The following is a 72,089-nucleotide window of genomic DNA, read 5'->3' as shown; positions in this document are numbered from 1 at the left end:
TATCTCAAAGAGACCAAAATACAAAGAATAGAAATGTACTTATCTTCTCCTTGAAGACGTTCTGGATGTTGCCTGTAGAACCAATTTGCTTAAAGTAGAATGTTCAATGTCCAGTTACATAAACAAGGGTTTAAGGTTCTAGATTGATTTTAAATTAATTCAAACCAAAGGCTACTTGTTTGAATTACTCAATATCTCAAAGAAGAGTAATTAATTTTTTAAAAAAATAAAATTCATGAAAGAGATCAGGGAATTAAAACAAAAAGATATTTAAACAAAATATTAAAATACCATACAATAGCTTGAAGATGGTGAGGACTTCTCTCTCTCTTGGTGAAGGCTTTTCTTAGTTTGAATGAATAATTTTGGAATGAGAGAAGGCTTCTATTTATTGTTAGAAATATTGTTGCTTCAACTCGTCTAAGGTCTCCTTCGACTCGTCTAAGACCTAACAAAATTTTAAATTTTGGGCGCGATCGAATAAAACTATTCTTCGACTGGTTGAAGGCCCTGCTCGACTGGTCGAGAGTGTCAAAATATAATTATTAGACTTCGAATCGAGTAACCCTCAACTGGTCGAGCAGTACGCATTTTGAACTTAAACTAGTTGCAAAATTCACTTTTGCATTTTAAACTTAGACTAGTCAAAATTTTCTAAGACTAGTCGAGCCACAACTTAGACTAGTCGAACCTAAGCCTAAACTAGTCGAAGTTAAGCCTATATAAAGTATAAAAACCCATATATGATTATTTAAGGCCCCGAATTTTAGGGGCTGAGTAGGAACTCAGCTTTCGAATTCTCGGGTGCCACATGTGCCCTAATGGGCTTCATATTTTAATTACATTTGGATGATCTCATAAGCAATGGAGAGTTTAGCAAGGCATGAGGCATAAGTAAGTCATAAAGCAGTATTAAGTGCCACTAAATATAAAAATATATAAACTATAAATTTAAAAATATCCAAACAGGGAACTAGTCTCACCCATACATATGTCCCAAAGTGACTAGGGCCCTGGCCCATATCCCGCGATCGCCAAACTCGGACTAGAAGGATCCGCCAAAAGTTTGAAAATACGCTCGCTCCTCCTCATCGTCCACGCTGGCATCTTCCAGCACATTCAGCTCCGTCATCCCTGCATCCATAACAGGTTCTGGTTGTTGTTTTAAAACACCATCCCAGAGTGAGAGTGGGTGATCATCTCAGTGATACCATTAAATATAAGTTACACAAGTTATCATGCACAAGAGTAAATTTAGTGAAAAACATACATTCACAAAATCGTAAATACTCTAGTTAATGCAATGCATGGTCTAATGATATGATGCATGCCTCTCACTACAACACTCCCTCTTGTGACACCATCTAACGTTCGCGAACCAACACTCCCACAAGTGACCACGACTGTCAAATTGCAAAAGTAACCAAGGAATGTAATGTACATGTTAGCCGAGTTAATTAATTAAGTTTATTCATCCAGTAGGTTGGGGAAACTGAGATACCCCGAAAAATCATTGTCCTAATCCGATCACGTGGCTCTAATGGTCGTGGTCGTGTGACTCTCGCGATCCTTAGCCCTTGCGGGTTTGTTATTCCCATAGCTCTTAAGCTCATACGAAAACTGTTACGACATTAAAGTCCTGTTCGAGGTCACTACGGGGACATCATCACCCCAGCATAGGCTGACAGCTCGGGCATAGTTCTCATACCACCATCCCCAGCTCATGAGTATTTGGTGTTCACTGGTCACTACGAGGAGGATCGTCACCCCAGCATAGGCCGACATCTCAGGCATAGTGTCACATACCACCATCCCCGGCTCATGAGTCTTATGGGCAGCAAATTAAGGTTATCAGTGGGTGCAAAGGTTACAGGGTGCCTCAAGTTCCAGCAGGCGCATACAAACACGGTTAATATACAAGGATGGCCAACCAGTGGACCAATCTGTCCCTACAAGACAAACCACGGATTGTGAGAACAACGTCTCATGTAGTCCAACTACTGCCGATAACTTACAGTTTGTCTAGTCAGGCCAAACTTGCCCATGGATTGACCCAATGGAAAGGTTGCCCAAAAAGATTCTGGTTGGCTGGCCGATCTGCAAAGGGACATGTGCGCAAGTGTACAATATACATTCAACAATTTTCAAGGACAACTCCAGTTAGAGATTTACATGTTTTAGAATTCCAATAATATAGATAGCCCAGTAATATAAACAGCAATACACTCAATTCCCACACATCAACCATATGTGACAGGTTCTAACTTACAAAATCAGCAACAGTGGAGATCATGTTCAACATATTTCAATAATTCAACAAAGTGGACAGCCATACACCCAACTGCACCTTTCAATTGCATGTGCTAACATATAACTTACAAAATCAGCAACATTGGGGGAAATCAGGTTCAACAAAATTCAGTAATTCAACAAGTAGACAACAATGCACCCAATTTACATCTATCAATCACATATAACAAAATTCAATCATACAAAATCAGCAACATTGGGGAATTGCACATTTAGTTCCCTAAATTGACTAATAATTCAGCAATCTACGTATCAGGGAACCTCGGGACCTAAATCCCTTTCCTAAATTTAGGAAAATTCTATGCATGGGTCTTAAATCAAACAATACATAAAATTCAGCAACAAACACACATATTCTTCACACAAAATCACTATGATTTACGCTAGGCACGATAATCGGCCATCTAGAGGTAATGGTCCGCACCTATTGTAGATTGGAGGTCCTTAGAGTCACTCTAGTGGCACCGGGTTCACAAATTCGATGTGTCTAGGCCCTGCGCCAAGGAATTGCATGCCAAGATGCATGCATATGACCCTTTCTTAAGAGAAATGGAGGAGAAGTCGAGATTGTTACCTTGGATCAGCCACACCTTGTTTCTACGGCGGTAAGGCCAAGGTTTTCGACGTGCGATGGTGGTAGGGTGTGAAAATTTCAATTCTCTATCTCCCTTGCAATGCACCCTCCTCCTCTTTCCTTCTCTCTCTCTCTCTCTCTCTCTCAGCTGCTGAAAATTACTGTGGGAGTGAGGGAGAGGGTGAATACCCTGATTTTTATTTTAGTTGGCCCTAGGTGTTGTGTATTTCCTCAAATGCCCATTCAGGGCCCAGTTATGGCTTTCGGGGCTGTCCTGATGGCCTCCTGGCCCATCTAACTCATAAAATATGTGCCTCATGTCCCGATAAAGGGCTATACAAAGTTTAACGGCAAACAGACGTGGGGTTTTATCGCAAGGGTCTGATTTGCGATTAACGGTCACAGTTTCTCGATCGGGGGTCAGATTTGGCGGAAGAGTGCAGGGAAATATCTTCAACTTATGGTGTAAATTTGGGTAGAATCCGATAGCTAAAATGTCCTAATTTATTGTCCTAACTAGCGAGGCCATTTGTTTTAAAATTCAGATTTTTAGCCAATACTTGGGAGTTGCATTTTACAAGTGCCTACTGGACGGCGCAAATCGTCTATTTCTAGGTATCATTTAAATCCATTTCCCGCGATAGACCCCAAGCCCAGTGAGATGGATATTACTTTATAATTTCAGAACTAGCAGCCCACTAACTAGCGGTCTAGAGCTTGTTCGGGTAATCGGGGAACTTCTGAAATAAATTAGGTAGGGAGATTTCTTGGGCATAGTGGTTGAGGTATGGATTAACTAAGTTCACAGTATGGCCTATTCGAAATTAGCAAAGATGGTGACTCGGTCATGATCACTCTAAATCGTTGGTTTTAGGCTAAAAGAGTAACTGGGTTGATTTGGTTTATTACTTGAGGTTCGAGCCATAGCTGACTCGGCTTTAGGTAAATCTTTAATTTAGCTATGGTTGTTTGATTAGTCAGTGGCAAGTCGGTTAGATTTGGGCCCTATGTGAACAAATCATAGGGCTAAACTCGATGTTTAAGTGATCAGTTGGATTCATTGGTTTTATATGATGGATCAATCTTATTTGTACGGTTCTATATCGGTACCAGCCGTGTATAAGCCCATCTCAAGTGTCAAGGGTCAGTAAGTGATGACGTGGCTAGTTATATATATATATATATATATATATATATATATATATATGTATGTATATATATATATATATATATATATATAAATATATATAAATAAATATATATGTAAATATATATAAAGGATTTTTTAGCAATCCAAAATAGTAAAAATTCAGGGTGCTACAAATTATGTTTTAAAAGGACATAAGCCTAAGGTCTTTCTAGGGTCTATTATACCTAAAAAGACTGAACATTGGCGTAGCTTGAACTTCTCATAACTTGTTCTTGAATCTTTAATAGAACTTGAAGTAGGAGTTTGAACTTCTACTAGTCTTTAGTAGAACTTGAACTTTCTTCATCCATCTTAATTCTCTTGAATGTGAACTTTCTATCTTCTTGATTCTCTTAAAGGTGAACTTTCCATCTTAATTCACATTATATGAACCATATCATAAGCTATTTTGTCTCATCGAAATTTGACAAACAAGAGTGTGCTTTATACATTATAGCACTTACAATCTCTCCCTTTGTTAAATTCATGACAAAACACTTAGTATAGCAACATCCATACTGTCAGTTTGATTTCCATGTTTGTAGAAGATGCAACTCCATTGAATCAGCAATATCTACTCCCCCTTAATGTGAGATTATCCTGTGTTATGACAAATAATATATTTCCAATACCAAACTCGCAACAACCATCCATATATCAATATATCAATATTTAACATAATGCATAATTCATTGAATCTACTTATCATCAAATTAGAAATCTCTCCCCCTTTTTGTCACAAAATGACAAAGGGAAGAAAAATAAATCACAACAGAAATAATAGACCGATAAGAGGAAAATGCATAGAGAATGGTAATTAAGAGTTAACAAAAAGTCATCAAACAAGGATATAAGATATGAGTTTGAGAGAGTTATCATCCAACATACATAGTATAAAGTTATGCAACCCAAGCATAACATAAAATGACATCAACCTAATCAGATCCAGAAGAGGATGGAGGAGGTATAGATGGGTCGATCTGGTGAAGTCCTCTAGTAATGCGATGAAAGTATTTATGCATATATTTCATGGAAAATTTATGACTTTCAACCAGATTGTCCTGTGATACCTTCAACTCAACAATCTTTTCTTCTAAAGACTTAAGCCAATCATCAACTTGAGATGGTTAATACTCAGGATCAGCTTTATCATTTGATTCCAGTTCTGCAAAAATATCATCCATAGATGTGTCCTCAGGTAATGGTGCTTCTGTCTCTTCTTCTTCATCCTTATCTCTCTGGTCAGGAAGGTATACCAGGTTCATCTTGTGAATATTCCTATTATCAAAAGGTATGACTGCCTCAGGTGCCTCAATTGATGGAATGACAACGTTACAATGGATAGTAAGAGTCGTCATGAGATATGTAAACGATATGGAATCATGACCCGGATGAATACGAAATTGGATAATCAAGTAGCAAACTAATGAGGAAAGACAAATAGGTATACAAGAAGCAATGGCGTGAAGCACACGAGTTATAAAGGGAGTAAGTTCAAACTTATTCCCAAAACGAGGATACACATTTGATGTACAAATATGATGAAGTACCCTGAATCTTGAAATCATCTGGGTGTCACAGAGAGCATTACCAAAACTCCATTCGATATTAAACCGACATATTTTACGGGTAATATCCCGACGCGTAGGGCAATGGGTATGCCTTCATCATTCACACTCACATCAAGCAATCCTGAGATCAGGTGCCTATTAACCGGAACTGTCCCTTCTCTAAAATTCATAGAGAATGTAAGGTTATCAAGAGATAGCTCTCCTATTGATGCATGCATCCCTTGAGCTATGGAGCGGTATGCTGTTCCGCCCCAACCTAAAATATTTTCTCAACCGATGGCAGATAGAATAGGCATGAGTTTGAATGGAGCAATGTGATCAATATTCATAATTCTTTCTATAATAATATCTCTAGTGCGAAGATCCCTTACATGCTCCGAATCTTCTTCGGGAGCTCTCAGGGTTCTCACCCTAACTGGAGTCGTCCCGGAGGAGGACCCGCTAGGGCCCTTGCGTGTAGCCTTCCTCTTAAACCGATGCTCCATGTACAGTTTGCAAAAGAAGATATTAAAGATGAGTTTGGCTTAAATCAGATTTTTGCACAAAACCCCTCTATGGAAAGGATGTAAATCTCAAATCAATCACAAAATGAAAAATAATTAGCAACAAAGAACCCAAATCTAGAAAGAAATCGAAAAATAAACCATTTACAAATACTCTATGGAGATGAGTTCGGCAAGTCGAGTAAAGGCTAGTCAAGGAAGAAGAGTAAAATGAGGAAGAAAAATGGATTTTTCCCTCTTTTAAGAGGCCCACCCGTGCACTTCGACCGGTCAACTATGGTCCTCGACCCGCCAAAGGTCGACTGGTCGAGGATGTGCTCGATCGATCATGCAGTAAGAAATTTTCAAATATTTTTTAAATTTTTAAAATTTATATGTTATGCATTTTTTAAATTTAATTTTTTATAAAACATATAAAAAATAAAAATGCATAAACAACATGATTTAATTAATTAAAAGTACATAGACTAATATCATGTTTTAATTTAGAAAATCTATTCTTGTCAATCGGTTTGGTCATAATGCCCGCAAGCTGCTTTTTTGTCTGAATGTATTCTAATGAAATACTCTTGTCCTCAACTAATTCTTGAATGTAATGATATCAGATGTCGATATGTTTCGTACGAGAATGTCGAATGGGATTTTTTGATATATTAATAGCGCTTGAGTTATCATAATATAGTATTATTGTATCTTGCGCAATCCCATAATCAGCTAACATCCTTTTCATCCAAATCAACCGGGTGCTAGTACTGCTAACTGTAATATATTCAGCTTCAGCAGTTGAGAAGGATACAGAATTTTGTTTCTTACTAAGCTAGGAAACTAGACAATTCCCTACATAGAAACATCCACCACTAGTAGATTTTCTATCGTCGATGTTTCCTGCCCAGTCAGCATCGGTATATCCAACAAGTTATACATTTGTATCATGAGGATACCATAGATTAAAATTAGTTGTACTTGCTACATATCAAATTATCTGTTTAACAGCAATTAGATGAAATTCCTTAGGATTAGACTGATATCTAGCACATATTCCAATGCTAAAAGCAAATTAGGTCTACTAGCAGTTAAGTATAGAAGACTACCAATCATGCTTCGATATAAACGACATTCTATACTTTTACCTATTTCATCCTTAGAAAGTTTGAGAGTTGTACTCATAAGATTATCAAATTTTTTTCCATTCTCGAATCCAAATTTCTTTACCAAATTTAAAGAATATTTAATTTAAGAAATGAAAATACCATCTTTCTATTGTTTTACTTGTAAACTAAGAAAGTAATTCAATTCTCCAACCATACACATTTCAAACTTGGATTTCATCATATCTGCAAACTCAATGAACCACCAGCCCGAGTGGATAGTGAATGAATGAGTAAAATGCTGAGTATGCAACTCCTGCTCAATAAGTCCATATATCAGTATTGTACATCTCTGGGATCATCATCGAGGTCTATTACACTCTACGCCAGCTTACCGTCCCTATCCGAGAGCACAACTGGGTAAGTGGAAGAGACCTCACTATCCGCCTGCCAATATCAGGCCCGGCTCGTCGATAGTGGACCCATTCCTCAAGTTGGTCAAACTCAACCTAGATATTACCTCCTCACTTAGGCAGGTAAGGTCACACCCCCTTATAACCGACCACGACATAGTAGGAAACGCGGCCTACTGGTATACGGCCCTCATGTGCTCATATATATATCCACTCGGTTTAGACGTTGGGGCATTTCCTGGCCATAGAGGTTTAAGGATTTTCACCCAAGGGCATCTATGGTGCCTGTATGCTAAAACCAAACATTTCCAATGTCTCATCTGGCCATTCATGATATGCATGTGGAGGCTACAGCCCTCATATCGCTAGGGCGTACAGTACTCAGATCACAAAATGGGTAATGCATGAGTCATACAATCTAGTCATACGTCAATGTTGCGCATACCATGCGCTCATGTGGGACGATTCCACCTATCAGGGAATCCCATAGACAGTCAACCCAATGGCACATACATTGGTCAATGACATCTCATAACAAACATGTAGATAATTCTTATGGGCACGTATCATGATGCTATGCTGTCACATACTCATAATCGGTATCGATAACCGGCATAGATAATCAACATCGATAACTGGCCTCGATAATCGGCATTGATGATTAGCATCGGCCTCGATAATCGGTACCGATAATCAACATCGATAATCGGCACTGATATTGTATCGATAATCTGCACTAATAATTGGTATCAATAATTGACATCGATAATCGGCCTAACAAAGGGCCTAAGGGAAGGTCACAATGTGGATATTTAACCATCATTACCCATTAATGTGGACATTTAACCAACATTGCTCCCAAGGTGTGGCTCGCATAGAGCCAAACGTATAGTGGGCTCATGGCCTCACACAATGCCTCATATACAACATAATGGGCCTCACGCAAAGGCCTCTCATACATCATAATAGGCCTCATCGTATGGACCATATATACATAACATTGGGCCTCAACATAAGGGCCTCATATACATTACAATGGGCCACATCCATAGGCCTCAAATACATCATGATGGGCCACATCCATGGGCCATATAAACATTAACTAGGCCGCATTACATGGGCCTCATATACAACACGTCGGGCCTCATGGATGGGCTACAAATACATCAAGTTGGGCCTCATGGATGGGCCACAAACACATCACGGGGTGGCCCATTCAACACCATCCAGATCAACGGTGTGCTTACACAACACATACATCGGGAGGACCCACGCAGCACCGTCCAGATGGATGGTGTGCGTATACAACACATACATCATGGAGGGGCCCACAGAACTGCTGGCTACAAGGCAGCACGGCTACTGCTGTGGCCAACCGTCCAGATAGATGGTTTGGATGTAACAGATACATCACGCTGGACCCGCAGAACTTGCTGTCATAAATACAGCAGCTATACAGCTGGTGTGCAAGCCCACCGCCCATTAGACAGACGACTTGGATATAAAATAGATGGACGGTGTGGGAAAAAAAAAGCATACATCATGGCGTGGCCCACCGTCCAGCCATCTAGCGGTGTGGACCATCACATACATCACAGTGGGCTCCATCCAAATGGACGAACAGCGTGGATGGAATCCACGCATCAGGTGGGTCCCACGAAACTTGGTGACATCAGCAATATGCTAGTGTGGGTACTCCAGCCAATCCATTCCACATGGGTGGGTCCCACGCAGGGCCCACCATCATATCTTATATAATATATATTATACTATTACAATATCTTTTTTTTTTTTTTTAATTTTTTTAAAGGCAGCATCCAGGCCCTAGATAGCCTGGATAATACATCATGGTGGGGTCCACAACCACGTCCAATGATTGGATGGTGTGGATACCACAAATACATCATGAGAGGGCCCACGGAACTTGCAGCGTCAAAACAACAGCCAAGCTGCTGACCGTCCATCAGATGGATGGTCCAGATATTACACATGCCTCATGATCAGACCCACCATCCAGATGATGGATGGTGTGGATCTGAAGCATATACATTATGGTGGGCTTCCATCATCCATAACTGGACAGTGGAAGGGAGGGATGCAATGCATACATTTGGTGGGTCCACACGTGTGGCCCACCAGCTTCTATCAAGCTAATATTTTCATTTTCTCTCCATCTGGGCCTGTCTAGACGGTCGGGCAGCAAGCCCATCCGTTGGACAGTCCAGCAAGATGGGCCCCACAGGGAGATGGCATGGATGAAACATATACAACAGGTGGGGTCCACATAATTGGATCAAGTAGATATTTGTATTTTCCAAACGTCTAAGCCTGCTGGACGGCCTAGATAAAACACATATCATGGTGGTCCCATGATCTAGACGGTGGAGATCAAATCCATACGTCATGGTGGGGCCCACGACTTGTACATTGTGGATCAAGTGGGCCACACGCCAACACAGAGAGAGAGAGAGAGAGAGAGACATGAGAAGGGGAGGGACCCAACCACTATGGGCACTCCCTATACAATGCATACATCAAGATGGGTCCCACCATATGTGGGCCCTCAAATATACAAAATCAACAATTTAATATGCTATGAACACCCACCGTTAGATCTTGGACTCCTCTTTCCACCGATGCGTTCTACAGCTCCAAGGGATGAATTTCAATGGTTGAGATGATCTTTGGAGGGTGGGATTGGGTGGTAAGAAGATGGGCCACTCCTATCTCTTTCTCATGGAGAGCTTGGATGTTCTCTCTCATGGTGGGGTTGTTTGGGAGTGAAGAGAGAGATGAGAGAGAGAGAGAAGTGATGTAAGGGATAGGTGATGGATGGAGAGAGAAAGAGAGAGAGTTGACTTTAGGGTACTTGTGTAAGAGAGAGGTAAGGGTAGGGTATGGGTTGCTTATACTTAACTTAAGGTGTGATGTGTACTTGATTGATGGGATTGAATTGAAAAGTTCTCTTGGGTTTGCAAATGCATTGCGTTTTTTCCTCGAAATGAAAGCGGGCCCACATCTCCTAGCCTGGGTATCGTATCGGCGTGCAAGATACGGCGTCGGAACCACGACAACGGCGCGGTCGCAAGGATACAAGTCTCGGGTTGAGCTGACTCTGGAATACGGGATATGACTCAGGGTTTCACGCAAATGCCGATTACAGGTCGTGGATTGCTGGAATTCAACCGGGAGGACCGCGGAAGCCTATGGAACGGTACGGTCTAGGATACGGGCCTTACAAAGGCATTGTATGCGTCTTAAAGATTATCCTCATTCTCATTTTTAAGGTCACTCTTGAGATTATCATAATCAGATAAGTTACAGCTATCTGAAGAGGTGACTCTAGCTATAGTCATCAGGGCTTTCACTTCATTTGAATTTTCTTCTTTCGATTCATCAAACTCAGAAGAACTTTTAGAGCTGGATGATTCATCCCAACTAGATATCATGCCCTTTCTTTTTGATCTATCCCTTTTAGGACATTTATTCACCAAATGCCCGTATTCATGGCAGTTGAAACATTGATTGTCTTTTACAGATTTTCAAGATATAGATTTTCCTTTTCTTTTGTCAGAAAGTTTTTGAAAATTTGATCTTTTTATTTTTGAAAATTCTGAAAATTTCTTATCAAGTAAAGCCATATCATCTTCTGTATCTTCAACATCAGAATTAACATAGTTACCTTTTGAAATAGATTTAGATGATTTAAGAACAATGGACTTACCTTTAGGAGCTTTAAAATTTAACTCATACATTTGGAGAGAACCAACTAACTCTTCAACTTTCATTTGATCAGTATCTCTTAATTCCTAAATGGCAGTTACTTTGGAATTAAATCTCTTAGGAAGAGATCACAGTATTTTAGTACAGACTGTTCTTTGTGGGATTCCATCTCCTAGACCCCTCATGGAATTTACTATATCATTTAGTTTCTTATAGAAGTCCATGAAAGTTTCATTTTCTTCCATACATATTTCCTCAAATCTTGTAGTGAGGATTTAAACTTTAGATTTCTTAACTATACAAGTTCTTTCATGTGTCATCTCAAGAATATCCCAGGCTTGTTTAGCTGTATCACATGAAATAATTCTCTTCAATTCATCTGGTGATAGAGCACAAGTAATGACATTTAAGGCCTTAGCATTTGCACTGCTTTCACTTTTCTGAGGTGTAGTCCATAAATAGAACGCAGTTTCTTTCATAGATTTAGTTCCATCATTGCCTAGAACTTCAGACATAGGAGGTTTCCATTTTGTTATAACGGCTTGCTACATGCTTTCATCTAAGGATTTTAGAAAAAAAAAAAACATCATTCTAGCTTTCCAATATGCATAGTTGGAGCCATCAAAAGGTGGTGGCCTGTTAATAGACAAGCTATCAAAATTTGACATAATAAAGTATCTAGATCTATAAACTCAAGGAACTTAATCCAAAAATATGATCAATTTAGCTCTGATACCACCTGAAAAGGGCGAGCTTAACAGTCCTAGAGGGGGTGTGAATAGGACTATGTTAAATAAAAATTTAAAGTACTGAAATAATAAATAAATTAGAATAAAACAGAAATCTCAATAGCACTATTATTAAAAATTTGATTAGTTCTTAGGACAACCTTACACCAAAAACAAAGTTTTAGGTAAGACAACCTAATTTCACGAACATTTGTAAGGATCAAGACTTCAAACCAAGCAAGAAATAATAAACATATATATTACAAACATTCACCACTTGTACAGAAAAAAAATTACAATCATTCACCATAGATACAAAAATTAAACATTCACCACAACACCAGGAGTTATAGTGGTTCGGTGTGTACACCAACTGTTCCTAAATAGCCACACCTACTCCACTCCCAATAATCACAACCCACGTGATATTGACGTTCACTTAAAACAAAGTTCTCACAAGTTCATCTTAAAACCTTACACAGTTGTGATTTTAAAGGGCTTATCACAAACAAAAACCTCACACTGAGATTTTTTGGCTATCCCAGTCAAAACCAACACATGAGATTTTCCTGCTATCTCAAATAAACCAAAATACAAATAATAAAAATGTACTTAACTTTTCCTTGAAGACGTTCTTGATGTAGCCTATAGAACCACTTTACTTGAAGTAAAATGATCAATATCCAGTCACATAAACAAGGGTTCTATGTTCTAGATTGATTTTAAATTAATTCAAACCAAAGGTTATTTGTTTGAATTCCTTATGATCTCAAAGAAGAGCAATTACTCTCTTAAAAAAATAAGATTCATGAAAAGAGATTAAGAAATTAAAACAAAAAACTATTTAAACAAAATATTAAAATATCATGCAATAGCTTGAAGATAGTGGGGACCTCTCTCTCTCTCTCTCTCTCTCTCTCTCTTGATGAAGGCTTTTCTTAACTTGAATGAATAATTTCGGAATGAGAGAAGGCTTCTATTTATAGTTTGAAATGTTGTTGCTTCGACTCGTCTAAGGTCTCATTCAACTCGTCTAAGATCTAACAAAATTTCAAATTTTAGGAGCGATCGGATAAAACTGTTCTTCAACTGGTTGAAGGCCCTGCTCAACTGGTCGAGCATGGGCTTCGATTGATCGAGGGTGTCAAAATATAGTTGCTAGACTTCAAGTCAAGCAACCCTCGACTGGTCGAGGAAGCAACAAAATAATTTGCTTTTTACATTTTGAACTTAACCTAATCAAAAATTTCTTAGACTGGTCAAGCTACAGCTTAGACTAGTCGAACCTAAGTCTAGACTAGTCAAAATTAAGCCCATATAAAGTATAAAAACTCATATATGATTATGTTTTAAAAGGACATAAGCCTAAGGTCTTTCTAGGGTCTATTATACCTGAAAAGACTGAATATCGAAGTAGCTTGAACTTCTCAGAACTTGTTTTTGAATATTTAATGGAGTTTGAAGTAGGAGTTTGAACTTCTACTAGTCTTTAATAGAACTTGAACTTTCTTCATCCATCTTGATTCTCTTGAAGGTAAACTTTCCATCTTCTTAATTCTATTGAAGGTGAACTTTTCATCTTGAATCTCTTGCAAGTGAACCTTCCATCTTGATTCACATTGTGTAACCCATATCATAAGCTGTTTTGTTTCATCAAAATTTGACAAATAAGAGTGTGTTTTATACATTATAGTACTTACAGAATTGAACACCTACCATTGAAAACTTCTCGAGGGCTAAGAAAGTATAGAAAGTTGTGCGGATTGAACACCTACCATTGAAAACTTCTCAAGGGCCAAAAAAGAATAGAAAACAGTGAGGATTGAATGCCTACCAAAACTTCTGGAAGGCTAAGAAAGTTTTGGACAAGCTGATACTTGTGTTTCCCATTCATCCAAGCATGTGTGACCTTTAGCTCAAGTGGTAGATTGAGTGGACCTTTAGCTCAAGTGGTTGATTGAGTGAACGATACCTCGTTTCCAGACTCTGGTCTTGGCATCGATTCCCTAGTGGGGGTGGCTAACAGTGGAGTGTGATCTACAGTGTGTGTACTTAAAAAAAAAAAAAAAAAAAAAGGTTGGATGGAAAATAAACATCATTATGACCCTAGGATGGTTTCAACAGTAGATTGTGCTCTGTACCTACCTTATTTTTTGGGCGCACGCCTTAAAATGATCCAGCAAAATAAATAGTAAGTGTGGATATAACACATACATCATGGTGAAGCTCACAAAACATGGTGATGTCAACACACTACTGGGGTCAGTAGTGTGTGGCACACCACGCAATCCACTTCTTTTTTTTTCTTATATTTAATTATTATTATATTTTATTTGAGCCTGGTTAAAAAGTCCGTGTTGACTCGTTAGTTGACTGAACCATGGTTAGAGCAATATAGGTGGAATGGTGGCAAGATAAGAAGTTGCATGAGTAGACATGGCACGTGCAATGCATGTGGAGAGATAAAGAGAGTGAAGTAGCCAAGGAGGCAGAAGGCATCTCAGTGATGGCAGGCGCCCATAAACACTCAACTTCACCTTATTAAATTTACTTAAATACCCATTCTTTTGATTTAAAACCCTTGTTGTGTCCTTCTATTCCATAACTCATATGTGGGCCAATCATGGACATCTGAATCGTTGGCCAACTGCAATTTTGAACCGTTCATTTGTTTTCTACTGGTTTACTGCAACTCATGATTAGATGGGCCTTGATTTTTCAGATGTGACATTGAAATTACTGTGGTGATCTCGCACACGTTTTCCTTGTTTACATGTGTAAGGTAAGTGCTTTGAGCTAGTGGGATCACCAAACCAACGGCGATGATGTTAGTTACTGTATTTTGGGTGGATTCGGTCAGGCCGGGTAACACTAAGTTGGCTCATGTTGTGGTCGTGGGCCCACCTTGATGCATGTATTGTATTTTCATGCGGGTCCATTCATTTAATTTGTCAGCTCATCTTAAGGCACGCCCCAAAAATGTAGCAGACCTAAATCTCAGGTGGACCGCAGCATAAAAAATAGAGGTTGTTGAATGCCTGTGGAGCACAAAAGTTTTGGATCAAGCCGTTATTTATGTTTTCCCTCCATCCAAATTTGTGTAACTTTATCAACAAGTTGGATTGCAAATAAATATGATGGTGGGTCCCAGGAAGTTTTTAATGGTGAGCGTTCAATCACTACTATTTCCTTTGATGTGCTCTAGTGAGATTTAGATCTACTTCATTTTTGGGACCAAGCCTTAAAATGAGCTAACAAAATAGATGGATGGTATGAATATAAAACATATACATCAAGGTAGGCCCCATGGTCACAGTGTGACCGAACCTCTCTTACCCTTCTATTCATCGGTTTTCTTATCAAGTGCTGCATCTCACTATTGTTCTGGTGATCTATACTGGCAACATACTATAGTATTTGAGCGTATAAATTGCGTGATTGGCCATCGTACAGGCTGTCGAGAGTTACATTGTAGATTGTTGCACGTCGGCATTTCTGCGTCTACCATGCATCTATTGCGCTCAGTTGCACGCCTCTACCGTCGCGCATAATTGTACCTATGATGGGACTCTTCCATGCCCACGACTCCTCGATTCTGTGCCTAGTAGAGAAAGTCCTATTCCTTTATAACTCAGGGTTGTATGGTACTTCGTGCGTATGAACTTGTATACACCACCGTTACACACCACCGTTAACTTCGTGCATACCATCCTAATAGTCACGAGAGTAATTAAAACCAATCATTACATTGCCGGATGGAAATATGCCATGTGTAACATATAATTCATGACCAACTTGAGACATTCTAATACTCTCCTGCTTGAGACATTCATGACCAACTATAATATGCAATACATTATATAGTATTTTGAAATTTTACTAGATATTTTAATAGATCCTGGGAAGCATGACCAACTATAATATGCAATACATTATATAGTATTTTGAAATTTTACTAAATATTTTAATAGATCATGTGAAGCACCGTGAATTATCCAGTCCATTGGAACTAGTGACATTGGACTATGACAGTCAACACCTCATGTTCATAACCTCAAGTGTAGGGTTGCGATGTAGTAATAATCTCAGTGACACCGAGGTCGAATCCACGTGGAATAATCTTGTACGTTTCTGAAAGTAATTAGAATTAGAGCTAGAAGAATATCTAAATTAAAAATCTAAAATAAAGGGAGTAATTGTGAGTATTGTAGATTTAAACTTGTGAATTTAAAGGTGTGAACTAAGGTGTCAAGGATCCACTTGTAGCTATCAGGATGTTACCTTACTTGATTCAAGAGATCCAATTGGAATCAAAGTCGTATCTTATCCAATTAGAAAGAGAGATGATCAAATCTCTGAACTTTTCATTGATCCAGCCTTAATAAAAGAGGATTGTGAAGATTTTGAAGGGATTCTGTCACCATACCATACTCAGGAGACGATGGCAAACAACAGGATTTATCAATCCCACAATCTCAAATAAGAAAAGAAGATACTCAAAGCTATCGTAGCGTCTACTATAGTTTGAGTTACAATAAACCATTGAAAAGTAAAAATATTCTTTAAAATCAACTAAAAATCAATGAAGTTTAACATAAACATGAATCAAAGTAAAGTAAATATCCCGATCACGCTACAAGCTTCACCTCTTAGCCCTAACAAGAGGTTTAGTTAACCATAGACATGATTGAACTAAGAACTCTTAAGAAAAGCATAAAAACAAATTAAGGAAGAAGAAGAAAGACTCTTAGCAGCGGCTCTCCACATTTTTTCTCTACTCCTTAAACTCTCGAAGATACTTTGGAGCATCATAGGAACTCCTACTTATAATTGGGGAACTCTAACTTTTGCACCGAGTTAGAAAAGTTTAGAAACCGCCTCAAATATACGCAATCCATAAAAAATCTGCGTAACCTTCGACTAGTCGAGGGCAATCTTTGACTAGTCGAAGGTCATCTTCGACTAGTCGAGTGGAATCTTCCACTGGTCGAAGGTCACGCAAATTTAAAAGATAATATTGCTGGAATTCAAGCCAAACTTTCTTAGGCTGGTCGAAGCAGAACTTGGGCTAGTCGAGGCAGAGGTTAGGCTAGTCGAAGCAAAGCTTGGACTAGTCGAGCTAGACTAGCCAGAACTTGGGCTAGTCGAACTTCACGCGTATTCCTTTGTTCACTTCAAATCTTCGATTCTCTCCATTCCTTGATTTCCTTGGATCTTTGGCATTTGAATTCTTCAATCTTAGCCTCATAAGATCTATCTTTTGCCTTAGTGATACTTGAGCATCAAATCCATGCTTTTAACATTCTTTACATTCCAAGCTCTTAAATTCACCTTGCAACACAAACATGTATAAAATATACCTTTAAGTAGTATCATGTTCATAAAACCAAGATATAAATAAGGAAGAATATGCAATATTTGACACTCATCACACTTCCCAACCAGCATTTTGCTAATCCCGAACAAAACATGCGTGAAGTAATCTCTAATATTTAATGTTCAAACCTTTTTTAGAAAACAATCTTTTGTGCAATTAAGTATGAATGAGTAGAATTTAGACAAGAAAGTAGGATCTTGAAAACCTTAAGCCGAATCACTTAAGCCATCAATCAAATAGATTCTTTATCAATTACATAAAAGTATAAGTTCATATATCAAGTTTTTTAATATGCTTGGTGAAAATCAACTTACTCCCTATAAGAATACTATCATTTCATAATGTTAGCCATGCTCATCACTTCAAGATTGGTTGAAAACTCAAGTGCTAATTGCAAACTTATCCCATTTTTCTTTTTTTTCCAGTTTTTTTATATTTTATTTTATATCGACAGTCACTTATATTCATTAAGTATTTTTAGTCTCTTCATCTCCATTTTTTTCATACTTTACATTCTTTCATTCTTTCATAGTCTTTTTAGCATTACATGACCTTTTTGTTGATCTCTTATTTTTTAACTGGTTCTTTTCATCTTTTAATGTGGATAAAATTCTCCAAACTCAATTCTCAACATCTATCAGTGATTCACATGCTAACCATCAGAAATTCTAGCACATTCCAAGGAAGCAAATTAAACATGTCTTGTGATTTAGATCAACATGATATTCAAACTTTTTCTTAATCAATTTAGTGCAAGAACCGTAAGTGATAGGCTACTTAGTTAATCAAACTCCAACAATTCAAAATTCAATTTATATCTTATCATCATACTCAAAGCATTCTTAATCCACAAATTATCAATTTCCAAACAGGTTTTATCTTGAAAAATTGAAAAAAAATTCACAGTTATTTACTCAAAACTAAGAAAATACTGATTAGTTTACCTAATCTCCACCCCCCAGCCTAAAATCTACATTGTCCTCAATATAAAAGATGTAAGCATGCAATGCATATGAAACAAAAAAAATAAAGGAGAAGTGATGGAAAGGTAGTACCTAAAGAAGGAAAATTAAACTTTTCCAAAGTTCTCAGTGCTAAGATGGGTTATCACAATGACTCAACAATTGAAAGCAAACAATCTTAATCATAAATCTTATGAAAGCAATAAATTCTAATCCTAAAATAGAAAATCATGGGAAAACTACTCAATCATGCAGCGAGGTTCCTCCTCCAACCAATATCTTGATAAATTTCTCAGTAGAGTTCTCAACAAGATCATCCAAAAGTCCTTTTTGCAATAAGCTTGGATGCTCTAAAGCATAAATTTTCAAAGAAACTTATGGACCTCAGCAAAAAAATTTCGTTAAATCGCATAAGGTAGCCAAAGTATATATGATTCACATATGACAAACAAATTTTCAAAGACTACAAGTAGGCGAAATTCAGAGAAATTATTAGTAAGTGGTGTAGTCTCAACATATTGCAAAGTTTCAGACTTGGTTTAATTGTCAGCTCCTCCTCATTTGATGGTAAACATTGAGGATCTGTGGAAGGAGAGGCTTTAGAATAATTATTCCCTTAGTCGGTATCAACTACTGAGGTATTGTCTTGTAAGACATTCACTATGTCTTGTATCATGAGATCGTTTGAATCTGCAAAATGCGCCAAGCATTCTTCCAGAGAGTTGAGAGATTTGGTTGAGAGGGGATCGTTCTGCACATTGAGGTCTGTGGTGCTATGCCCAAGGACTCTTTCATCTTCTTTTAGAATAATGGAAACATGCTCTCTTACTCTTCATCTTAGTAAGAGTCAATCATCACTGGATGCATCTTGTCTTGCCCTGCATAGACAAATTGAGAATCAATAGGCGAAGATCTAAAGAGAAGACTTAGTTCCTTGATACTAATCAATAGAGGCTTTGTATTGTCAAGGGATGGTTGTTCAAATGGTGGCCTCCACTAGGTAGTTTCAAATATCGGAGTCATATCAAGTGAGTCGTCCATCTCCCTAATCAAATCATCACTTAAATCAGGGGAGTGAGCCGAGCACATTTCAAAAGAATCATGCGGTTCAATTGGAAGGGACTCATTCTCCACATTTAAATCAAACGTGTCAGATGAGTAGAGTAGATCATTATGGTCAACAACTTCTTGTACCTCGTGATCATTTGCCTAGACTCTAATTGAAATTGATTTCACGGAATTTTGAGCTGTAAACTCATAATTGTCATCCCACTCCTCATTATTGTCTAATTCAGTATAGTTCACAAGTGAGTTGAGATCACTTTTATCACACTGTGTTTCTAGAGGATCAAAGTATGGAATCAGGGTTACTCTATTTTCCACGAAAGAGTTGATCATGTTAATGTCGTGGATATCGTTAGCATCTTCTGACTATTTGCTCATGTTGAAAAAGATATTGAGCTCCAACGTCATGTTTCCGAAAGACATACTCATAACTCCATTCATACAATTAATTATGGCATTTGATGTAGCTAGGAATGGATAACTAAGGATGACAGGGATCTAAGTGTTCATATCTACAATGGGTTGAGTATCCAGGATGATAAAATCTACTGAATAGAAGAATTTGTCAACTTGGACTAGCACATCCTCGATTACCCCTCTTGGTACACGAACTGAGCAGTTAGCAAGTTGTAATGTGCTCCGGGTGAGTTTTAATTCACCTAGACCCAATTGTTCATACACCGAGCAAGGGATTAGATTTATGCTCGCCCCCAAGTCAAGAATTGCGTTCTCAATTTGGTGATTCCCAATTATACAAGTGATAGTTGGGATATCAAGATCTTTATATTTTTGTGGCACATTTTGCTTAAAGATGACACTCACTTTTTCTGTCAAAAAAATTCTCCATTGAATAGTTTGTTACCTCTTGATTGTACATAAATCTTTCAGAAATTTGACGTAAGAGGGGATTTGTTTCACGACGTCCAGCAGAGGAATTTTGACTTTCACTTGTTTCAATACCTCTAAAATATCCTGTGAGTTAGCTAGCAGTTTTGGTGCAATCAACCGTTGGGGGAATGACATAATCGGCTTATTTTGAAGTTCCGGTTCCAACCCATGTGGAGTATTGCTAGTTCTATCATTCTCATCTACTTCCAGGTCCTTAGACCTCTCAGCCCTTACCGGAATAGATTTGTCAATTATCCTTCCACTCCTAAAAGTGGTGATAGACTTAGCTTGTTCCATCTGATTTGAAGAGTTTGGGTCACTAATTTCATATTATGGTTTAGGATTGGGGAGGGATTGGGCTGGAAAAGTCCTTTTTTCCCCAATCGCAAAGTGCAACTCAATCCTTTGTATAACCTTTGTAAGGTTTAGTAATACTTGGAGTGTATTTTGTTGGATAAGCTCTTGAGTTTAAGTGGGGTTTTAAACCGATTCCTCTTGAGGTTTCTCTTAATTTAAGACTTGGTTAGGGATTCCTTGAGGAGTAGCAATTTGTCCATTCCTCCAACTGAAGTTTGAATGATTTCTCCCACTAGAACTGTATATGTTTGAAGTGGGTCCACTGAAAGGTCTTTGGTAGTTGTTCACAGCATTCGATTGCTCATTCAATATTTCTTGAAAGGCAGGTATTGTTGGACAATTTTCAGTTGTATGAACATTACAAGCACAAATACCGCAAACAACTTTCTTAGCCTTATCCTTCTTAAGTTTTATGGCCTCAATTTTTCTTGTAAGATTAGCCACTTTAGCATTTATATCGTCTTCCTCTTTCAAAAGATATATTTTGCCCTTCTCATTTGATTAAGTAGACTTAGAAGTGGTGTTAGGCCTTGGGGAGATGTCTCATGATTGTGCGGTTTCAGCGAGTTTGTCAGAGTAATCCCACACATCATCGACATCTTTGTTCATGAATTCTCCATTAATTACACATCATCTCGACGAATTGGCGCATGGAAGATGTCAGTCCTTCATGGAAGAAATTTGTCATGCGCCATGTTTCAAAACCGTGTTGTGGGCATGAACTGACAAGATCCTTGAACCGCTCCCAACATTGGAAGAATATTTCATCTTTCTTTTTGGCGAAGTTCATGATTAACTTTCTGATGGTGTTCGTCTTATGATATGAGAAGAATTTCTTTATGAACTCCCTCGTCATGTCATTCCATCTGCCAATAGATCGCGGACGTAGTAAATGTAATCTCGTCTTAGCTTTTTCTTTTAAGGAGAAAGAAAAGATTTTTAGCCTGATCGTGTCCTTAGATACATTAGGAAAATACGAAGTGGCTATTATCTTGTCGAACTCTTTCAAATGTAGATATGGACTTTAATATTCAAGTCCATGAAATTTCGGAAGGAGTTGGATCACTCTTGGCTTGATATCCATATTTCCTATATTTTCAGGAAAAAATCAAACAGGAAGGTGTGATCACTCCCGCTGGTTGTAAATAGTCTCGTAAAGTACGAGGCAGGGGTGCATGATGCACCTCATTCTCATCCTAGGCCTCCTCAACTGGTGATTAAGGTTGATTAATAGCCATCATTTCTATTAACTCTGAGGATCTCAAGTGGTGTCTAGTCCTGTGAAGGATAGGCAACCTTTCAACTAATACTCCTTCACTCAAAAGACGTAAAGTGTTGTCACAAACCCATTTGGGCATGAAACACTCTTAGCCTTTAAGTTCAAAATCTAACCTGAAATCTAAGAATTTGAAAACTACAACAATTAAGAGTAGGGGAGAGAGAGAGTTGGAACGAAGTTACCAGATAGAAGCTGCTAGGTTAGGACCCTACAAAAACAGAGAACAGTGCTAGTTTCTAAAAAAATAAGTTCAGAAAAATTTCTAACCTAAAAACAAAATAGAAAGTTAATCCTAATCATAACCAATTTCTAAAACTAATTAAATTCAGAAAAACACAATCGTAATCCCCGGCAACAGCGTCAGAAACTTGTTCACAATCCCAAGTGAAGGGTTGCGATGTAGTAATAATCTCGGTGATACCGAGGTCGAATCCACAAGGACTAATCTTGTACGTTTCTGAAAGTAATTAGAACTAGAGTTAGAAGAAAATCTAAATTAGAAATATGGAATAAAGAGAGTAATTGTGAATATTGTAGATTGAAACTTGTGAATTTAAATGTGGGAACTAGGGTGCTAATGATCTACTTGTAGCTATCAGGATACTACCTTACTTGATTCAAGTGATCCAATTGGAATCAGAGTCATATCCTCTCCAATTGGAAAGAGAGATGATCAAATCTATGAACTTCTCATTGATCTAGCCTCAATGGAAGAGGATTATGAAGATTTTGAAGGGATTCCGTCACCAAACCATGCTCAGGAGACGATAGCAAACAACAAGATTTACTAATCCCACAATCTCAAATAAGAAAAGAAGATACTCAAAGCTATCGCAGCGTCTACTGTAATTTGAGTCACAATAAACCATTGAAAACTAAAAATATTCCTTAAAATCAACTAGAAATCAGTGAAATTCAATATAAAATGAATCAAAGTAAAGTACACATCTTGATCACACTACAAGCTTCACTTCTTAGCCCTAACAAGAGGTTTAGTCAACCATAGACATGATTGAACTAAGAACTCTTAAGAAAAGCATAAAAACAAACTAAGGAAAAAGAAGAAAGACTCTTTAGCTACAGCTCTCTACCCTTTTGCTCTACTCCTTAAACCCTCGAAGATACTTTGGAGCATCATATGAACTCCTATTTATAGTTAGGGAACTCCGACTTTTGCACTGAGTTAGAAAAGTCCGGAAACCGCCTCAAATTTACACAATCCGCACAAAATCTGCTTAACTTTTGACTAGTCAAGGGTAATATTTAACTAGTCATAGGTCATCTTCAACTAGTCGAGTGGAATCTTCGACTAGTCGAAAGTCACGCGCATATGAAAGATAATGTTGTTGGAGTTCGAGTCGAACTTTCTTAGTCTAGTTGAAGCAGAGCTTGGGCTAGTCGAGGCAGAGCTTAGGCTAGTCGAAGCAAAGTTTGGACTAGTCGAAGCAAAGTTTGGGCTAGTCGAGCCAGTGCTTGGGCTAGTCGAGCCAGAGCTTGGGCTAGTCGAACTTCATGCTTTATCCTTTTCATCACTTCAAATCTTCGATTTTCTTCATTCCTCACTTCATTTCCTTGGATCTTTGGCATGTGAATTCTTCAATCTTAGCTTCCTAAGATTCATCTTTTACCTTGGTGATTCAGAGCATCAAATTTATACTTTTAGCATTATTTACATTCCAAGCTCTTAGATTCATGTTGCAACACAAACATGTATAAAATATACCTTTATGTAGTATTATGTTCACAAAACCAAGATATAAATAGGAGAGAAGATGCAATATTTGACACTCATCACATCACTAATCGAAGAAAGACTGGGCATAATCACAATGCCACCATTCCCAAGGACATAGATACTGACGGAAAATGAAAATCTTATGAAAGGTATAACCCACATGCAAACTTCCAATCACTCCAATCGTCTCTATCAAGATATCCACAGGCTCAATCATAACCAACCTTATTTGTTCATTTCATTGTATGCATGTATAATAAGAACATATAACAAAATTTAAATAGTCGATTAATCTTAATTAGTTGAAATGTGTATGCCACCTTGATGTATGTACTCTCACTATCTCTAAGCATCTTACAATGTAATTATCAGCCGGGGTTTACAAACACTTGACAATTATAGATTATCTTCCTTTCAAGGAATCTTAACGAATGTTCTTTTATCTCTATTTTAATTCAGATGACTATAATACCATAACATCTAACACCCGGCTTTGCGATAAATGTTAACATTATGTTTCAATGCATATTGTCGTAAGTGATTGCATTGCACTCTATCGAGTTACAACACTTGTGCCATGAAACAAAACCGAAACTGGACCTCCTACTGATGAGGCATTCAGTGTAAACCAAACTTATTCATCTTATCAGTTCCACCCGATTGATGTTACTATTTGTGAGCTAAATATATGTATTATCTTTCTTTATTCAACTAAATTATGGATTTTATATACCCACAATTTCTCCCACAAGAATCACCAAGGTGTCAATAAGGTTAAGTGCAGCCCCTTAAACTATCACAACACTGAGACCCACTCCCACTATTCCCTTACTAATCAAATAATTAGAAAGCATATATGGTTTTGAGAGAGAATCTCATGTTGCATATATTAGAATTCTTTGAAATTTGAGACAGGCGTCTCCTGTCCTTTCCAGGTTAAACTTTTCTCATGGATTCTATGCTCAAATCCTGAATGTCATTATAAGTATATCCACCTGAATGTGATAACACTACCTATTCGGACTAAATACCTTTATGCACATTACTTTTAGGGATTGAACCTGTTTGTGACCATCACTTTTATTATTGTCTGTAAGGAAGGTTGTCATCATTCACATCCATATACCGTGCAAAAATCGAGTATCGAGGCCATAATCTAATATTCAAATTTAAAAGGAAACCAAATGACCTATTTTTTATTTCAAAACCAATCTACTATAAAATAAATGCAAGGTTTTTTTAAAAAATAAAAATAAATGCAAACTAATTTATGTATTTAAACAAAATACAAAATAATCAACCTCAATTTTCTTACTGAAAAGCCACCCATTGATCACGTAGTACTCCGCATCACTGAGTCATTTGCTCCTGATGTGCCACTGTACGAGATAGAAGATGTGAGTGAATGGTCCAGAATTGATTCACATTATGACAGACGTATATCAATTAAAACCAACTTCCAGAAAAGAATATTTACCATTACTTTTATTTCTATTCTTCTTGATCAAAGCTTTATATTCATGACACTATTTCGTTACGTGACCCTCATGATCGTAAAAGTTGCAGGGTTCAACTATTTGATTTTGGTCCTTCGACTTTGCACCATTGCTTACAGCCTTCCCTTTTCCTTTACCCTTATTCATAGAATATTTCTTTCTCTTCTTTGGGTTATTTATATTAAAGTATGCGAGATGAATACTTTCTGGTTGCTCCTACCTAAGTTTCTCTTCCTCTTGTACACAATGTCATATCAGTTTGGTAAAGGTTTTCTTTTCTTTCTGAGTATTATAATTGACCTTGAAAATGCTGACGTTGAAAGGAAGAGAAAACATCACTAAGCAGACGACTAGGTCTTTTGGAATGTTCAACTAGAGTGCCTTTAATTCAGCCGCAAGGGCAGCCATCTTTATGATGTGCTCTCTAATTCTACCGCCATTGTATTTCAAAGATATGAGTTCAAAGAGAACCATTATATCATCTACCTTATCAGATTTAGTAAACCTCTTCTTGATTTCTTCGATGAATTCTTTCACGTTCTCTTTCTCAAGTATACAGTCACGAAAAAACTTATGAATGTAATGTCTAATGATATTTATATTTGGTAATATCACAGGCAGGGCTAGATTCAGTTAGTTTTAGAGGTTGATCCTTATTAAAGGTCAAGTTTTAATTCCAGACATCAAATAGTTATCTCTAATGCTTCTTTCCATTATGAGAAGTTAGTGCCATTAAGGGTAGTGATGCCTTTAATTTTGAAGAGAATGGATTCAATATTCATTACTAAAATATATAAAATATGCAATACCTCACATAAGATGAAAGAACCCATTAAACTTTAAGCATTAGATAAAAGATACATGTAATACTAAACTTTTACTAATCAACGAGACAATCAACTAGATTATATACATACTGGGTTGAGTCTGATTAGCTCATGAAATGGGTTTGCTATCAACGGGTCAGGTGGTTTCCGTGTAACTGACAAGGCGAATGGTGAGGCAATGGTTTTGCGCGTGATGGGTGGCAACCAGTGTTGAAAGTGTAATAAACCCCGATAATGATCCAATTGAGAACTATTTTGATACGTGGACTAGTGGAGGATTGATAAGTTGCATTCCATCCTTAGCATATGACATTTGACCCTTTAGGCCCTTACACCGAATAGCCCAGGCATGAATGATAATATTTATGGACTTGCTAGTTTGGCCATCCATTTATGCTTACTTTAACATTTGTATGCTTGGTATGTGCATTGTGCACACACACATATACTATTTAAGCTTCATAGTAAATTTACGCACGTTGTCTACGTGCAGGTCATGCTAGATTGCAACAACATTGAGACAAGAACATGTGCCTAATCTTTTAGACTTTTGTCATATTATGTGTTTTCCTTTCAACATTGTACTCGAACAGATATTATAATGGAAACCTGATAATTTTTGTTTTGTTTTGTTTTGTTTTGTTTGTTTTAATACACTTATGATTATTCTCACATGCAAAAAAAAAAAAAAAATCCCCTGAAAATCCTTCTAGTGGGATCCTAGGATCAGAACTTTACGTATGAGAGTTAGGTGCCAAAAATAGAATAGTACGAAGGAGCTCGTTTACTAAGTTTGGATGATGACACATTCCTCTCTGATGGGAAGAGAACATATATGTGGCGATGGATAGAATTGGGGACCGATTGCACTTTATAGGTGCAGTGACTATTCGAAGAGTCCCACATATGACAGAACTCTTCTATGCCCACGACTCCTCGCTTGCGAGAGAAGTCCTGTACCTTAACAACTCAAGGTTGTATGGAACTTCAAGCCTACGAACTTGTGTACACTCTTAACTCTATGGGTCCCACCATGAAGGTCATAAAAACAATCCAAACCAATCATTGAATTTCCCGGTGGAAATATACCATGTGTAGCCATAATTCTAACATCCACTAGCCCACAATTGGTTGCTTTAATCGTACATACGATCTCTGATTATCCAGGAGAGATGTCTGCGAGGCCCACATGATCAGGTGGGACACAAGTAATTGACGCAGGGGAGGACGTGAGGTCGAGCACCGTCTTCCTCAAGAGGATAACTATTCCGAATCCACGGAACTTCTCTGGACTCCTCACAGAGACTTCTTGAATCCACGAGGAAAGAAAGCAAAAAATAGAAATAAATTCTAATAAATTCGAAATTGATTGATGAATAATTAAAAACAAGTTCACAACCCTTTAAATAAGGGTAAATAAGGGTATCAAGCAATGGGAAAGAAATCATAATCAAACTACAACTCAAACTCCTAGAATCCGCGACTTACTATAAATAGTAAACTTACTATTTATAGACGGTCGTGATGTCTACTAGTGCGCAAGGTTTTCCGCCAAAAATAGTAAGTGTCCTATTTGGCTTCACCAAACCGTTCCCCTAATTATTCTAAGCTCTTTTCACGTTGGGCGCAACTCCTAAAGCTCGACGGATGAAGAGTTATAATCAAACTAAAACTTACTATTTATAGTAAAAACGAAATTAAAACAGGGAAACGACCATCGATCAAGGGGTTTTTTGCAATTCCAGGCTGCGCAACCAGGCGTAGTGGGTTGGTTGGCTAAAGTAGCTCGTTCTACCCTAAAATCATATATTTTACCTTAGATAACTCATTCCGGATTGCAAGATACGCCCGATCTAAGGTCCGATGGTCCGGATCACTTCTGTCGTCGACCGGGCCTTTTCTGATCCATCTTGGCCATGAAACTGTCTGCGACCCGCTCTACATCAGTCCCCTCCACTTTAAAAGAACTCGTCCTCGAGTTCTCATCTTGCGCTGGTTCATGATACTCAGTCAGGTCCGCGACGTTGAAAGTCCGTGAGATTGCCATGTCATCTGGAAGATCAACAACATAAGCGTTGTCATTGATCTTTCGGATAATTGGTACCGGTCCAATCTTTTTATTCTTTGACTTGTTGTACGTTCCGGTCGGAAATCGTTCTTTGCGCAGATGGACCATTACTTGGTCACCCACCTCGAACACTTTTTGTCGCCGATGCTTGTCGGCTTGCTCCTTGTATTTTTCGTTCGAGGCATGTAACTTGGTTTGTACTTCCGTATGAATGCCCATGATCTTGTCAGCCATATGTTCCACTACAATGCTCATGCCTGGGAGCTTGGACAGAGGGACCAAGTTTAGTGTGTGGCGAGGGACTCGTCCATAAATAACCTGGAACGGGGATTTTCCTATCGAGCGGTTCACCATGTTGTTGAATGCAAACTCCGCTTGAGACAAAGCCAAATCCCACTGCTTCGGTTTTTCTCCTGAAATACATCAAAGAAGGTTTCCCAATGTGCGATTCACAACCTCAGTTTGACCGTCAGTCTGTGGGTGGTAGGCGCTGCTGAAATGAAGTCGTGTATCGAATTGAGTCCATAAAGTCCGCCAAAAGTGGCTTATGAACTTCGTGTCACGGTCAGAAGTAATAGTCTTGGGAACCCCGTGTAGCCGCATAATTTCTCTGAAGAATAGATTCGCCACGTGTGTTGCATCGAAAGTCTTCTTGCATGGAATAAAGTGCGCCATCTTGGAGAAACGATCTACTACCACGAACACCAAATCCATGTTGCGTTGTGTTCGTGGGAGACCAAGCACGAAGTCCATAGATAAATCCTCCCAAGGGCCGTCAGGCACGGGTAACGGAGTGTAAAGGCCTGTATTATGAGATTGTCCTTTAGAGGTCTGACAAATATAACAACGTTGGACTGCCTTTCCCACATCACGTACCAATTGCGGCCAGTAATACCGTTCTTCCACAAGAGCTCGCGTCTTGTCTCGCCCAAGGTGTCCACTGAGGCCACCTCCATGTAGCTCTTGGATTATCTGTTCCTTTTAGTGAACTGTTTGGGATGCACAGTCGATTTCCCTTGAAAAGGAACCCGTCTTGCATATGTAAGTCGCCGGGGTGACCTTCTTGGCATCTAACCCATGCGTCCTTGAAGTCGTCGTCATCGGCATATATGTCTTTAAGGCGCCGACAACCTCATTGCTCATAGTGACTAACAAAGTTGCACGGCGACTCAATGCATCAGCTACTTTGTTCTGTTGCCCTGACTTATGTTTTAGTACGAATATAAATTCCTGCAAAAACGAGATCCATCTAGCATGCACACGGTTAATGTTAGCTTGACTATTAATGAATTTGAGAGCTTGATGGTCCGTGTAAAGTATGAACTCCCTTTGAATCAAATAATGTCGCCAGTGCCGCAGTGCCTGCACTACCGCGTATAACTCAATCTCATATGTAGACCACTTCTTACGTGCATCGCTAAGTTTCTCGTTGTAGAAGGCTACCAGCCTACCTTCTTGAGACAAAACTCCCCCAATTCCGACATATGAGGCATCACATTCGACTTCAAACAGTTTGTCGAAGTTGGGAAGTACAAGAACCGGGGTCGTGGATAATCTGCTCTTGATTTCGGCAAAGCTCCTGTCGGCTTCGTCAGTCCACTGAAACTGCCCTTTCTTCATGCAATCTATGATTGGTGACACAATGGTACTGAAATTTTTTACGAACCGACGATAGAATGTAGCCAGTCCATGAAAACTTCGCACTTCGTGAATATTTGTAGGAACCGGCCATTCTTTGATTACCTTCACTTTTTCCTCATCCACACGAATGCCCGTGAATGTGACGACAAAACCCAGGAACAATAGGCTATCAGTCATGAAGCTACACTTTTTTAAATTGAGGTACAGTGTATTTTTAGTGAGCACTTGAAGGACCTTCTTGAGGTGTTCCATATGGGTGGTTTCGTCTTGACTGTATATCAAAATATCATCGAAGTAAACCACAACGAACCGCCCAATGAAAGATTTCAGAACTTAGTTCATCAATCTCATAAATGTGCTAGGCGCATTCGAAAGACCGAAGGGCATGACCATCCATTCATATAATCCTTCCTTGGTCTTAAAGGCTGTTTTTCACTCATCACCCGACCGTATTCGAATCTGATGGTAGCCGCTCCTTAAGTCCAATTTAGAGAATATTTTTACACCCTCTAACATGTCCAGCATATCATCCAACCGTGGTATAGGAAACCTGTATTTTATGGTGATTTTATTGATGGCTCGGTTGTCGACACACATGCGCCAACTCCCATCTTTCTTTGGAGTTAATAGAGCTGGTACAGCACATGGACTCATGCTCTCTCAAATAAAACCCTTACGGATCAACTCCTCTACTTGTCCCTGCAGAATCTCACACTCATTCGGACTCATTCGATAATGGGGACGATTCGGTAAACTGGACCCAGGGACAAAGTCGATATGGTGTTGGATATCCCGCATGGGGGGTAACCCATCGGGAAGGTCATCGGGCCAGATTTCTTTGAATTCATGTAGCAGGGGCCTTAGTATTTCAGGGATATTGGTAAGCTCGAGTTCTTCCCCTTTTACAATTAATGCATAAGTCTGTCCTGTTTCCTTTGATTCTTCCACGAAGTCCCGTATGGTTAAGAGAAAACGGCCCTCCACTTTAGAAGTTTCAGGTGGTCCCTCTGGATCCATAGGGGCCAATATGGTCTTCCGGCCGTCCTTGACGAAGATATATATATTATCTCGCCCTTTATGAGTGGCATCACGGTCAGATTGCCAGGGCCGACCGAGTAGTATGTGACATGCTTCCATGTCGACCACATCGCATACTACTTCATCCTTATAATGTTTGCCAATTGAAAAGGATATGGTGCACCGTTCAGTTACCTTTGTTTCGCTAACTTTCTTGATCCAACCGATTGTATATGGAGAGGGATGACGCTCCGTTTTCAATTGCAATTTTTCCACCATGACCTTGGAGACGATGTTCTCGCTGCTCCCACTATCAATGATCACGTCATAAACCTTTCGATTCACCGTACACCTAGTGCGGAAGATGTTATGCCGTTGTGGATGCACTTCTTTTCTTGGCGCATATAATAGTCGCCTCACGACAAGCGACTCGCCGTGATCTTGTTGAATCCAACCTGAATCATCTGCCTCGTCCTCGGTGGTATGCTCCTGTTCTTCAATATCTGGATCTTCATAAGCGTTATCAGCACTACCATCATTGATGGCAAGGTTTGCCACTTTTCGCTGGGGACAAGTATTTGATAGGTGGCTCGGTTGGCCACAACGATAGCAGTTATCGGGCCTTGGCCGAGCATAGGGGTTCGGGATTCTACTTGGACCAGCAGCAGTTGATACCCCCCTTTGAGATCTAACTTACCCACTTCCCTGATCTCGGTTCTCAAACGTAGGAGGTTGAGTGCGTGCTCCTACTGGCTCCTTCCCCCTTAGGCTGTGCAGTTCCCTGGGGCAGACCTGCCACAGGAATCCTTGCAGTAGGATAGGTCCGTGTGTTAGGACGTTCAAGTTGCACTTCTGCACAAGTAGCCAACTTGATCGCATCATTCATCGTCCAGACGGACTACATCTAGACCCAATCCTGGATAGCTATACGCAATCCACCGTTGAATCGGGCGACTTGCTGCGAATTCAGTCTCGACCAAATCGTTACGCGCCGCCAGGCGGTAAAATTCTTCTGCATATTCTCTCACCGACCGACTACCCTGTCGACAATTTTGGTATTGTTGGAATAATACCTGATCGTAATCACTAGGGAGGAATCGGGCACGTAGTAGCTGCTTCATCCGCTGCCAGGTGCGGATTGGTGCTTTCGTCTACCTGGTTCGCGCGAGTTGCAGTTGTTCCCACCAAACTGAAGCTCCTCCTTTCAACTTGTAGGCCACAAGCTTGACCTTCTTTGCTTCAGGGATGTCCATATAGTTAAAAAACCGCTCAACTTCAAAAAGCCAATCGAGGAAATCCTCAATGTGTAGTTGGCCATTGAAGCTAGGAATATCAACCCTCATCTTGAATTCTCGATCCGTTCGATCTACTCGATCGCCACTATGTCTGAGGTGTTGGAAGAGTATGTCGTCGATTTTCTCCTCACTAGAGCCCCCTTCCTCAGGAATGACCCTTGGATGCACTGTTGGTACTATCCTGCGATCAGGGCGATTAATTGGGGGTGGAGGATTGCCACCAAGAACACGGAGTTGGCTTAGGTTTTTCGCCAAGAGATCCGTTATGCGGTCGATGGAAGCTTGCAGCCCTTGCATGGCTTGCTGATTCTCTCGTTGCGCTATTTCGAAAGTTGCCGCCGTTAAAGGTAAATTTCCTGGAGCACCGCCCATGTGATTGTTGCCCGACCCGTCGTTAGAAGCCATCAATCCGAGGAGAAACCTCGCTCTGATACCAAACTGACGCAGGGGAGGATGTGAGGTCGAGCACCGTCTTCCTCAAGAGGATAACTATTCCGAATCCACGGAACTTCTCTGGACTCCTCACAGAGACTTCTTGAATCCACGAGGAAAGAAAGCAAAAAATAGAAATAAATTCTAATAAATTCGAAATTGATTGATGAATAATTAAAAATGAGTTCACAACCCTTTAAATAAGGGTATCAAGCAATGGGAAAGAAATCATAATCAAACTACAACTCAAACTCCTAGAATCCGCGACTTACTATAAATAGTAAACTTACTATTTATAGACGGTCGTGATGTCTACTAGTGCGCAAGGTTTTCGGCCAAAAATAGTAAGTGTCCTATTTGGCTTCACCAAACCGTTCCCCTAATTATTCTAAGCTCTTTTCACGTTGGGGGCAACTCCTAAAGCCCGACGGATGAAGAGTTATAATCAAACTAAAACTTACTATTTATAGTAAAAACGAAATTAAAACAGGGAAACGACCATCGATCAAGGGGTTTTTCGCAATTCCGGGCTGCGCAACCCGACGTAGTGGGTTGGTTGGCTAAAGTAGCTCGTTCTACCCCAAAATCATATATTTTACGTCAGATAACTCATTCCGGATTGCAAGATACGCCCGATCTAAGGTCCGATGGTCCGGATCACTTCTGTCATCGACCGGGCCTTTTCTGATCCATCTTGGCCATGAAACTGTCTGCGACCCGCTCTACATCAGTAATCAAGCTGATTCTACACGTAATCAAGCTGATTACGTGTAGAAAACAAATGGACGGCTATTATTTTTTTTATTTTTTTTTTTAAAAAAAAGGGACCATTTTAGTGGTGCATTAGTTTGATACACAGTGGCCCCACCTGATGTGTTACCCATACTGATTTTTTTAAAATCTAAACAAGGTGGCCCACCTTATAGTTGATTTAATCTAGAACACTTGTATTAATATGTGATGTGAACCATTGTTTCAAAATTCATATGATCATCTGCTTTCTCCTTTAACAATTTAATTAATCCATCAGTATTTTTGTTCTTGTTAATCCCATCCCAATCATTCCAATTACAATTCAGTTCAATTGACCATCCAAACACGCCCGATGCAACATCAACTTATGTCTGTATCCCAAGTGGGCGCCTGTGAACTTCAACGGTTGGGCTTTAACACAAGCTCATTCTACAATGCTAGCCCCACCGCATACGACATGCTGTTACCTCTACATGCATGACACGCCAAAAGTTTCTGATGTCCATCGTTTGCCATTTTCTCCCGCAGATAATCCAATCTAATGCGGTGACGTGGGCCCAGTAAAGACATCATGACCGTCGGCCTCTTGGGTTTTGCCGCGTTAGCTAACCCCAGCTAGAGTAGGGGGTTAGAGTACAATTTGAAAATGGATACGCAATTCAACTGTTTGGCCTTTTTAAGATAAAAAAGGAGAAAGGAATATGTATGATTTAGGGCGTGTCTGGCTCATGTTCGTATGTATCTGTGACAAAACAAAATCGATAGTGCTTACCAACTTCGTATGGAATTTCAACTCCATCAATCCCATTTTTCTCCTTGGCCTAGTATATATTGCACCTGTCCATGCTTACATTTTCTACTAGTGGGTCCCATGGTTTATTAATCTAGACCATTGGTCTGTTGAGTGCCACTATGGGTTGAGTATGCACTGGAAATGTACTACATAGGACAATCCTGACCCTTCAATTTGGGGCCTACATGTAGATAGTTTAGAAGACTTAAGTATATCATTAGGACACTTTTAATTAAAAAATGATAAGGATTGGTGCTGGGATCTTCCAATCCCAGCTAGTTTTGGGGGATGGTCCATCCAGAGTGCTACATGACAAACCAATGGCTTGGATCTCCGAGCCATGAGCCTCACGCGGCATAGATGAAAACCTGGATATATCGTTCAAAGCCACGCCCCATTCTACGACCATAATTATTTGGGAGAATTAAGCATCTCTTATTTTATTTCTAAACTTTATAAACACCTCTCCTTCGGTTTGGATTAGTGTATATAACTCTCTCTCTCTCTTTTTTTTCTTTTTTTTTTCCTTTTCTTCTTCTTTTTTTTTTTTTTTGTCTGTGCAGACACCACAATGGGCACTGGAACCCCTAACCTTAGTGTTGAAAATCTTGTGACCCTACCACTAACCCATGACTTTAGTGTTTTAATTCCCTCTCATTGCAAATTTCCCCACGCTGCATATCAACTCTTTAAAAAATATAGTATTATTATTATTATTACACACACACACACACCCCCACACACTCACGCTAGTGGAATTTCACTTCTAATGGATACTCGAACCCTTGACCGGGAGTTGAAACTCCCGAGAGTCACCCGAGCAAGAGTAACATGTGGACTTATCATTTAATGTATGAATTTTATTTAACCCTTCTACGTATTCACTCCACAATGAAAATGGGAAGCTCTAAAATTTTGATTGAGCCAACCATCAACTGGTCCACCATGTAAATTTTGATGGGTTAGGTGGCTCACTCGATGGTTGAATTAGGTGAATTGTTTTAGTGTCCAATAATTAAGTTATAAAATTTATAAGAAAGGAAGCGCAATCATGATTGTCTTCTTTGCTATATGGAAATATGTATAAAGATGAAGGACAACCCAACAAAGATGTTGATTCCAACAACAAGGGAAGAAAACACTATACTCATTATGAGATCTCGAGATTTGATAGATTGAAATTTTTAGAATGAAAAGAATTACTTTAGAACTAATGCTATAGAGGAGAGAATTATCTCAAACTAAAGCTATGTATCTATATTATAAAACTCGGGTCTAAGAAAATTACAACAAAAAATTAACTCCAATCTCAAGTTATGATGGTAATGAAGTGTATCGAATTACCATACGTCTTCACAATAATAAAACTCAATATATACCCTCCAATCAAGTAATTTAATATAAGATCATTGGGACTATAATCCTCCTTAAGGGTATGATATTACACTAAATATATAAATAAGCAAAAAAAAAAAAAAGAAGTATTCATTCAAATCTCCAACTATTTGTCTTATACTGTTACTTTAATCACACTAAGTTAAGAACATTCAATTTTCTACTCCTATCATGACACACAGAGATCTACTTTTGAGGTTGAACATATATCTTGACAAGCTTAACTAACCAAAGCTCATTAAAAATATTAATATAATAATACATGAATATATTTCAAAATAGCTAAAAATAAAATCTGATTGTCCCTTCGATCCGACTCCTTAGATAAGTCTCATGTGCATCATCACAATCATGCGATCATTTATGATCTTCCTCTTACTCATCTCTATAAGCCAATCTTGATTTGGCGGCTTTCCAAGCATGCGTCTAACCTAGTTGAATATGTGCATATGATCCTTAGGATGCATTCTAAAGTTGCACCACCCCATCATCATCTTCCCATGTAGCATAGAGTAATAAAAACATAAGAGTCATCTATGGAACTAACAGGCTTGGATAATGATTGCATTGTAATTGATTCATCCCGCAATATGTATGACTCAATTCACAAATCGTGACCAATCCAACATTCATTATGTACCTGTTTATGGAGATCAGTTTGAACAAGTAACTATCGTTCTCATCTTGATGATCTCATAAAGGAAGATAAATGTATATCTTACATGTAAATGTGACTAATATTTTATGGAAGTATATTTGTTGTTTTCAAATTTCATACATTTAAACTTCTGCTTTGATATCATGTCAAATAATCAGGTTCTTAAAAAACTCAAACATGTAAAAGGATAGCATGACAATGTATATCAAAAGACTTCAACAATGCCGGGTTCTGCATAATCCTAATGTGATAGTAATTTTATCATCTGGGGCGAATTCCTCTTTCATCTCTAGTTGAAGGGTTGTACGGCAATAATCCAGAGGAAAGGAGCTGACCATGGTCAGAGACCATAGGGTTTACAATTATTCTTAATTATAATCTCATGGCATGCCAGTCTTAAAAGAAGAGAAAAATTTTATACTCGGGCAAAGTACAGTGCTTCATACTCATGCACTTGGAAATTGCAACCATGTTATGCATGTAACTCTCTTTCATTTGTCAAAATATTGGGCTCCACTTTTACTGCCTCATAAACAAGAAGTTACACTGAAACGATATCCCAACTGGCAGATTGGTGGACATCTAATGGACGGTCGATATGAAAAATAGCCAACATCCAAATTCAAAAAACAAGCATCCACTAATAATAAAATAAAGATAGTTGAATCAATCTGAATTTGGGGGGTCCCACCTCTCTACAATGGGTTCCATGAAACCGACGGTCTAGATTTTATTAGAAATATGGCGTATCTACAATGTAGAGCGCATTAGTATGTACCATCACTCTACAACCTATCAAATAACCTTCTTTAAGAACCGTCCTCTTACAAAGATCAAATTAGAAATGATTGTGTTATACGTCAACATGCAACGCTTTTATTTTCTGATAACGTGCCACTTTTTTTATATAAAATCTGAACCGTGCAAAAGGTGGGCCACAGTATGATGACCAGCTAAGACGAAATTCTGTGTGGGTGGGAAATGGTACTATGAGGTTGACCTTATGGGAACTTCCAATGAGGTTGAGCTGTGTGAGCCCCACCGTGATTTGTGTCTAACATCAATATGGTGCATTTGATGGGTACCCTTCAGTTCATGAGGTATCCCAAAAATCAGCCATATTCCAAATTCAGGTGGGAATCTATAACCATTTGAAGACATGCTTAAAACATATAAAAGCACTTAGTGTGGCCCATTAGTTTTGGATGCGGATGAAACTTGGTCTGACCCCTCATCCAAGTGGGACACACGTAATGGATGAGCTGGATTTGTGAACCACATCTCAGTGGGCCCAATAAATGATTATGAATGTTTTAATGGGAAGGTAACTCCTCTCAACTGTTGTATGTGGTGTGGCCCACCCAAGTTATGGATTGACTTTATTTTTAAGCATGCGGCCTGTTATAAAATCATGCATCTATCTGATGGGTTGCTATTCAACGCACATCATAGTGGTCCCACACAGCTCCACCTCATTGGAAATTCCCATGAGGTCCACCTGGTAGTTCCATTTCCACACACACACACAGCTCCACCTCATTGGAAGTTCCCTTGAGGTCCACCTGGTAGTACCATTTCCCCACACACATGTGTGTGGGAAAAGGTTCTATACCGTGGAGCTCATGGTAACTCCCCATGAGGCCGAGCTCTGTGGGCCCCACCATGATGTATGTTGAACATCAAGTGCATTTGAACATTAATTAAGCAAATTATATATATATATATATATATATATGCACTATGGATGGCCGGATAGAAAAGGTTCTATACGATGGAGCTCATGGGAACTCCCCATGAGGCCGAGCTCTATGGGCCCTGCCATGATGTATGTTGAACATGTACATCAACACCGTGCATTTGAACATTAATCAAGCAAATTATATATATATATATATATATATATATATATATATATATATATATATATATATATATATATATATATATATGCACTATGGATGGCCGGATCATCGTCCCTCGGTGGGACCCAACAACCAATGGCCTTGATTACCAATCAATGGACCCCACTTTTTCAGAATTGAAAACCCATGTACACCATGCTAAGATGTGAGCCACCTATCATTATGCTGAATCTGGACTGCTGAATACATTGTTTAACCGTCCATTCGATAGCCACTAAGTGGATGACTACTTAATAATCCATTCAATGCGAATTTCCAGCTATCCTATATTGAGAAGACGGCCCACAATTTGGATGGTCCAGATTGAATTACAAGCACCGCAAGTGTACTGTGGAGAGACCACAACCCCCGTAATAAGTTGCACCCTTCTCTCTCAACTCCGAAATGGTCGCCGATTTCGTAGGAACGGAAGAAAGGAGCGTTGGGACATGCGACCGGTTGGCTGGGTTTTCCCAAGACCTTGTCTCCCGATTCCTCGGCCGCATTGATTGACTGGAAGGACTGCCCATCACTTGCTGCTAATGATGTGGACCTCACTACCATCTCACTCACATGAAATTCTCACCATTTTCAGAAATCAAGAGACTCAGCTCCAAATTCCCAAAGATAGAAGAAAAACATATTCCTATTCATCATCTAATGCAATTACACTATGAAAAAAAAAAAAAAGTTGATTAGACCTCTTAATAACTTGTTTTTATATAGAAAATTGCAGATTAGCACTAGAAATAATCAAATTATTATCAAAATCTTGTAATTAAGATGAAATTCCTTTTTTGGGTTTTGACCGAAAAATGTTACAAAATGACTATGGTCTCGTGTCATGATTTGGGTTGTTGGCCTTTGTTGTGATTATTCACAATTTCACATGGTAGCATGAACAAAGGTGGGGAGTGGTTATAATGGGGATGTGGGCCTCTTTTTTTTTTTCTTTTTTTCTTTTTATTGGGTAATAGGATTTATTTGGTTTCATAGGTTTTTTGGGGAATGGTGGTAGATCAACATGGCCTCTTGATGGTGGGTCTCATCATCATATCATATGGTAGAAAGAGGTCAATGGTCAGGATTTGAGGCTCTCTCTCTCTCTCTCTCTCTCTCTCTCTCTCTCTCTCTCTCATTCCTGTGTATACTTGTCAGGAGACATGGCCCACTGGTCTTGATTGACGGATATGTCTATTTGTTACCAGAGTAGTCAAATGCTGATTGAGTCATTGGTGTAAAAGATGGTCAATTCGTTAAAGACTTAGTCATGTGGTTGTTACTCTAATCAATACTTTCCAATGATCAAACCCAACCCTGATTATGTAACAAGGTCCCACATCCATCCATCGCATCTTGCGGCCCGTTATCCCCGCCATGCCATCATCACAACACATGCCATCAGGCCATCAAAATGAATCTAGTTTCAAAATTCAATCCTCAATTAAGTCCTAAAAAGCATATAATCATAGGTTAGAATTTCTATTGATTAATTGACAATGTTTCTTTCTTTACTTTTCGTTTTAAACACTTCATGTATAAAGCCAAGCTAACCTGACCAGGCCAATAGTCAAAGTGGGTCCCATGTCTAATGACTAAACTCACACCCATAAGCCCCTTTTGTCTTCTACTATGATAAAGACACTTGGGTCCCAATCCTATACCAACACAAAGGGTTGGTAGTGTAAGGCTGGTGTTGAGTGGGCCCCACCAGTGTTGCCCTTTTGATTGATCTTGTCCCTCTTTTGGATGCCAATTGATGCTTTCCTCCTCAGTATGTCTACCACTCCCCTTTTATCTTAACTCAGCTACTTTTGAGGTAAAATATAGATCATTCTCCATTCTCTCTCTCTCTCTCTCTCTCTCTCTCTCTCTCTCTCTCTCTCTCTCTCTCTCTGTACCACGTAACTAGCTTTGTACTTTTATGGGGCTAATCTCTTTCCTTGTAGAAATAGAAAAGAAAAAATCAAATTGAAGATGGGCCATGTTGGTGGAAAAAATAAAGATGGTTCGTTAGAAAAAATCAGCCAAATCAAAGGAAGAGACAATGGCTTTTCGGAATTGAAAACCACACCCTAGCTCTTTCTATATTCCTTTATCCTCTTTTCTACCTTTTCCTTTCTAAAGCAGCCTATTGAAAGCTATGTTAAGATAAATATGATAAATATAAAGCCATTTAGTAATGTCTTATATTTGGCAATTGTGTAATGAATAGCATGGAAAGTAGCAATATCGTCTCATTTGTCACTATTAGCTCACAAGCTAGTGCAAGCATACACATAAATATACATCCACAATTACACATATAACCAATTGCATTCCACTATTACCAATTTTTTGTGATTGGACGCTCAAAATCCTCAAAAATATTATTTCAAGGGTTGGATCTCCTAAATCTAATAGTACAAAGTCACATAAAAATCCGGTTGCACTTGCAATGCCATAGAGAGTCTAATTTACAACTGAATGAAAAAAAAAAAAAATTTTTAAAAAGTAGATTTCTTTTGATAAATGAAAGAGCAAGAGTTGCCTTATCATACAATTTCACTGAAATTGCTTAAAACACATCATACTACATGGGTTCTTCTTCTTCTTCTTCATTTTTTCTTCTCATCATACAAACCACATTTTAAAAACTTGATGTAATTGGATGTTGAATAGGATCGAGTTGACTCATAGCTTGAAGAATTGATTGATTTACATGACTAAACTAGATATTTAATAATTAAAGATAAATTGAAGTATCCAGACATTGATAGATATTTTCTACATGATTAAAAACATAGAATAGCATAATTGAATAGTAGAAATTTCAATATAACACCAGCAAAAGATAATTATTCCCTTAGAGGTGTTGATGGTATAATTATAAAGTTCGAAACTTTATATTGGTTGTTGTGAGTTGTACGAAGGTGACTGAGTCTACGAGTCAACTAGAGAAGAAACTCGGCTGAGTTGCACATGAGTTTCTCGCTAACTTGACTCGAAATCTGGTGAAGCTGAGTCGACTCAAGATCTCATGAAATGATACCCATTTCCAATGCATTGAACCTGATTTAGATGTCTGGAGCATGTTAAAAATGCCCAAAGCATGCATGCGTTGTGTCTAGGCAATTCAAGTAACGCTATGATAGCTTAGTGGAAACCATCGAGACCCATTTTTCAAAAATAAATATATATAAATACATATTAATATTTCTAGTGCTCTTCCCATCACTTGGGAGAAGTTGGGGTGCCAATACATGCAGCACTTCATTAAAAACCTATGTACTCAAATGGCCCTTTAATGCTAATAATAATAATAATAATAATAATAATAATAATATATGGAAGTGTAAATATTATTGTATTATAACACTGAGGGAAATATCTCATCCGCAACTAGTTGTAGATAAACAGAACCTCTAACTAGCTGCGTGTGGGCCCACAGATAGTGATGTATGGCATCCAATCCGTCTAGAAAGGTCACCCCACCATAAAACTAGGATAACCCAAAAATCATCCTGACCCAATTGTCAAGCGGTCCACCACATGAATTTGGAAGCTTTTGGGGCAGTTGCTATTGTTTTTTATGGTGTGGCCCGCTTGATGGTTGTATCAACCTAAGTTTTTGGATGTCTCATTTTCATGGTTAGTTAACCCATTTTAACAGGTTGGAAGCCATACAAAATACAGTAGTGGGCCCTCCCACAGCTTCTTTATATCCAGTTGCCCATTAGACATTCTCAACCGTGCAATATAATACGTTTTTTCTTTAGCTTCAAGGCGAAGGTTGTAGATTTTAAATGTTGGTCCTGTATTATTAAGCTCACATCTTTCTGTCTTTTCTTTCACTCAACCGCTTTCCAAAAGTTCATTATTATACATGTTCTGTATACGTTTTGGAGGACTACGGTTGCAGTTTTTGCAAGTGGGGCCCACACGGTTTAGTGATCTGAACCGTTGACATTTTGACACCACCATGGATGACCATGCACCGAGATTTCCAGTTGGAGAAGTCCTAATCCTTCTATTGTTGACTAATTAAGACGCCGTTAAGAAAGAAAATGCAGCAAGGGTTCACATTCCATGAATTTGAAGGTCAAATATTCAACAGCCACAATTTTTTATTTTATTTTTTCAAATCTTGTAGATTTTTTATTTCTTTTTTGGCACATAGGCTATCTAAGTTGAGGCCCATCATATCTAAATGGTATAGATCATTGAAAATTATTATTGTTTGATCTTCCATTTTGTGGGACTAGTAAAATGGAAGGTTTATATAAAAATAGATTTATTATTATTATTATTATTATTATTATTATTTTAATTTTTTGAGTAATCTACTTGTTTGGGTTCTTTCATGGATGGCTCATGATTCTAAAAAATCATTTTAGCTGAAAATCCTAGCCATCCCATCCATAGCTGCGTAAATGGATGGCCATAAAAGAGAAGGCAACTTACTGCTTCATCCCATCAGTGTAATTCTTTGCAAGTAGCCCATAGAATGGGCATTGGACTAATGGACTGTCTAGATTGGTCGATTGGACTGTCCAAGTGTCCCAATGCAACTAGGACCACCATAGCATGCAGTGCTATGAGTCCACTGGATCATCTGTATGTCTCTTTATATTTGTGTCCTACTAACTTTTAAATGGATTTTCTCACCAATCTGATCAAAATTCTGAAGTATGAAGATGGTCAAAATTCTTTTTTTCATTTTTTTTCATTTTTTTTAATGTACGGTCATGTTAAGTGCATCATATCATGCCAACCAGCTAGCAAATTGCTACTTTATTCTCAGATAGATCAGACGGTCGAGACACTCTTATGGAAGATTCCGTGACCCAGACCAACTCGTTCTGTCCTGAGTCAAGGGGCAACTTGACTGAGTCGAACCGAGTCGAGTGGAGTCGGGTTTATTTCCAGTTCTGACTTGTGATGCCGAACCAGATCCTCGAGCTGGATTTCGGGCTTGGGGCTGTAATGTAGGCCCATGGATTAGGCCTGGGCCCGAGCTTATGTTGAGGCCCGAATTTTCACCGCCCAATTGACTCAAAACTCATACCTGGAATTTAAACACTTAACCTTCTGCTCTGATACTATATCAAACAACCATGAGATTTGAACACTTGACCATCTACTCTAACACTAAGTCAAACAAGCACTTTCTCTAAAAGCTCAACCCATTAGAAGATGACATATCGATATGTATCAAGGGGCTTTAACAATTGCTACCGGGAGACACCCTATTTCCACAGTTTGTGACTGTGGGTGTCAACAGGTTCAGCTACGGCCTGCCCAAACCAATGCCTTGTTAATTTTCAGGCCTGAAATTTAAGGCCCTGATCTCAAATTCTGGTATGGCCGAGCTCGGTATGGCCGTAGTTCTAGGGATGGCAATGGGCTGGATTTGGGCAGGCGAGGGCAAGCCCGTTCCAGCCCCTACCATAACGCCCAAGATCTAACTCTGCCCGAGCCCAACCCAGATAGAAAAAAAATAAAAATAAATAATAATAATAATAATAATAAAAGTTGGGCCTGTAGTTCCTAATCCCATCGAGTCCCAGAAATAGATCAAATCCTTATATCCCATCATTAGGGGTTGCAATGGCCCAGACGACCCAGCACTGCCCGACTGCCGGTTGGATAGAATGCCTAAACTGAACTATTTCGGACCTTTGATCAGTTAAACCATCCTCTTACAACCTTTTTTTTATTACAGGCCCTTTTAGCCTGGCTAGGGCTAGCCCTAGCCCATTGGCAATCCTACCCATCACTTAATATTCCTGGTCCACCCCTTATCAGGTATGCCACACATGCACAAAGAAATAAATATTTGTAAAAATGAAAAAACAAATGTAAACGTGGACATGAATGGTATACATGTAGAATAAACCACATCTACACATGAAATCAACCTGGGTCAGGCCAAAATGACCTAAACAAGACCGGCCAACAAACCAAGCTAGTAGGTCCAACCTCTGAGAGAATATGTGGACATGCCTTAAAGCTAATCCTGGGTTCAAAGACAAGACATGCACATCCGATTGAAGGATGGGCCATAAGACCAACTGGCCAGTCCAGCCTGTGATGGCATCCAACCCGTCCAGCACGTTGCTCCACCATAAATCTTAGATTCCACAAAAGATTAGGCTGATCCAACCATCAGTTGGGCCACACCATAGAAAACAAAAGACAACTACCAAAACCTCCACTCGACTGGCCGATCACCTTTATTTTTGGGTGCCCCACTTTCATGAAGGGTTGACCTGTTGAATGGGTTGGACCCACATGCATCTACAACTCTGTATATATATATATATATATATATATATATATATATATAAATATATATATATATATATATATATATATATATATATATATATATATAAAGGAAGAAAAGAAGCCATGTGGAAGAAAGCACTCAGTGATGGTTTTTATATTTCATTTTATATTTTCTGTACTAAAAAGTTTTATAGAGATGGTCCGAGAAACAAAGCAGTAAGAAAGATCTCTCTCTAACACAGTTTCTTTACCTAGAATAACTCATCACAACTCAAGCAGCACTCTCTTTCTTGCATTTCTTTCACAACCACTTCCATATCTTTTCTTTTCTTTTCTTTTTGAACCTTTGTGGTTGTTCTGATAATCGATCGATTGCAAGCTGATGCCACCTATGCTTGCAATCGAAAAAACCCACAAACAGAAAAGAAAAAGCACCAAATAGCTGTGCAAGTCTCGGTTAGCTTCTCAATGAACAAGAAGGGCCATGGAATACACAAGCAGCCAAAAATCTGGGAACAGAGCAGGCAGCGGATGCATTCATAGACGGCCAAGATCAAAAGAAATTGGGCCAAAAGGCTCGAACTACTGCAAAAATAGCCTGAACATGCACTATAGATTCTGATGACCATAACTTTGCGGTTGTTTGTACATTTTGAGTGTATAATACCTGATTGGAAAGCTATTGATGAGCTTTATGCCCTGACCAACCACCCAAGATTCGTCGGCCCTAAACTAGCTTCACAAATTTCAATTATTTTAAGGGTTATATTAAGACTTCAAGTAGATAATCTTTACTATGTTAGCAAGTTCCATCTTTGCTATTTTTAAGGTTTAAGAGTCCAATTATAGTCTAGAGTCCTTGTTTTGGTCATCACAAGCTGGTTTATAAGTTTTGGTAAGATTAGACGTGGAGTTTCTTTTACTTCTAGAAGACCATCAGATATGTTTGTAAGCAGTACTTTTCATCAATAATATCAATTTTATCTCTCATTTTTAGAGATTTTTCTTTATATATTCAAGAGTTATTCTTGATGAGAAGATGGTGATATCTTCTCTTTATCCATGCACCTGCTATTGTAAGCAAAGAGAAACTGAAAGCAAAGAGAAATGATTCTCCTTTGGTTTTCTTGTATTTGAGACAACTCAAAGGGATTGAATATATTGAAATTTACAGCCATCTATAGAAGATAAATGATAAAGACAAAATCATTTATCTATGAAAATTAGCTATACAAGGCATGTGGCTATACAAGGCATATGGCCTGTCTAACATCCCCCCTCAAACTATATTGATCATCGACAAGTAATAGTTTATCAACTAGAAATGAGTGACATGCAGAACTGGGGGACTTGGTGAGAATGTCTGCAATCTGATCATGTGATGCGACATATGGAAGAGAAATGAGCCCAGACTGAAACTTCTCTCAAATGAAGTGATAGTCAACTTCAATATGTTTTGTTCGTTTATGGAAAACAGGGTTAGAGGCAATCTGAAGGACACTCAGATTATCTACATGGAGTGGAGTAGGATTCTGTAAATGAACGCCCAAGTCAGAAAGAAGTCCGCGTAACCAGACAGGCTCACTACAAGCAACTGACATCGCTCGATACTCGACTTCCGTGCTTGATTTGGAAACAACGGCCTGCTTCTTATACTTCCAAGCAATGAGAGAAGTGTTGAGAAAAACACAGTAACCAGTGGTAGATCTTCGTGTGAGAATGCAACCGGCCCAGTCAGTATCAGAATAAGCACAAAGGTCCAATTGTCGTGGAGAAGAAGAACAGTGATTGATGTAGAGTTCCACGTAAGTACCGTAGGATGCGCAATACCGCAGTTATATGAAGAGTTCGAGGAGCTGAAATAAACTGGTTGACAACTTGGATAACGTAGGTAATATCAGGGCGAGTCATTGTTAAGTAAACCAGACTCCTAACCAAACGACGGTATAATATGGGCTCCGCAAGAAAATGATCATTGTCACAGCCATATTAAACGTTAAGTTCTAAGGGAGTCTGAATTGTCTTCTGATCCGTCAATGAGGCCAAAGCGAGAAGATCCATTGTATATTTACGCTGGCTGACCAGGATCCCACGTTGAGAACGTGAAAATTCAAGCCCAAGAAAGTATGTTAGATGGCCAAGGTCCTTCATTTTGAAGGATGATTTCAGAACTTCCTTTAATGCCGAGATGCCAGCAGCATCGCTACCAATCAGGAGTAGGTCGTCAACATATATGAGAACAATAACAATACCACGATCAGTGGTGCATAGAAATAAGGATGGGTCATGACTACTTTAAGTAAAGGTAGCACCCGTAACAACATCGTAAAAGCGTTGGAACCATGCCCGAGGTGCCTGTTTGAGGCCGTACAGAGCTTTCTTAGGCGACATACCTTATTGGCAAGGATTAAAGAGCTAAGAGGAGGTTTCAAATATATAAATTTGTTTCTTGGAGGTCTATATGAAGAAAAGTCTTTTTCACATCCATCTAAGTGAGTGGCCAAGAACGAACGGATGATATTGTCAAAAGAGTACAAACATTTTTCACCTTAGCCATAGGGGCAAATGTCTCATCATAATCAATGTCGTGTTCCTGTTTATATCCCTAAGCTACAAGCCGAGCCTTGTATCGATCCAATGATCCATCAAATTTGAGCTTTACAGAATAATTCTATTTACTACTAATTAATTGTTGGTCAGTGGGTCGAGTGACAATGTCCCACGTATGATTATCATCCAATGCTTCAAGTTCTTCTGCCATAGCCTTCTTCCAACAATCATTAGTGGCTGCCTGAGTATATGAAGTAGGAATAAATACAGTATCCAAAGTAACATTCATCGCAGATATAAAGTATATCAAGCGATCAGGTTGTCGATGTACACAAGCGGAACGACGTATAAATGTAGGTTCTGGATTAGCAAGTAGGGAGAGTAATAGGTGATGGATTTGTACATGGTCGTCGTAAGTAAACCTGCAACGGACGAGGGAGAGTACTCGAGGTAGAAGGAATGTTAGGAAAGACGGTAAGACCAGGAGAGTTTGGTGCATGCGGAGGAGGAACAGATGAATGAAAGACAATATACTCAAGAAAAACAACATGTCGTGATACCTGAACATGACAAGATATTGGATCATAACATCGAAAATCCTCCTGAGTTTCTTCAAATCCCAAGTATATATATTTGACTGATTTTGGAGATAGTTTGTTACGTTCACGTGATGCCAGGTGAACATACATACAGAACCAAAAACACGAAATGTGGAATATGTACAAGGTAAGCCGGTGAGAACAAAGTAGTGAGATTTACTGTTCAGAACTTTGGTTGACATCCGGTTAATCAAGTAGACTGAATGTAACATTTCTTCTTCCCAGAAAGAATGAGGAACACTCATAGCTGTCATCAAGGGGTTGGCAGTTTCAACAATATGGCGATTTTTTCGTTCAGTTACTCCGTTCTGTTATAGAGTATCAGAACAGGTGGTCTGATGAATAATCTCATGACCCTGAAGATATGTACGAAAATCTGTTGAGAGATATTCTCCCCCTGAGTCAAAGCGGAGAGTTTGAACTTTTATCTAAAATTGAGTGTCCACCATAGAGTGAAATAACTTGAATTTTTCAAAAACCTGTAACTTAGAGTGCAGAAAGTAAATCCAGGTGTAACGTGTGAAATCATCAATTAATATAACATAGTATCGTAACCCAAAGAGAGACATAATTGGTGAAGGACCTCAAACATCTGTATGCACTAGTTCAACATAGAGGATGGTTTTACAGTACTTAGAGGAAAGGGAATACACTTACTTTTTGAAAAACAACAAGAAGAACAAGAATAATCCAAATCACTTTTATTAAGAAAAATATTCCCTGACATGCCAAAAGAAAATAACTGAATTAACCGATCTGAATGCGGATAAGCTAGGCTAAAGTGCCAGAGTTTGCACAATTTATTTGCCGAACAAATATCTAATGAAGATGGAGAAAAGAAACAACGAACCGGAGTGACAGATGGGTCAAAGTCCAGCATGTACAAATGACCATGCCGCCTGCCCTTCCCAAGTACCTTCCCCGTTGCCAGATTATACACGAAACAACAGTTTGGAAGAAATACGACTAAGCAGTTATTGGATATAAGTTGACCAACAAAAATTAAATTTGAGGAGAGGTTAAGGATATGAAACACATCACAAAGGGTGAACTAGCGATGGGCAAAAGGGAAGAAAGTCAATGATCCAATGGACTGAATGGGTAGTATAGTGTCATCCGCAGTAGAAATAGCCTAATTTTTTATGTAGGGACGAATGTTGCGAAGATGGGATACGGCAACAGTCATATGATTGGAAGCACCCGAATCGAAGAACCATTTAGATGATGAGAATATACCTGATATACCGGCCGCAGAAAGGGACTGCACGATTTGCTGGAGCATCGCAGGAGTCAAAGATGAGGAAAGTCCTTAGCCGAAATAGTAGATGTAGTATCACTATCAGAAGTAGCAGAAATAGTCCCAGAAGTAGCAGAAATAGCATGACCACAGCCACGACCTCGACAACCATGTCCATAACTGAAAGAGGATGCATAAGCATGTGAACGGCAGTCCTGAATATCATGACCAATCTGTCTACAAAAAGCACATCAATCTTTACACTGAGCGACGACATGTCCCACTTTGTTGCAGTCGCGACAAGTTAAATGAGTGGAACTACGGTTTGGTGTAGAGGTGGATGCAGCGAGTACCAGATCAGATGATCCCTGAGTTAGGGACGTGGGAGAGAGAACTTTTAGTCGTTGTTCTTCAGCCAATAAATCATTAATAACCGAATTCAATAAAGGAGTTGGGCTATGGTTCAGGAGAGCAGCCCTACAATGCTTAAATTTCGGACGCGGCTTCATAAAAAACTGTCAAACTCGCGCACTATCGCGCATTGTTTGGAAGATTTTAAAGTCATGAGGAAATTTTGGATCCATCATAACCATCTCTGTCCAAATTGTAACAATGGTAGAATAAAATGTTTGAATACTTTTATCGCCCTGAGTAAGGTGAACCAGATCTTGTTTCAGGTGGTATAACCGAGCCACATTACTTTATTTATAAATTGTCTGGAGATGCTCCCACATTGTCTCAACAGTGCAATGTGGCGTGAGACCAGCAGCAATTGACCGATCAATCGAATCGAGAATCTAGGTAATAATATGTCCAGTTTTTAATTTCCCATTCAGCCATTTTGTTGGCATCTGTGGAAATGAGGACAATAACAGATCCATCAATTTGTCCCCACAAACCACAACCCTTGAGGAAATTCTGAAAGCGGATGGCCCATAGATTGTAGTTGGTACCATCGAAACTATAGCGTAGGGCCTCTGTACATGAGTCTTTGTCCATGGATCTGAATGGATGGAAACCACAGCAAGGAAGGAGGTACCTTGTAGCAACAACAATAGAACAGCAACAATAGCAACAACAAGGGAGAAAGGGACTTGGGGATTTTGCGTGGGGACGGAGATGGGGTGAGCAGATGGGCTGGGGGTGGTCAGATGGGCTGGGGTTGGTTAGACGGGCGTGCATGCATGCGTGCTGACGGAGATGGGGTGGTCGGAGACAGCAGGGGTGGTCCAAGGGATGGTTGGATGGGCTGGAGTTGGTCGGACAGGTGTGCTGATGGGCTGGGGGTGGTCGGCCGGGTGTGCGAACGAGCTGGGGTTGGTCGGATGGGTTGGGTGACGCAGCAGGGGTGGTCGGACGGGGCTGGGTGACGCAGCAGGGGTCTGGATCTATCTGGAGGTGGTGCCGCAGAGGTTTGGTAGCACAGTAAAGGCCAGATTTGTCAAGAGGTGGTGCCAATGTTGAAGGAGGTGCCGGATCAGGGTGTGCAGCTGAAGATGGTGGTGTCGGATCAGATCAACTGAGATTGGTATATCTCTGATACCATGTAAGCAAAGAGAAACTGAAAGCAAAGAGAAGCGATTCTCCTTTGGTTTTCTTGTATTTGAGACAACCCAAAGGGATTGAATATATAGAGATCTACAGTCATCTATACAAGGTAAATAATAAAGACAGAATCATCTATCTATGGAAATTAGCTATACAAGGCATGTGGCTATACAAGGCATGTGACCTGTCTAACAGCTATGCTGTTTGGTATCAGAGCGAGGTCTTTCCCGGTATTGTTAGCCTTTAACAGCAGATTAAGTGGCAACAATTCTTTGGACAGTGTTCTAGAGAATCAACTAGCAGCTAGGGCAGAGTTCGGTGCCATGCAGAGAACCGTCGAGGAGTTGCAAGCAATGGTTGCTTAGTTGATTGACACCAATGGGCACAACTAAATTGGTGGCAACAAATGACCCACAACCAATGAGGGGCTTGCAGTTGGCCAATTCGTGGTTCAACAGAACCAACACCCATACCAAATTGTAGATTGCAAACTTTTGGCAAAACGAGTCTAATGATAAGGAAGTGGACCTTATTATCCTCTAGCACAAAGAGCGAGAAGGAATTTGACAAGATTAGGACTTCCAACTTATGGTAGATCTCCTTTCATTTAATGGGCAGCTTCACATCAAGGACTTCCTCGACTAATTTGCAAATATTAAGCAATTCTTCAATTACATGGAGATCCTTGAGGAGAAAAAAGCAAAGTATCATGGGAGCAACTCCAACTCTCCAAGATGCGACAATCGAAGGTACTAATAAGAACCTAGCTGTGGATAAAGAAGTTGAAGCGAGCAAGATTCCTTTCAGCAGGCTAGAATCAAGTATTAATCCAAAAGTACCAAAATTGCCACCAAGGAAGCTATAAGGTGAATGATCATGTGGAAAGATTTTACTGCTTATCTTCATGTAACGAGTTAATGGAGACTGAATCACAACAAGTAGCAAGATTCACGAGCAAACTACGCAAGGCTATACAAGATCATGTCAAGATGCAGCCTGTCTGGACTCTTAACAAGGTTGTCTATTTGGTAACCAAAGTAGAGACATCGTTAAACCGATTTGTCACAGGAAGCCAAACAGTGGGGAGGACCACTACTAAACCCACATGGGCCATGATGCAAGCTCGAGACAAAGGACTTGTTAGGGGACATTCTAGACCTCCCATCACCATGAACCAGGATTCAGAGAGTGAACAAGCCAGGCAATAGGGAGAAGCACCCAATACCATAAAACATACCAGAATGCCTATGCTCCACCCCAGCCAACCAAGTGTTACAACCTAGGCACCGGTCCAACCTGGGGGTTTGATGGGATTTGAAATCCCCTCAATCCATGGTGCCAAACAACCCCTAATAGTCAATCAACCAAGGTGTTTTATTTATTCATTTATTTATTTATTTTTATTTTTATTTTTATTAATTTTTAACACACATGCACACGTACCCCCACACACTCACGCCTAAGTGGAATTTCACCACCTATGGGTACTCGAACCCTTGACCAGGTGTTGAAAGTCCTAAGACTCTACCACCTGAGCAAGAGTAAGGACCCAGAATCAACCAAGGTTCCTAGGCCCACACGTGTAGAGCCCTGCCCATCTACACACGAGCACACATACCCATATGAAACACATGATCAAGATCCATTATTTCTGTCAGGTGGGTCACACTAGCCTAAAAATCATGCTGTTTTCACTCAAGTGAGCCACAATGTACAAAGCAAATGGAAGACCAGGAAAAAGTTGTTTTACCCATCTACATTTTAGCCCAACTTAGGAGTGAAACGGCCAGGTTTTTTTTTTTTTACTTGGGCCATAAGATCTAACCAGTGTGTCTCACCTTATGGAAAGCTCAAATCTTGCACAAGTATTCTGTATTGGCATACATACTTGAATTTAGATGGGGAGGGCTCTACATGCATGTGAGCTTAGCAAACCTCCCATCAACTTCTAATCCCTATTTGGTTAATGAGAACCATTTCTCAAATGGCTCAAATGCTTCAACTTTAAGAATTTCAGTAACTCAATCAACCTCTCTACCTGTTGAATCATGAGGTTAAATTCCCAACCTCTCTATCACCTTAAAATCTCAACTGCTCCATAACATCTGAATCTACTTGGTGTAGCGAATAGAGGTGTAATATAATGCACAAATCTTCTAATATAGATCAATCTACTCTTCTGGAATCTCTCAGTTACTCAACACTCGACGTCCTAAAATGGCCTTGTTGATCCCTCCCACATCTTGCCGCTCCATACAGTCTTCCAGCCACAGTTTTGATTCCATAACCATACCTATCAAAAAATTAATACCAAGAGAGCAAAATAAATCATGATTACCAAAGCTGCATAACCATAGTTCAAAAACCTGAAAACTCAACTCGACTTGATGTCCAAACAGGTCCAGTTGACTCTACAACTCAAACGAGTCCTAACTTTATTCCATATTATAACATATAATTGTGCTCTTTAGTATGTATAAATACTTAAAAATCACACATTTTTGCACAGAAAAGCAAAGTTTCAGCTAGTGAACACTGGTAACACAGTTACATTTTCAATGCACTGTCGAAGGTTTGAATCTCAATGGCTGCTTCTTCTTTTTTTAATTACTACGAGGCCCCTGACTTGGCAACTGACTCAGTTCAAGTCTCACTCCAAGTCATATCGAGTTGGCTGAATTGTCAAGCTGACTCGACAAGTCTTGCTGAGTTCAGAACCGGTCATGATCGTGACCGAGTTTCTCAGTGACTTTCCTCGAAATATCTCCTCGAGTTGAGTTGACACAGCTGAGTTTCAAGTCAAGTGAGCAAGTTTTAGAACTATGGAATAACAGTGTTGCCATGAAACCAAAATTATCAATACCCACTTTTCAGCTCTTCAAGAAAATCAATCCAACAGCCAGCAACGTCATATGCTAGCAAGTCAAGGATCTTATATATAAGATCTGACTCAAGGTGAGTTTCATCCCTTGTGGTAAACGAGTGTGTCGTCCCCTTTATCTCAATCCAACTACATCCCTGTTCCTTCTTTGCTTCTCTTTCCCTCATCAATCTCCTCAATTTCACAGTCTCTGTCCATTGCCCAACAGCCGCATACATCTCCATAGCCATCAAGCATGCGGCTGTATTATCAGGTTCACGCTCCAAGACCCGGTCAGCTGCATAAACACCCAATTCCAAATTCCTGAAGATCCTACAGCCATTCAGCAATGTCCTCCAAAAGATAGCAACAGGCTCAAAAGGCATCCTGTCAATCATTTCAGCTGCCTCTTTGAGCAACCCAGCACGTGCAAGGATGTCAACCATGCAAGCATAGTGCCCAGGTTCTGGGGCGACCTCATGATCCTTCTCCATACTGTTAAAATATAGCCATCCTTCTTCCACAAGTCCACAGTGACTGCATCCATGAAGGACACCCAAGAAACTGATTCGATCAGGTTGAAAGCCTGCTTTCTGCATCTGATGGAAAACCATGATAGCCTCTGGACCATAACCATGCTGCCCATATCCCATAATCATTGAGTTCCATGTGACCATGTCTGGTCGAGGCATGCCATGAAAAACACCCCTGGCATTATCCAAACTTCCCGATTTTATAAACATAGAGATAGCTGAGTTCCCTACATGAGTATTGCTCCCAAATCCTCTCTTAAGTACTTGAGCATAGAGCTGCTGACCTCTTGACAATGCTTCTAAATCTGCAGAAGCAGCCAAAGCACTGGTAAACGAATGGGGAGTGGGTTGGGTTCCAACCGACAACATCTCTTTGAAAAGGATCAAAGTTTCAGCTGCGAGTCCATTTTGTTGAAAACCTGAAATGATTGATGACCAGGAGACTGGATTATGTTCGGGCATTTGCTTGAAAAGTTGCCATGCATTGGCAAGTTCCGAATCCTGAGCAAACCCTGAAATTATAGTCGTCCAGCTGATGATATCTTTATCTTTCAGAGGCATCATTAGAAACAGCTTCAGTGCAACATGCATTTTTCTTTCCCGTACATAACCCATGATCATGGAATTCCATGAAACAGTGTTCCTTTCATACATCCGGTCAAAGATCTCCCGAGCATCTCTAATCCTCCCATTCTCAACATAACCCCTGATCATTACATTCCAAGCAACAGAGTCTCGATGGGCCATTTTGTCAAATACTTTTCTTGCATCATCAAGTTTCCCTTTCTGTGAGTAAGCTGATATCTGTTTGGTCAGTGAAACCAAATCTGTATTGTCCACACACTCTACCAATTGTCTGTCCAAAATATACACATTCTGGAGACTATGAATATATTCTACATATTTCTTACAAAGAAACTGGCATGATTTATGCATGGTTTTAATTCTCACACATCCATTTTGTCTTGGGTATGCCATCCTCTTAGATTTAAGAAGTTCATTTTGTAAGGGCCCTATGAGCTCTGGTTGATGTTTCAGAAAAGAAAAGGACCGTATCAGCTCTATGGTGGGTTCCTTACCTCTCCATGCATCTTTCACTTGCCAGTAGTGTGATTGGCACTTTGGAAAAGAGAGATCCTGCACAAGTTTTTAAAAGGGTAGAAGATATTACAGAGTGTTTATTTTAAGCATGTAGGAAACTCTATGTTGAGAATTGTTCAATTTAGGGGGAAAAAATTCTAACAGAGGGCAGGATACCACAACTTCTTTTGAGAGTCCAAGTCTAAATAGCTTTCCATTTAAAATGAAATTGACATGGAACTTTCACCAGCAATGAAAAGGACATTGCTTTTCTTACTGCTCTGCCTACATATTATCAGCAAGGGTCTGGATCCGATACAAACTTTGCAAGTTAAAATATAAAATGCGCCAAGGTGTGTCAAAGTTCATCTAAGTGCAATTAAGTACTGTTTGTGTGTCCGGATTCATCCAAGTGCAATGTACTTTTAGATGCACTCATATGCATTTAGACAGCACTTAAATGCACTTAGATGCACCTTGTATGTTAATCTTAACTTAATAAAGTTTTGTATTTGATCCAGGCTCTATCAACGAAGAGTGAGAAGACTTCTCTTGCATGTTCTTTTCAGTTTTTGAAAAGTACCATCAACTTTATTGAGCATGTGAAATATACATCAGGAAAGAGATACTAATTCCTCAATTCAAATAGATAACCTCATAACCTCTCTTTGGTAAGTGAGACAATGTTGTAATTAATTCTCAATACATGACCAAAAAAGAAAAAGAACTGTTATCTCATTGACTAATATCTTTCTTAGTCATGCCACAAATAGTAAAGGCAAGTTCTCTCATGACTCCATTGTCAAATTCTAACCATTTCTAGATCCAGTCACAACATGTTCATGCCATTCTATTTGAGCACTATTGCTCATTTTGGTTTGTTTAACATTGGATCGTTTGCTAATGTTAAGAGTGAAGTTTCTTCGGTGCACCTAACATTCTTTCACATGTTTATACTTGTAAGTGGCATAACAACTCTTGCGGGTCTTTTAGATGAGCTTTGCTAAGCCCGCATGAGTGTAAGGGCAAGTCATGCACACACAATCACTTGTGCCAACATGGCTAAGATCCAATTGATCCATCATGAGGGTCCCACTATGTTGATGTCCTGGCCAAAGAATTGGGTCAGTTCATTAATCAGGTCAGGAAATTGTTTACTAAACAAATGTACAGTTGAAAAAATCATAGTGGGAACTTTCTATGCCGCCCACCTGTTTCCAATGTCATGGCACACCTCAGGAGTGGACCAATGTAGTTCCAAGGCCCACCATGGGGCCACATCACAGCAAACAATTAGATGGGGACATCCACCATTAAAACTTTCCAGATTGTGTGCAGGGCCCACCATGTTTTGCATATGCCATCCGATCCATGAGACGTTGTGCCCCACCAGGATGAAAGAAGAACACCCCAAAGAACCAGGCCATTCCAAAACCCAAATGAGCCACACGGCGTGGCCCAGCTGAATCTTAGATCAGCCTGATTTTTTTATGCAAAAGAGAGCATGAGAGAATACATAGGATGGACAGATTAGATGTCATGCACACATCAAAGTAGACCCGTCAAGCCCATGATTAACCTACAAAGCTTCGTAGCAGATCTGGCCTCTTTTATGAATTTCACAAATTTTCATGTGATTCTCTTATTGCCCTATAGTAATTTATTTTGGGAACATATTTAATAGCATCATCATCCTCATAGCCTTTTTTGTTTTGAAAGACATCATCATCTTCATAGCCTTGTCCCATCTATTTTGGGACCGGCATATATTTAATATTATCCATGTTCAATTTTAATTTGTCAATATGTTTTGTCTATGTTACACTACACAACAGTTTGAAGGGTTGATACAAAATTCTTTCAGCCTCTTTTTGTAAGTTACAAAATAATTCAGGATGACGAAAATACCACTTTATACAAATGAGAAAATTTCCACTACTAAAAAAAAAAAAAAAGAAGTTGCCATTGTCATATAAAAGAATCTGAAGAGTTAAGTTCACGACTCTACCGCTCTCTTTTGAGCTAAACATTTCGCTCCTTAGGGCCTGTCAAGAATGAGAATGATGCTGAATGAGCCACCTGCCTGCCTTTGAATGATGATCACTGGTCTGTTTAATTTGGACCGTTGCTTGTTTTCTGTTTCAACTATCCATTAGGAGCCCGAGTTTGATGCAAAGCTTTGTGAGTATACAATGTGCGAGCATGTTTGAGCATGTTTAAGCGCATCTAAGTGCATTTATGTGCACCTGAGTGTGGTCTAATTTCTAAGTATATTTCACTTAGATGAACCTAAACACACTTACAAATACAACACATAGACGCACTTGGACTGCACTTAAATGCACTAGGACCCACTCAAACATGCTTAGATGCAAATCGTGCACATAAAAAAGCTTTCTATTGGATCCAGGTTCATCCATTTGACATTTGATCCGTATATCAGGTTGGCCCCATGGTGATATGATCTGGCCAAAAATAGGACCAGTCCGTTTGTACAAGTCATCCATGCCATCTGTAATGTAAGTCCCACCTGATACAGGGCTTCAATTAGCAGCAACCCAGACAGTAACAGCAAGGAACATCCTTCTCAGGCATTTTATCGAATGAGTAGAGGGCACATATAGAAACGGACCATTCCCAAACCCATTCTCATAGGAGGAAAAAAATACTATATAAAGGCATGTTTGGTTACACAAATTTCATGAAATTTTTACCAAATTAGACTGATTAATAACGAAATTTCATGATATTTGGTGCAACCAAACGCACACTAAACCATCATTTGTCATCGGCATCATCATCATCGTCACAGACATGGACCTCTTCATCATCACCGGCACTCCACGGCTTCGCCAGGATTTTTGGCAACCCCGAAAAAATCAATCGAAAAATAATAAGAAAGAAAATCACTCGGAATACAGTGAGGTGAAAAAAAATAAAATAAAATACCTGAGAAATGTCCTTTTGGACGGGGGATAAGAGGCGGATTTTACCAGCGAAAGAGATTACGCGCCAAAACAAGAGAGTTTGATAAGCCCACGTGCGTCCTTGGCACACGTATTTCGCTTCATGCAGTGACTCCCACTGAATTATTTGAGATTGGAAGATCCCAAACTTTCAATTGGTGGCCCAGAAAATAACAGTTTAAAAGGGAAAACACCTGGCTACCTGGAAGAAAAATTTTTAAAAAAATCCACACCGTCCATAACGTGCACCACCCCTTTTTGGCCCTTGATCTGAAAAATTCGGGATATTTCAACACTCAGGTGGGCCATCCCAAAATCTCTATACATAAAACCTCTTGACTTCACGTGGTATGGCACACCTCATGGTTTAGAACACTTTTAGCTGATGTTGCTTGTAATAGTGTTTAGACCATGGACCAAAAATCATTATTTAGACAGTTCTAACCCTTCACTTAGTCGGATACAAATCAAACCAACAGTTCATATTAATTGAGAAAACGAACTACTACTCAAACCACATTTTCCATTAGAAAGAAAGAATACAACCTACACTACTAAAACCTCCCAGTTCATTAATCACATTTCATTTAAAAGATACAACTTTACGTCTCTCTTCAATAATCACCCTCCATTGAAAACCAATACATCTCATATTATCTCAGAAAAGGGCCCACCACTTATGTAGGCCCCACGCTTGCATGACCACTCAATCTTCTTCAACGGTAAAATCAGGCTCCGTCGGCTTTTTGATCGTGCCAATGACATCCGAGTCTGACCCAGACACCTTGCTCCCTCCCTTCCTCGTGCTCGTGGCTAACCGGGCCACATACATGAAATTGGATCCGAGTCCGGGCTTAGGCATGCCCACAGGCTCCGGTGCACCTTCATGCACCATATCCTCATCGTTCTCCCTCGCCTTCAAATCGGCCGAGTCCTTGCGCCTCTTGAACCGGCGCCAAGCCGCTTGTATGAAGCACGCGGCCCACGTGCGCCACTGGTGCGAGTAGAACCGGAACTTGTGGCGCAGTTGCTTGCTGTGTAGCCTCCGGAACTGCGACGCAACGAACTTCAGGTCCTCTGCGCTTAACGCGAATGCCTCCACCTCGGAAAGGGCCTTGACTGTACGTGTGGACGATGGGAGGATGACACTTGGCCGCGGGTCGAGAGCCCACGTCAGCAGCTCCTCACCGCAGAAGTCGCCTGGGCCGATCCGGCACGAGTTGAAGAAACCGGTACGGCCACCGTTGGTTGTGTAGGAATCGAGGTGGCCACGGATGATGAAGAGCATCTCGTTGACTGGGTCCCCCTCACGCACCAGGCACGTGCCTTGGGTGCACAGTGCTGGCTTGAGCCGCTCGCATATGGCGTCCAGCATCCGCTCGTCCATCTGGTCGAAGAGCGGGACCTGTGTCCACGTCGGTGATGCCACGTCAGGTATGGCACGTGGGATCGTTCTGTACTCTGGGTGGCTATGTTGGGTCATACATGCATGTCGATCTGGACCGTTCAAAATGGTACATTGTGGATGGGGTGTGGTATTTGTTGGATGATAATAACTGCTCATACAAATGAGACGGTTAGAATCATCCAATCATTGCAGTTTCTAGATGGCTCCCCCCTAAGAGTTAAGAGTGGAGTTTGAACGGTCTAGATTGATTGCATGCATGCCATGTGAACGTGGTAGGTTGGATCCCTACAGTCAACCTTACTCTGCCAAAGGATAGTATATATAATTCCTTTATTCTGGTTAAAATGTTGTTATGAGAAATACATATATAACACGCAACTCCACGTTTGTAAACATTTCTACTGATTAATTAGGACCGTTGATTGGATGGACCAGCTTGTGGACAATTCCAACCATCCAATTTTGTGGACTTTTTTTAGTTAAATGTGGATCACTGCTTCTAAATGTTACTTTTGCAGGCCACTGATCAATGGCCACAACAGTCCAATTCCCTACACTTTGGGGTCTGGCCTAACCATGTGTGGCCCACCACAACGACAGTCCTGACCACGTGTAGCATTAGGAGGGAAATGAACTGAAATTCTATGAATTCATTCATCTATTATTTATTGTATGGATAGGCAAATGAGGAATGAGCTACAATGGCCCCAAGGCGCAAAACGTGCCTCCTTGTCATCTACCATAAATATCGCACTTGCACACGTGTATGATGATCTGAACCATACATCTCATAGGCACTGCCGTTGATTGGTTGCTAACCGAAACTCTCTTTATCAGGCTACCCTAACCGGGAGCGGATTAGGTGTTACCCTGGAAACATTCTAGTGGGGGTTTGCCTGACCGTGGGGCCCATGCTGATGTATGTGTTGTATATCCACTCCGTCCATCAGTTTTTATAGCTCATTTTAGGGCATAGAGATAAACATGAAGAAGATCTAAATCTCAAGTGGACCACACCACAGGAAACAGTATTCATTGAACGGTCACCATTAAAAACCTTCTAGTCCCCACTGTAATGTTTATTTTCCATCTAACCTGTTGATAAGGTAACAAAGACCTGAATGAAGGGAAAACATAAATATCAGCTTCATTCAAAACTTTGGTGGTTCGTAATAAGGTTTTTACGGTGGAAATGTCATTCCTTAATTACTGTGGAGTCTACGTGAGATTTGGATCTACTTCATTTTAGGGACCATGCCTTAAAACGAGCTGGAAAAACTGATGAACAGCATGGATATACAATACATACAACATGGTGGGCCCCACGGTCAGGGAAACACCTACTAGGTGTTACATGGGTAACATCTAATCCGCTTCCATCCTAACCATCCCAGGATTGATCCAACGGTGTATTATTGGTGTGTGGCCCATTCACTATCAAACCTTTGAATGAACAGTTTAACCACGTGTTGCACGTGCGCAGGAGGCCCTAGGATGCAAATGGCTACTGTCAGGTTGAGATCGAGGGAATTCCTTCACACGCCCCCGTTTAACACCTGGGTCTAGAATTCAGCTTCAGACCCGATCCATTAGTATCCGGGTCTTGTGGGCCCGAGTGCAATAAGCCGGGTCCAATGTCCCTATCTGTTAGCCACCCAACCCATTTCTAAGCCTGTCTGATACCCTAACCTATCTTTGTATCTACGCATGTATATGATGTGTATGACTCTTCATCATACGTATGTATTTATGCATGTGTGCTTGGTTGGTATGAATACACCAATGCCATCATACGTATTCAGATACATGCATACATACGATCGAAAACAGATGCATAGATGCAGTATGGTAATGATTCAAACGTACCCGTCGTACGAGATCGAGGCAAAGGTGGCGTTTGATGTCTCGCCGGAGATCGATGGGGAGTCCGCTGAGAAGAGCTTCTTCGTCCACTCCTCGAGTTGCTATCCACTTATACTGATCGTATCTACGTACACATTGCTTCAAATCCAGTGGAAGCTGCCGATGACGCATCCATTGCTCGGTATCCATTCGCCTGATCCTCCATTCTTCCAGTCGGACAGTCGTCGATTGGAGATACGTCTGTTAGATGAATAGTAGTGTCATTACTTAGATTTTTAGTTTTAAAGGTGAAACATCAAACCATTTCAATTTTCAGTGTAGCCAGTTCAGAAATAGTCTTGTTTTCAACAATGAAAAAACTCATTGATCAAATTATAGATTGTCGAGTTGACTCAGTTTGATTGGGACGGGTGATTATGAAGGAAAATCACCAAACTTGATGCAGGGAAGACATGATGAGGTTGATCATTGTCTTCCTCTGGGAATAATTACTCCGAATCCATGGAGTTTCTAGACTCCTCATAGAGATTCGTCGAATCCACAAGGGATAAAAAAGAAATAAATTCTAATAAAATTGAAAAGAAAATGATTGATTATAAAAACGAATTTACAATCCTTTAAATAGTGATATCAAACTTATGAAGAAGTTTCAGAATCAAACTCAAACTCAAACTCCCTAAAAACTTAACTTACTATTTATAGACGGTCATCATTCATACTAGACTTCATGGTTTTCAACCAAAAATAGTAAGTGTCCAATTTAGCCTAACCACATTATTCTCCTAATTTTTCTAAGCCCTTTTCATGTTGGCACGACTCTTAAAACTCAAAGGATCAAAAGTTATGATCGAACTAAAACTTACTATTTATACTAAAAAAATGAAAATAAAATGGACTTTCCACCGTCGATCTGATGGAATCTCGCAAATCCGGCGTACCCAGCATAGTGGGGTTGGTTGGCTAAAGTAGCTTCTCCTACCCCAAAATCTATTATATGTCGAAAAACTCATTCCGGTTTGTAAGATACACTTGTTTTAATGTTCTGACGGTCTGGATCACTTCCGCCTCTGATCAGGTCTTCTCTGGTCCATCTTCGCCATGAAAATGTCCGTGACCCACTCTACATCAAAACTCAATCGGTCGATCTGTCCAGCTCAACTAGGTTAGAACATGGCATTGTTCTAAATGTTAGAATTATCTCTTCTTCTTTTAATTCCAAACCAGACTTCAAAAACTCGACTCGACTTGACATCCTGCCCGGTCGGGGTCGAAGACCTGACCGAGTCTTTATTTGACTCAACTCAATAGTGCAGAATTAAATTTAGATATATTTATTATACTAAATATTGAATTTTTAATGCAATAATTAATATCAAAATATCTAAAATTGATAGTTGGGAGGCACAAGAGTTACTTGTTGGTAGCCCTGCTTTCCCATCAGGGGTTCTGTGTTCGAATTTCCCTCCAACGTCATATACAATCTGAGGTTACAGGACAACTCAGCTCTGAATGTAGCCAAGTCGAGTTGACTCGATTGAGTTCTGACTCAACCAATGAGTTTATTAACGATGCTTGAAGATCGCTCTAATCAACTCTGATTTGCTTAGGCTCGAAACGCTGATTCAAAACTCTTATTGTAGAATTTGGGCAGAGATAACCCATAACAGTTTTCCACTTAATCTGGTCTAGGAGATGACTTTGTTTTGAAGATAGTCCGAAAATCATAAATAGACTCGGAACTCATTTCGGTTGACTCGGTTATAGAAAAGATATGACATTATGAAAAGATTGGTTATATTACTACAGAATATGCGACTCTTACAAATGTTTTGAAATTCATCGATTATCACAGGACTCATCTGATCAGGCTCAGTTGGGCTGAGCTTCAAGTACTCAATCCAAACTCCATCTACAAAAAAAAGTCTAATCAATCACTGAATGGGTGAAGTTCTCATAACATCAGTAAGTCTTTCATCTTGGATGTTGAGAAATCAAATTCTGAATCAAGTCCGAGTTTCTGAACATTCTAACTGAATTTCGTGCATCAGTTTCTAAAGTTAAATAAGCTCCTACATATTTTTTAGGCATGAAAATATGTATGTTGTCTAAAATATTATTAGTCCAACAAGCACATTTAAATAGCATTCAAGTATTCAAATGATTTACTTATGAAAATAGAGTGTAGATGCATAAAGAATAGATTGAGAGATATCCATGAAAAGGCAAGAACCCACTTGCATATTCCCTATGAGCAATCCGAAAAGCACCAACCCAAGAATTGCAATGATAATCGCGAAACTTATTTCTCCGACATAAGTGCTTGTCGAAAGATTCTGCCCCAAACAGCTGCATGCATCGATAGAAACATCCATGAGTTGGACATGATGAATAAAACCTTTCTCATGTATATACATAACCGGAAATACCCATGAAGTTAGAACATTACCTGAGATTCCTCAAGCCCCACCAAAGGCAGTAGAAGTACTTATCGAAAAATCCCAAGGATGTAATGTTGAAGGTCAATGCATCCGCAAAAATCCCAAATTGAATAAAGCTACTGCTTGGATTGCATAAGTCTGTGATGTTACTCGATTTGAACCACATTTCCCTCGCACTATCCTTCAGTCGACAATCGAAAAACCTATACTGACAGGATGGGCTTTGAAGATTGCAGGCCTTTCTCCAACATGATTCTTGGCGCTCGATGGATAGGAGATACCAACATGCTCCTAGAACCTTTGAGAAGAAAATTGAATAAATTAGAAGCATTTTAAGTTAGAAACAGTTGTAGAACACAGCAATGAAAACATCACATAAGCACTGAAGGGTATGCTAATGAACATATCAACATAAGCAGACACCTCAACTTACAAGCCATTTTAGTACCTACTCAAGTTCAAAATACAAGTCATACAGAGCTGATGAAGGCCAGAATTGAGGTTAGATGCTACCACTTCCAACAGCAGCAAATGATCAAAAAGATACTTAAGTCATTACGATTATGCATATCTGACGGAATTAAGGGAGATGTCGTAGATATGTAAACAAAGAGACTGTAACATGAATTACAGCTATCAAGTGAGAAATGATGTCTAATAGACCTCTCTGTTTTCAGATTTAAATGTCATAATACATGAACAAAATACATATTAGTATTGATTATGTCATACAACCCTTTAACAGAACACCAAAAAATAAGTAGACCAATGTACGAAATGTAAATTGCATTTTGCCAAGAACAGGTGTTTTACCAGGTCGACCTCATAACTGAAAATTTGTGTACTTACGTGGCTTGCCAACATATAGAGCATCAGGTTATATGCAGCGCCAGCCCATGCTGTTTCAGTAACAACCCCAGTCGCCTTGATGATTTGAGATGAAAGCGGAAAGATTAGAAACAGTCTCGGGAGGTACTGGATAATGATGCTAAAGCGAAGGACGTTTTTAGTGTTGGTCATCATTGAACCCTTTAGGTTGGGAATCACAGCCCAAATTAACACCTGAAATATAAATCACAAATAAGATTGAAAAACCATTAAAGACATTCCGATGGTAATTATTAACAGAAACAGGCCACTATCATGTCGTACGATCATGACATTTTGTGAATGAACGATACATTACTTGAATTACCGAACTTGGCTTGAAACATGCTGAATTGAGTTGGCTCAATGGAAACTTGGGTTACTCAAAAAAAAAAAAAAAAACACAAAATGTCTTTCAGGCTCGGAAAGCTCGATTGAGTACTCTGACAAGTTCCAGTAGACTCAATGCAGGACCCCTCATTGAGTTGACTGAGCTTTTACATAATCAGATAGTTTGTTTGTTCTCTTGTATTCTAATCCACCCTTTATTTACAGTTAAAGCAAGAATTACTTAAGACTAATAGAAGGAAAAGGGTATTTAGGTGCATACCTGTGGAAGCGGCAATGCAGCAATGAGATCAATCCAAAATCCCTTGGTTAAATACCTCGAGGCAATTTTCGAAGGGTCAATAACAAGTTCTCCTCTCCCAAATACACGAGAGGAGGGAGCAACATAAGCTGTCCGAAACCGGATGAAAATCTGAACCATATAAAATGCATCAGCTACCGAGCGTATGATCGTGAGAGCAACCTCGAGGGGGGTCCCTATATTTATACAGATGTCCTCCTGAGTACCCGGCAAGTAAAAGAATAGAGGGTCTACGAAAAGAGAAACTAAACAGGCTACTAGGAACATTTTGTTCCATCTATGTAGGACGGCTCCTCGAGGATCCAAGATCTTCCTCTTAACTCTCTCATAGTCCTCGGAGAAGACTCTCGATAGTACTTTAGCTTTTAAAGACCGGCTCCCCTTCTGTGGCCCATCAACCTTCTTCGGACTTGATTTGGGTATTTGCACCGCATCGATGTTGTATGTCCACTTAATTATGTTATCAGTCTTGCATGCTGTGAAATGTGCAACTTCAAGATCATCTTGGAATCTGAAAATTTATAGGAAAGGTACAGGAAACTCATCACTCAGATCATTTCAATGGGTTTTTTTTTTAAAGTGTAGAAGAAATAACTTCAACAATATCAGTGGTTTGCAAAGATTCAGGACGAATGCCTACCAGTTAAACTGAATTGCAATAATTTGAATGAACATAATGGACTCGATCAAAATGGAGATGGGATCATTTTAAGCTGTAATGAAGAGCAACCTCTAATTGCAATTCTATGTGTTTCAAGTTGGACTTGAACTTACGGGACCGGTCCCACGTCATGAATATGGAGCGAGGCTAGTGCCACTTGGGTCACTATTACTTTAACGAATTGAATTATTTCAAATGAATTCAGTTGAGCATCCAAACGCAACCTATATATCCTTTTGGAGTTGATTTTTGTGATGCAGGTTTTTAGTCAATAACCATGGTGATCATTGATTCCTGTTTTTAGTTTCAGTGTACCCGTTTGGACACTTCCAGTTTCTTGGCTGCAATTTGTTGCTATTGTCAAATGGCTTTCACCTCAATTAATGAAAAATCATAGAAACATATGTTTAAGGATTGTGGATATTAGTGCAGAAATCTACTTAAGAAGGTATGGACAGAGCAAGAAAACTAGAAATGATTCTTCGTTTGTGGTTTTCGTGCAATGCTTAATTGTCTCAATGGTTTCAAGGGAAGAAATACTCTCCAATGGGTTTTATGAATTTTCTTCAAGGAACTGAATTTCAATTGTAGTTATGTATCTGCGACACATATCATTAGCAGATGTAGAACTAAAAGTTCATCAAGACATCGTAAACCATTTCTCTCACCCAGCTTGTCAATTGGAAATCTTATCACTCCAATCTCATCACTATTTGTTGCCTCAGTAAAGGTATGGTCAGCTGATGTCTGTACAGATGGGACCCATGTTTCAGTGATCCAGAGCATTGATCTGACAGGCCCCACCATGGAAGTCGAATGCAAGTTAATCTCCTAGGTTGAAAGATCCTAATCCTTTTATCATTGGCCTTTTCATTTGAATATGGAACATTTCTATACTTCCCCTATTTGTCGGTCATCAATAGTTTGGTTTGGACCTAATTAGAAAATTTTCCACTGAACTAGGAAAACATCATACAAAATCTTCATTTGAAAAACTAGATTCAAAATTAAAATAAAATAAATTTTAAGAGAGAGAGAGAGAGAGAGAGAGAGAGAGAGAGAGAGAGAGAGAGAGAGAGGAGAAGAGAATAACCTGTAATCCTTTGAACAATACAACTGAACTAAAATATTAATTTTCAACATTATCATAATATCCAAAACTTGTTGAAAGGGGAATAGGACTGACCTTACAGATCTTGAATTACCATAAGCCATGGCTATGATTTGAAATTCCAACTTCTGCCTTGGTTAGAAGTTTTGATGCACCACAAATGAAAGCAAGATCTTCAGATATATCAAGTCCACTGATCAGTGGCACGGACACGATGGTCAGTACTCAGCGACAAACTAATAACTACCTTCATCAGGAATCACGTGAATGAAGACTGCCAACTTGGAGGAAAGGATGCAATGACTCTCTACTTTTCTGTAAAAGCGAAAACATGTGATTGTAGTTTGAAATTTCCATTTCCTTAATTCATGTGTAAAGCTTATAACTCCAAAAAGACAAATATCAGAGACAAATAAAATCTATAGATTCTCGACTGCATCGTAGACATCTAAAAGAAACCCGAAATTCAAAATTAAAAAAAAAATAAAAAATAAAAAAATCTCACAGGATGGGTGAAAAATACTAATTCTAAAAAGCCCACCTCCCAGAGTCCTTCATCTCCTCTGAATTTCTTGATTTTGCATGCCATGGAAAATTGAGTTTGATTGAAAAGAAATCAATTTGATGAATTGACAAATGGGTCTAGTTCGAATGCAAATATCATATATAACAGAAATGAAGAAATGCGCAATTTGAAATGGATTCGATCTCGGCAGAAATTGAAGAAGAAAAAAAAAACAGAAGCTGCAAATTAAGTTTTTCAAATCAAACAAGAGCAGTGTGTTAAATGGATTGAATATTGAAATCCAATGACAAATTGGAAGAGAAGGATCAAATTTTCTTACAGTAATTCAGCTAAGAAGCAATTTCAAACAGAGAGAGAGAGAGAGAGAGAGAGAGAGAGAGAGAGAGAGAGAGAGAGAGAGAGAGGAACTGGTCATGATAACCAAGACTCCTTCAAATCAAGATACTTGAAATAGTCTTATATGAATAATTAAAAGAAAAATGCATGAAAAAACGACTTACATTTTTTGAACTCCAGAACATTGAACATTTCTGCATGTAGAAATCCTCTCTCTCTCTCTCTCTCTCTCTCTCTCTCTCTCTCTCTCTTATAACTGAAGGTTCTGATAAAAGCGAATTGACAGAAAGCAGAATTTCGTCTGAAAAATCACGTTCTTATGTCATAAAACCACTGTCTCTAAACAGGGATTGAAGTTGAGGAAAAAAATGATTTTTGGAGATTAGGTATAAAAATGATTTTTTTTTTCTCGTTTTAAAAAAGAATTTTTGCAAGTAAATTAAAGGAGACTTCTTTCTAAACTGGAAAGCAAAACCCAACTTTTTGACTGTCTTAGTACATTTCAATGGATTTTTGTAGAAAATGACATTCAAAAGGATCCAGGAGCTTCCTAACAAAGGAGAGATCAAGAGAGAGCCGTGCCTTGAAAGCTATGACCAGTTGACTACGTAACATGATCCTGACCAATCACGCGACGACACGTGTGAAGCGTTTACTTCTTATTTTCCTTCTCTTTGGACCTACCTAGAGACGGACGGTCCTGTCAGGTTCTCTGTAAGGCCCACTGTGATGTATCTGTTTTATCCATGCCGTCCATCCATTTTTACAGATCATTTTAGTATATGATCCCAAAAATGAAGTAGATCGAAGAATTAAGTGAATCACACCAAAGGAAACGGTGAAGATTGAAAACATACCGTTGAAAACTTCTTGTGGGCCACAGAAGTTTTGGATCAAGCTGATATTTATGTTTTAACTTCATCCAGGTCTAAGTGACTTCATGAACAGTTTAGATGGAAAATAAATATCACGACGGGCCCTAGGAATTTTTCCACGGTAGGAGTTCAAATCCCACTTCATTACCTAATGTGGTCCACTTGAACCTTGTATCGACCTCCTTTTTTCGTCTCATACCCTAAAATGATCTTTCAAAATAAATGGATGGTGTGGATAAAACATATATATATATATATATATATATAGGCCCCACAGATATCCTGACAGTACCGGCCGTCTCTAGCTAGTACGTACCCAATCCAAGTCATTTTTTATGAGTAATATAATACTCTGGCAGCATATGACGCTTCATACGCGGGCACTCAGAAATTGCATACGCTGAACATATTAACTCAGGTATAACTGACTAGATTGTACAAATCACCGTTGAAAAATCACAATCCCAATATCTGATGGGTCGAATAAATGTCCGTATATCTTATAATCAGCAAATAAAAAATCTTAGTTTTTCTTACATGATACATCTATAGTGGGAAACAAAATTTGGACGGTTTAATTTGGCTACTCCACTTCCATGCGTGCAGATAAGTAAGTTGTAAGTGCCTGCGTATCGTCCATCACCCTCAGCCAGAGTATCAAAGCTTTTCTTTTGGGTTTTTTCCTCCCTTTTGTCTGTCGCTGTTGACTCTTTTGTTTTCTCCTCCGATTCTGGAAGAGGATCCGGATTTCTGGAAGACCCGAAGTTATTAGCCCTGGTTTTTTAAGGATATTGCCAGAATGCCATTATGTTGCGATGAGGTTTGTCAATTCCATACGCGCGTTGAGTCGTCCGCGTCCATCAGCCGTTACACGTGCAAGGATGCAACACATGTATGATATTGATCTTTCCTTGAGGCTAAAAACAATGTTGGGAATTTTACAAAATACTTCTTCATTATTATAGGAATGAAATGCCAGACCTCGTACTTATAATATTTGCATCCTGGTACTTTTGTTCAAAATAGTTTTCAATGAGCTACTTCAATAAACTAATTTGTACTTGTACAAGGAGCTGTACACGAACCGAGTTAGCTCGGTTAGCTCAACTCGACCCGATTCATCTCGATTTGAAATTGAGTTCGAGCCGAGTCGAGCTGATTTTTTTAGCTCGGAAAATTTTCAAGTTGAGTTCGAGCTTACTTGAGCTCGACTCGACTTGAATCGAACCAGTTCTGTGACTTGGTTATTTTGATATTGATGTTGCTCAGCAAGTGTCTGATGAAATGACTCAACTAAGTGTCAGCAGGTGGCGAGAAAGGTATAGATATGAAACAAATACCCTTGTATCTTGATTTGTATATTGCCTACTGAGTGTTTAATGAAATACTAGTAAATCGATGTTGCTGTTTTACATGAAAAATTGAAGATGCAATCCACATGTTTGAGAAAATGTCGTAGAGGCTCGATCTTAGCTTGAACTCAGCTCAAATTGGCCTAAGTTGCTGACTGAACCAAGCCGAGTTGGCCAGTCAAGCTCGAGGACCGATCCGAGTTGAGTCGAGCTTCTCATGTACACCTCTATTTGTACATATTTATTTTACATTTTTGGCACCTATTGTTGAAACAATTAAACCCTAGAAGGATTCATCAGTAGAGTACTTGATGTTTCTTTACGAAAGTTGAGGTTGGGCCGTGTGAGCAAAGGGTTAGTGGATCGAATTGTCTCCACTGATGTTGATGTAATATTCACCCTAACCAGCAGGTGTGTCACTCTATATTAGGCCCATAGCCCAAAAATCAACCCCCTCTGGGAGTCAAATACACCATAATTAGAAACACCATACATGGCAATACTCACCCTCTAAAATGTTTCCTTGGTGTGGCCCACCTAAATCACAAATGGCTGTGATTTTTGAGCCTTAGGCCTAGATTTTGGTATGTTATCTAATGGTTGAAGTGGAATTCATATAATCAACATGGTGGGCCTCATTGAATCAAGGGTGGACTTCTGTCTTAATCTTTTCTTTTGGTGTGGTCAACCTAAGTCACATGTCATCCTGATTTCTTGGCTCTGGGCCTAACATGGGACTGCATTTCTAATAATTACAATGGATGTCATATACACATCACATCACGGTTGGGCTGTTAACAACTAAGAGTGGGCATGGCCTAATTGTTTTTTAAATGTATCAACCAAAATATGAAACAATTGGGAGAGGGATGCCCACCATTAGATGTGTAATCTCCTCAAGGCCAAAAAATTAGGTTGATCTGTGATTTAGGTGGGCCACACCAAAGGATACAATCAAGAGAGAGACTTTCACTTTTAATTTTTACAAAGCCCATAGTTAGGAAAGAGATGTTCACCTTTAATTTTTATAGAGCCCATCGAGATGACCATATGAAATTCACTCCAACCATTAGATGACACCAAAATTTAGGCCTCTGTCCAAAAGATCAAACTCATTTGTGGTTGAGGTGGGTCATACTAAGGATACACGGTTTGGAGAGTGAGTGTTGCCCTTTACATTATTTATGATCATGTGGTCCACTTGAATCCCAGATGGGGTTGGTTTTTGGGCCCTGGGCCTAACATGAGGTGACACACTTGGTGATAAGGGCGGGTTTCACATAAACATCGCGATGCAATCACGTGAGTCACCAAAATCTACGATGGTGCTTCTTCTTTTTTTTTTTTTTGCCATAGGCCCTAACTTGGGGTGACGCACCTAGTGGTTGAGGTGGATTTAACATAAACATTGCGATGGGGCCCACCTAAGCCACCAATTCCAATTATGTCAGAATTTCTCTAATTACAATCAACATCTAAAACCGTTTACAAGTTATTCAAAAAAAAATATACAAGACTGTGAGGGGCATGCTCATTGCAAACGGATTTGTCTAAGCCAATAAGTCGAACATTTTTACTGCCTCAGATGAGGTGTGGGTAGAATACGTAAAGGTATACTCCACCTTTCAACATCCCTTAGATATGTGCATTGCATTATGTTCTATATTCTATTTTCCTTATTGTCACCTTTCAACATCCCTTAGTTATGTGCATTGCATTATGTTCTATATTCTATTTTCCTTATTGTCTACTTTCTTGATATGTGTTTCTTATGTGTAAATAACCATATCCTTATGCCGATCACATCCTTGGCAAGCGTATCAATTGATTGGGAATGATTAAGCTATAGACAGATATGTTCAGATTAGTCTGAACGTGCCATTTTTTGAATATCATAAGCAAAGAGATGTGGATGACTCATACACAGATTCTTATGTGCATATGTAGGACACCGTGAACCTATCATTAAATTATTATGGGAGAGCGGCCCCAAGAGACGATGGTCTTATGATTCTCGTAATGGCTTAAATGAGGTCCTTCGCACCCCCACACCAAATAATACTAATTCAAAAAACATTCGTACAACATGAAATTCTAAAAGGAACACAAAACTTGGTCATCTATGTGATGTACTTGGTACGCTATCAATAATGTGAAAGATGCTACTAGAATCTTGGCAATACGAATTATAGATGAGAATGACATTAAATGAGTATTTAATGTTATGGATACACTGGACTAAGTTAAGGGCTTAATTGTAACGCTCCGGATTTCGTAACCTGAGTTTAGTATTCCTTTTACAAAATCCCGACTGTTAAGCTT

At 39.3% G+C, this 72,089-nt stretch overlaps 2 protein-coding genes and 1 non-coding gene across 7 annotated transcripts; 1 reads left to right on the top strand and 2 right to left on the bottom strand.

Moving 5' to 3' along the window:
- Positions 1-21,449: 21,449 nt before the first annotated feature.
- On the top strand, positions 21,450-21,556 carry LOC131247648 (small nucleolar RNA R71). The gene has a single exon (XR_009171924.1). It is a non-coding gene; the product is annotated as a small nucleolar RNA R71 (small nucleolar RNA).
- A 31,001-nt stretch (positions 21,557-52,557) lies between these two features.
- Positions 52,558-68,010, bottom strand: LOC131245932 (protein CNGC15b). 5 transcript variants are annotated; one of them, XM_058245724.1, is made up of 11 exons: positions 67,705-68,009; positions 66,754-66,993; positions 64,868-65,417; positions 64,240-64,452; positions 63,399-63,688; positions 63,187-63,298; positions 60,956-61,192; positions 57,665-59,086; positions 56,724-56,760; positions 54,715-54,772; positions 52,558-53,940 (listed from the first exon to the last, which is right to left on the bottom strand). In XM_058245724.1, the coding sequence occupies exons 2-8, from the start codon at positions 66,780-66,782 to the stop codon at positions 58,388-58,390; spliced, it is 2,130 nt and encodes a 709-aa protein (XP_058101707.1). In that variant the 5' UTR covers positions 66,783-66,993; positions 67,705-68,009; the 3' UTR covers positions 52,558-53,940; positions 54,715-54,772; positions 56,724-56,760; positions 57,665-58,387. The 5 variants fall into 5 exon arrangements, with proteins under 5 accessions (XP_058101707.1, XP_058101705.1, XP_058101706.1 ...); XM_058245722.1 differs by having other exon boundaries at positions 52,558-54,772; XM_058245723.1 differs by lacking the exon at positions 56,724-56,760.
- Positions 53,099-54,571, bottom strand: LOC131247021 (pentatricopeptide repeat-containing protein At4g02750-like). Its single transcript, XM_058247466.1, has one exon. It carries the CDS (start codon positions 54,569-54,571, stop codon positions 53,099-53,101), a length of 1,473 nt encoding a protein of 490 aa, XP_058103449.1.
- Positions 68,011-72,089: the final 4,079 nt, after the last annotated feature.

Source organism: Magnolia sinica, chromosome 5 (assembly GCF_029962835.1).
Source record: "Magnolia sinica isolate HGM2019 chromosome 5, MsV1, whole genome shotgun sequence".
Classification (NCBI taxonomy): Eukaryota; Viridiplantae; Streptophyta; class Magnoliopsida; order Magnoliales; family Magnoliaceae; genus Magnolia; species Magnolia sinica.
Note: the sequence above shows the minus strand (reverse complement) of the source record. Positions and strands in the feature narration are given on the sequence as shown.

Coding starts and splice junctions, on each gene's coding strand:
- LOC131247021 (XM_058247466.1), bottom strand. CDS start 54,571: ATGCATAAATCATGCCAGTTTCTTTGTAAGAAATATGTAGAATATATT.
- LOC131245932 (XM_058245725.1), bottom strand. CDS start 66,782: ATGGCTTATGGTAATTCAAGATCTGTAAG. Junction 63,299..63,398: donor TGGGGCTTGAGGAATCTCAG/GTAATGTTCTAA, acceptor CGATGCATGCAG/CTGTTTGGGGCAGAATCTTT. Junction 59,087..60,955: donor GCCTCGATCTCGTACGACGG/GTACGTTTGAAT, acceptor ACGTGGACACAG/GTCCCGCTCTTCGACCAGAT.